Source organism: Myripristis murdjan, chromosome 17, assembly GCF_902150065.1.
Source record: "Myripristis murdjan chromosome 17, fMyrMur1.1, whole genome shotgun sequence".
Classification (NCBI taxonomy): domain Eukaryota; kingdom Metazoa; phylum Chordata; class Actinopteri; order Holocentriformes; family Holocentridae; genus Myripristis; species Myripristis murdjan.
This window is the reverse complement of record NC_043996.1, coordinates 24,617,502-24,676,725: the sequence shown is the minus strand read 5'-3', so window position 1 is coordinate 24,676,725 and position 59,224 is coordinate 24,617,502. Positions and strand designations below refer to the sequence as shown.

Here is a 59,224-nt window from a genome sequence, read left to right as displayed (position 1 = left end):
AAACAGACACATGACCTCCCCCTTACCCTTCTATGCCTTCCTTCCTACGCCTCCTTTCATGAGATGGGAATGATGAAAATAGACTGAAATAACGGTAATTCAGTTTTTCACATTTCATAAATCACCTCACGCTGCTCCCTCAAATTATCTTGAGACGTCCCTAGGTGTGAGAAAAAGAAAAAAAAATATCAATGAATTTATGCGAGCAAATACTATTTTTAATGCAATTTTTTGACCACAACCAGGATCACATGGGTCTTCATCAGGCAAAAGGGTTTGCTTTAGACCCTAGTTGCATTAGAAATGGATTAAATTTAGTATGCTGGCATTTCTTCGTCTCCTCATTGCAGAAGCATTTTGTCCCGCACCTATTCCCATCTTGGGCGTCCCAGCAGTGTGGACCCCTCTATTATTACGCTCATCACAGCCGCGCTTTCCCCTGCTTCTTGTACGTTAATTCTCAGGTTCGATTTGCAAATAGGTTTAGTCTTTAAGCAGGTTTAGGAAGGTGAGGATAATTCGCTGATGACAGTGTTGCTGTTTCAACTAGATCTGTCACATCCATCAGACGCACTCTCTGCAACCCCGAGGCAACCCGTCCTGCAGGGATTAAAAGGTCACACCATTTTGGGATTAAGGAGGATGACCTCTTTAACTATTGACTCTCCGGTCAGATGCCGACTCCCACTTGTAGATAAAGACTAAGTGTGAGCCTGAGTGCTATCAACGACGCAGTTTGGCAGATCCTTGCTGATCAGTTCAGCATCATCCCGCTATAATTGCTCTCTGGACTCTGGACTTGGATAAAAGAGCAGTTAATGGTTGATGAGACTATATGAGACGTCCTGTGGTTGGATGTGAACCGAAATCACTTTAAATGGTTTGTCTTTTATGCCTGTGGTTTTGCTGCTAGGATTTTTTTCTGCAGTCTGAGGGTCACTACTGGAAAAAATGCCCTAAGTTACTCATTGCTCATTACTTTTTTTTTTTTTTTTAAATACTAATGTTTACATGGGCATAAAAACTCTTTCTGCACTGTGTTTTTCAAGTCAATACATCATAAAGCTTGAGTGAGAAAATGACAAACTGCAGCATTAGTGTGAAATTACATCACTTGGTGGGTATGCAGTTTGCTGAACCTCTTTTTAATGCTGTCCTTTTTCCTTTTTGCAATTTCAACACTCATGATTACAAAATCCTGGGTATTCTGTCAGCTTGCAGGGGCGTTCATACCTAAGCCTCTGTTAATTTTCTTCCACAACATTAAGTGGTTACTGAGTCAGACAACTCATAGTCAACCGGATTCATTTGAGTGTGTTGCACCATTGCTGGATTACATTTGGCACAGCCGCCCCTCCACATTGTATCCCTGGCAAGGCTTTCCTGCTCATTGCACACTTGGCGAGACTTTTCTGCCCATTGGCAGAGGGCAATCAGAAGCCCCAGCAGGGACAGGTCAGCAGAGGCCATGTTTGATTAGAAGTTGTATCCTGCGTAGATTTAGCAGCAGTTCAGGAATACTGTCCTGGTGGTGGAGGACTGAAGGGGCAGCAGGCTGCTGCAGTGAGTGGGAGGATTGTCCTCCATGTAGAAGGCCTGGTTCAAGTGTCCACCCTGCTGAAGTGGCCACATTATGCTGGGTAGATACAAACTAGACAGATAATACACATCTTTTTTTCTCCTCCATTTTGGCCTGCTGTCCTCACTAAGTTGATGTTCTCCACTCACAAAAATGGGCCATTTTGAAAATACTCTCCAGAGTGTTTTTTTTTTTTTTTTGGCATTTCTGCTTTATTGGTAGCTACAATAGAGAGTGACAGGAAAGGCAGGGAAGAGAGAGACATGCAGCAAAGAGCCTGGGTTTGGACTCGAACTCGAACTCAGGACGTGCTGTATCACGTGAGCTGCTGGGACGCTCCCTGTCCTGATTGTTTTAATTTGAAATCTGAGTTTTTTTTAAATGCTGACATAGGATTGTCATGTGATCTAGGCTGTAGTCTAGTGTTGAACATATGTGCGTATGTCTGTGCTTGCTCGATAGGGGACTTGAAGCTTTTTGGGATGTTTCGGTGTGGATGGCAGGCTTTTAGTAAATGTGTTGTGCTGCGGGAGGAACACCAAAGCAGCGTTTTCGAATGTACGCTGCTTTGTGTGGACGTGGCCTGAGAGACACTCCAGCAGGGTGGGCACTTGAACCAGACCTTCTACTTGGAAGATGATCCTCCCACACACTGCAGCAGCCTGCTGCCCATTCAATCCTCCACAATTAGGACAATATTCCCTTACGGAAAGAAAATATATTTACCAATATATGAAATGCAATGTATTGTAATGTATTAGAATATATTACATTTAATATATGAACAACAATGTATAGAAATATATTATATATTTGAAAATGTCTCAGAAATAAATGGTGTAATATATAGGTGAATCATATATGTGGCATATATTTATATATTGCATCAATATATTGCAATATATGTTAATATATGGAAAAATACAGCAACAATTGCGCATTTCATATATTTGCCATATATTGCAATAAATATATAATATATGTGTTCAGATATTGACTTTTATATGTATAAAAGTCCTCCATAATGTATTTACATTTATGTGATGAACACTGGGTTAATATATTTATAAATACATGATCTATGACATTCCAATTATATGGGAACATGTATTGGAAATATACGTAAAATTACAGCTGCTGCGCAGCGATGGGGTCCAGGCATTTTTAGGAAGATGCTGCTCAGTGATGAGTCATACTCACGTGATTAAGATGTTCACATTACAATGTGGATTCTGCACCCGTCGAGGTTTGAACCTGCAACCTCTGGAGCCAAAGACAGTCACTTACCTCTCTGAGCTAATTGGCAAGTAGCAGCTCAATAGCAGCTTGACAATTTGACTAAGCCAGTGGTTACATCGTGTTTTCCTGAAACTGAATAGATACCAAACATAGCAAAATAAAATTGCTCTGCTTGCTCAATCATGTTGTAACTAGAATATCTGCTGGGAAAAAAAATATTTTTTTTTCATGGACTGATAATTATACTTCTACCGACTTCTCAGTCATTTTTAACTGGCAGATGTTTCATTTCAGCTGGGGGTGTGTCATTCCAATTTAACATCAGCTCCGATTAATGTGGCTATGTAGCAAAAGTAAGGACAGTAAGCAGCCACATTAAGGCTGAACAGAGTTATAGAATCACCTTTTCAGGCTGTTATCAATTTACCTCTGAAATAAAGACAACAGTTTTCACAGATGTGTTGATTTATTAAAAGTTCATTTCAATGTACAGACGCAAACAAACTGACAAATTAATTAAATAAATGGCCCAGGAAACTCATAAAGACTAAACAAATGAATAATGATTAATAGGCTAATTAATAACTGATAACAATATATAGCCGCACATCTCCGTGGAAAATCTTACAGGTAGCCTACTGTCCGTGGTGCTGACTCCACTGAGGCACTTAATTATAGAAATTAAAATTCACGGAGGATCTTGTTTAGCTCTTGTTTACTTAAGTTGAGAAATCAGCTGTTTGCCTGGTGTTTGTCAGGTAGTCTTGTAGACATTTGACAGATTGCTCGGTCGGATCTACGCAACGTAGTCTCGTGTTATAATTTTAAAAAATCTCAAGTACCCCCTGGAGTTCCTCTAAGTAGCCTACCCCAGGCGTACGCGTACCCCCATTTGAGAAACACTGATCTAGACAACAGGGAGATGATGTTAATTTGTTTTTAACAATGATTGATTGGCTCCATAAGTGAAAAATTGATGTTTAAAAATGCAAATTTTACATTGACTCCAATTGTTCACATGAGAGCAAAATTCAAAATGCTGTCAAAAATTCAGTTTTTGAGATACAATTCTGAAATTTGCCACACATCATCGACCATGACTCCAGAATTTTGTCATTTTTTTCATGAACATTGAATATTTATTTAGCAAGACTTTGCAGGTATATGTTTACAGTAGCATTTACAGTAAAACATTTTGATGCACTGTAGGCTTAATTTTTGATAAATCAAAAATCTGTGAACATCGTTTGTGTAGAACAGTCTGAAGATGCTCTGTAGCAGGTTTGGTGACATTTGAGCAAAAATTGTGGGAGGAGATAGGTTTAAGAAGTTTTACAGTTTTTGAAAAAAAAAAAACCAGAGTGATGGCTTCATAATTTTCAATAGGTTTAAATGTACAAAAGTTTCTTCTATATTGAGGCTACAGTTTGATGAAAGTTGTGAAGCTGTAGCACATATGGTTGATTTGTTATGAATTTTCAAAGTTTTTAACTTTAGAGGCTTGCTATAGCGCCACCATCAAGACTACTGGCTTGAGTTTGCAGCTGAGGTAATCTGGCATGGGACTGGACCTTTGTGCAAAGTTTGGTCAGTTTTCACCCATGGGAAGTATGATTTCCTTGGAAGAAAGAAGAAGAAAGAAAGAAAGAAAGAAAGAAGACCTGGGAATACAATAGTGTCCGGTGTCCTAAGCTGCCCGGATCCTAAATATATGCCATGCGTGGTCCATGCATATGTTATGGTTGTTTATTGGAAAATATGCAATGTTAAGAAAAATCCCAATATATTCTTTTATATATTATGTTGCGATATATATACATATATGGTATATGCATATATTGCAGTATATTTGAACATATAAAGACAAACTATTGCATGTAAAAATATAGTGCCGTTTTTGGTCTTGATTGCAATATATTTTTTTTATATGTATCAATAGATAGACATGTATGGTCTATGCATATATTTCAATAATTGTAAAATATAAAGACTCGTTCCCATATATGGAAATGTATTATCTAATATATCACATGATATTTTCCAGTATACTGCAATATATTTTTGTTTCGTAAGGGATAGCGCCACCATCAGGACTATTGGCTTGAGTTTGCAGCTGAGGTAATCTGGCATGGGACTGGACCTTTGTGCAAAGTTTGGTGAGTTTTCACCCATGGGAAGTATGATTTCCTCAGAAGAAAGAAGAATAAAGAAAGAAAGAAAGAAAGAAAGAAGACCTGGGAATACAACAGTGTCCGGTGTCCTAAGCTGCCCGCACCCTAAATATATGCCATGTGTGGTCCATGCATATGTTATAGTTGTTTATTGGAAAATATGCAATGTTAAGAAAAATCCCAATATATTTTTTTTATATATTATGTTGCGATATATATACATATATGGTGTATGCATATATTGCAGTATATTTGAACATATAAAGACAAACTATTGCATGTAAAAATATAGTGCCGTTTTTGGTCTTGATTGCAATATTTTTTTTTATATGTATCAATATATAGACATGTATTGTCTATGCATATATTTCAATATATTGTAAAATATAAAGACTAGTTCCCATATATGGAAATGTATTATCTAATATATCACATGATATTTTCCTGTATACTGCAATATATTTTTGTTTCGTAAGGGTTTCCAAACTGCGTCTAAGTCTACGGAGAATATAACTCATAAATAAAAATGCACCATCGCTTTGAAAGACACCGAGTCCCTGTCAGCTCCCTAGGTGCTTCTCTGTAGCCGACCTCTGACCTTCCTGTGGAGGGCGGCAAATAAAAAGAGAATTTCTCCATCAATAAAGAATCACAACCAAAAACATGTTGGAGAATGTTGTCAGTGTCAACTTGGATCTTTGTCATTTCTCAACAAATTAATTATTGCCCCGTATAACTGAGTAATCCAAACCACCAAGGCTCAGTTTGATTCAGTCTGGATCCATCAGAAATGTAGAAACAGCCTTGATCTCTTTTTCGCAACACATCACGCCGTGCCGTCGTAATCCTGGATGTGTTATTCTCAACAGCCTCTCCAGACAGTGAGGTGGCAAGATTGGGCACGGCTGAGGCCCTGAGTAACGGCTGATTTTGTGCAGCTCGCCTTGAGCTCGCTGTGCTCCGCCCTTGAACCAAGCCTCTGAGCAAGCAGAAAATCCCTGTAATTGCATTAGTGTTGTCCAACTGCAAGCCCGGTACCACGCCCGCTCCCTCCAGACGGGCTTTTTAGCTTAATTTAGTGCCTTTATAAGTCGTGATTTATTTTCATCCCCTGCCAGAATTGCGGGCGACGTACAGGACCGTGTGCATCCTTGGCCAACATCCACCATCCCGACTTTGAAATGCGGAAGCAGAGCACATGGACACGTGCACATACATGGTCTCCCTTTCTCTCTCTCTCTCTCTCTCTCTCTCTCTGTGTGTCTCTATGCTGTTTTTCCTTCTCTCTCACTGAAGAGTCAGGTTATCCTGTAAAGTCAGTGATGTGCTCAGTGGGAGCCAGGTCTGGTCACAGTAGAGGGCCCTTCCTGAGGGCTCTTGACCGAGGCAGCTAATCAAAGATATCAATGCCACTGTTATTATCCCCAATGGGAGTCTAATGGAAGCCCTGCAGTGCTCTGGGCGCCAGCACAGGGAGGTTGATTGCTTCCGCGAACTGAAGAGGTTGACAGACACAAATAGAGCCCGACAGTTAAGTGAGGGTATTAAATAAAGTGCAGTCAATTTTTTCATGAAATGTAATCCTCCATCAGCTTTTATGTTTGGCAGTGCCCTGGAACTTTCTGTTGTGTTGGTCATTATAAAAAAAAAAGGAAATGGGCTGCAGTTCAAAATGCCAGAGTGTACTCTGGGTAATGTTGCATCTGCTCAATGGGCCCGCTGTTGTTTTGTGAGGATCGGCTACTTCACCGGAGCTGTTATTTGTCCGGCCGCACTGTTTTGTTGGAGATTTCGCAGGTGGCTTTGCCTTTGTTTGCCCATGCAGATTTGTATTTTGGCTTCTTATTGATCTCTCTGACAGCTGCAGGTGGTCACTGTTGTTTTTGTTTTCGTCGCTGACTTCTCGTCGCCCGCAGACGCTGCCAGCGTCCCCCCCCCCTCCGCCCTCCCACCCGCCGCCGTGCCACGCTGCGCCCTCGCGTCCCTCTGATTTGCCAGCGCAGTACGGCAGCACTGCGGAGGCTTTTGATAGAGCGCACGCCGTCCCACTTTATTGTTGTTTCCAGAGCAGCCACCTGTGATGTGCTGCGTGGCAGGGCTGTGCAGTGGCCTCTGATTCACCTGGCTGGTGTGTTTATAGTGTGCAACAGCTGCGGCACCGTAAAGTTTCACAATGCTGTTATTGTGGCTCTTCACCATCTGAGAGGATTGGTGGGGAAAAAGAAAGAAAGAAAAAAAATAAAGCTCATACCGTGTTGCTGAAAGATTTGGATGTTTTTCGGGTAATGTAAACATTTCTTGGAGGAAGTCTACCAGGAAACATTTGTATAGCTTTGAAGATATCATGAATCATGAATCTGCTCGAAGATACTGTGTCTCATTCTGTGATTCAAGAGTGGGAAAATGGCTTCAATGCAACACATCCTTTTATAAACAAAGCCTCTTGTAGGGTGGCAGTCTTTCAGCAGGCGGCCGTGCACCGTAATTATAGGCTGCACCTTTAACCTTCTTCCTGAGGTCTTTGTTGATCCTCGCCTCAGGAAGGTGGCACCCACTTCCCCCCACATCCTCTTATTATTTTGGATTTGACCATGTCTTACGCTTGGCATTCATTTTCCTGCAGCTGCATGCTGACAAACATTTTTTTGACAGGCATGGACTTTGGCTGATGGAGTGGGCAACCTCATTAATCAGAGGTCAACTATGAGCATTTTTAAAATGTTTTTTGCACCATTGCTTCTTCCTCCTCTTTCGTCTTCCTCCTCTTCTTCGTCGTCTTCTTCTTCTCCTTCATCATCTTTTTCTTCTGCTTCTTCTGTGGGCTGAAAAGAAAAAGCCAAACCGCTTTTTTTTTTTTGTTGACAAAGCATCAGTCAAAACTTAAAGTAGGTGAAGATGACAATAACCTTGCCGGTTTCTACATTGTGTCTGTAACCTCAAGGTATCTTAGTCATCATTCCTCTGAGGAGTGAACTTGAAAAAGGATGGATTCCTTTTATTGCAGAGCCTATTGAAAATTCAGCGCGCATTGCTGCTTTCCAACATTGGTAGCCTTGAGGAGAAAATTCCTTCTCTTCAACAAATAACACCATAGGAGAGTCTCTGCAGAGGCCTGACGTTTGTTTAGTCAAGTGGAGAGGGAAATTGGTGATGCTATTTGTTCCCTGTCCTGCAGATGATCTATCTGTCTGTCTCTTTGTCTCTCTAATCCCTTAAATTCCCACATGTCTGTACAGTATACTTTGCGCCGGTGATTTCTCTGAATAAGCAGTCGCGTTCCGTGTAATCACTGTCAATGGAATATTATGGAGTTACGCGGGGCTAGCATCACGTTTTAGGGGAAATATCAGTTGCTAAATGTCAGTAATCCTGCACTCGCATCTGGCAAATTGAAATGGATTTTCTCTGGTCGATTTTTTCTCACAGCCCGAATCCCCGCTGCCTTTGCCCTTCAAATACAACGAGACAGGAAAGACAGGGGCAGGGAGAGAGAGAAAGAGAATAATTTGTATGTGTCACCTATAGCTGTCAACCTATACGACAGTGCAAAGTATAGCATGCCAGTTCAGAAAGTGCATGTGCAGCATCTCCTGTATATTAAATCTAACTAATATTCACTCTGTTTAGTCTCCCTCTCGCAAACGGAGTACCTGTGCCGCGTTTCAAGAGCTGTTGGCTGTGATCCTGACTTCTGACCTTAAATTGGGACATCCATGGCGGATGATGAGCAGCTGTGTCTGCTTCATCAACATGACCCTGTCCTTGGCTTGTTAGCGCCGTCTCCTCTGCCCTGCTCCATTGTCCATCTGCAGCCAATTACAGCCAGCACTTAAAATCTGAGATATAAGGACCGGCCAAAATGGCACTTGTCAAAAATAAATGGCAAAAGTAATTTTCTGTGTTCGTGCAGAGGGCAGCACAGGCCAGAGACTGTTCTCTGTAAATATAGTCCTCAACAATAGATATTTTACACAGAGATTACAGGCCACTTTTTGCTGTTTTACCCATATTTGGTCTCTGTTCTCTCATGAGGCTCAAGTGGCGGTAGCAGGTGGCCCGATACATGGATCTGTCCTCACAGCCAGGCTGTAATCGGCCCCATGCTGTGCTCCATTCAGCATTGGAAGTCAGAAATGACAACCTCCTAGTCTTCCAGCAGACCAGCTTAGGAAAATAGATGAGAAACGTGAACCCTGTGAGATTTCCTTTGCCCAATGTAAAATCCCATTCCCCACGCAAAAGCTAATGTCGTGTCAAGCAACTTTATATATTTAACCGTTTTACCATGCAGACATTTACATAGATTTAACCCCTTAAATCGTTAAACATCCCTATTAAGTAGCTTCAAAGTTACATTAAAAAAAAAAAAAACATTTGGGTAACACTTTACAATAAGAGTACAACAATTAACATTATCTAATGCCATAATAAACATTAAGTAAGAGGTAATGAACATTAAGTAACAGTTAACTAACCATTAACTAATGTGTCTAAGAATCATGTACTAATGCTGTTCATGCTAAGGTATTAATTTACGTTATTTAAGCGTTATTGTAGATATTATTAACATTAGTAAATGCCATAATAATCATTAACTAACAGTTAATTAACCATTACAGCATTAACTAACGTTAACTAACGTTAATTGTTGTACTGTTATTGTAAAGTGTTACCAACATTTGTTTTCCATATTTTATGACATTATCAAATCCATATTCTGGTCACAACACTTCAGCTACATCACTCTCATATTGAGTGACATATTCAAACCTAACTTGTTGTTTTGCGGCTGACGCATTTACATCAAATAGAAAATGTCTAGATGTCTCATGCATCATTTTATACACATTTCCCTGTAATTCAGCAGGACATATTTGGTGTCTGTGGAAGCCTTGGGAACCTCCAGAATTCATAATAAAGTTCTGTGGGTTTGAACAAAGCTCAACCACATGCATTTGCTGAAAATTGAGCTTAAGTGTATTTTAGGGTTGATGCATGTGTTTAAATAATGCTGTGTGGTGTTTAAAGAATTTGCCATTATGCCCGATAACCACAACTTGGAAAACTTTCTTTAGTTTTCGTGAGTTCCATGCGATTTCTCCTGCTCTGACATATCTGGAGCGTGAGATGTCTGTTTTAGGAAACATCCTGGCGCTGATGACTAGTGCGGCGTTTGTGGGTCATATTAACATGATCAACCTGAGACGGAGCATTATCAAATGAGACAGGGGCACATATGCAGGGGAAGAAACAATTGTTTTAAGTGCTCTGGGGGGGAAATGACAGCCACGTCAATCTCCCAGCACATCAGAGAGGAGTTATGGCAACTAGGAAGACATACAGCGGGATATAAAGTCTCAGTGTGCTTAGTTTCTTTGCACGAAAGACATGCAGGTTCCCAGCTTCTCAAAGTGCCACAAACATTTTTTTTTCTTTGTTTGACAAATTCTTTACTTTTTCAAGGGAGTGCACATCAACTTACGCAGCAGAGCACAGAGAGCCTCACCAAACTGTCTCTGTGAACATATGGTGATCTGTTTTTTTCCCTCCTCACGGAGGGCTGCTGGATACAGAAATGGAAGTGAATATTGTGCAGTGTTTAATCCTTTATACTTCTGGGGATTATGTCCCATTTGATATCAGATATGCATTAGGAAAATGGATTTTGAAAGCATTTCTGTTGCAGTAGTGCATCAGTGTACACGTGCATGCAGACGCACACACAGAAATAGTCACATCCACTGAGTATGACTGGGATTTGCTGTATTGATGTGTTCCATGAAAAGCACAAAGAGTCTGTATTGTGCCCCCCTGCTGAGCGCACACATAGAAACAAAGGAGCGGATTCCTTTTTTGGTCCAGATTAAGATTCTCTGCGGTGCTCTGTGTCATAATGACGCAGTATCATGCCACCAGGATGGATTAATGCTTTTCTGACCTGGATTGAAGGATTTCCCTGTCATATGTCACTCCTGATAGGGGTGACACAACTAAAATGGTATGCACCAAGGGCAGCGGCATGGGCATATCACACATGGATTTGCAATTCTACTGAGTAATGTTGTAATTATGAGAACGGATCATAGAGTTGGGCGGATGCACTGCTATCCATTTCAGGAGTAATTGGAGTTTCATCTGAACGGTATAGACATTTGGAGCTGCTCTAGCCAAAGAAGTTATGTAAAAATATGACCATCTTTTCAGCCTGAACCACAAAGTGGGGCTGCAGTAGCTCTAGGAGAGTGTCCTATTTCCCCTAACTGAGACCCTGTCTCGTCCTGTTTGTATAAATGCATTTTTTTTCTCTGCCTACAGGAAGTGACGAATTGAAATTTAAGAGTGAAACACAGAAAGCTGCATTTCTCCATCCAGAGGAAACCGGGCTCACCAATATTAGATCTTTTGCCTCTCTTCTCCCTTTGGTGTCTTTTGATAAAAAGCAGCACAGAGCGTCTTGTCATTGGTGCTCAAGCAAGCAGTCGATTCATCAATTAGTTAATCGACAGAGAATTAATTGATTATAATTTTGATAACTGATTAATGGCTTTTTTCATTTATCAAGTATATATCGAGTACGCCCGTTAATACACTGATACCACCGATACCACCACGTGATGTGGAGCTAAAGCGAGCGAGTTGCCGGGCCGAGCGTTGCCAAGCCTGATGCAGGCCAGTGGCTTTTTTATTCAAACAAGATTTTGTCCATATAAAAAGTATTTTTCCAAAAAAGGGTCTTGAAAAAGGGTTGTCGGCTTAAAATCAGGGTCATCTTTTATGCGGGTCAATATGGTAAGTTGCAAAATGTCAGCCATTTGGCAAAAGGGTTTAAGAGTGTCTAGACTGTCAAACTAAGTTGGATAATAAAAGAACAGTTCTGTGGCATTCATTCTCTGTATGTTCTTTCATGTTTTACAAAGGGTTTAACCTGATGACAGCAATCATATCATGTAAGGTTGGTAGTGTACAGCAGAAGCACGCTGGTATCGGATCGGTATCGGCTTTTAGGCAGAATCGGATTGGCAAGGAAAAAATGGCATCGTACCATCCCTATTCACAACTGAGACCTCTGCTAAGTTACCAAAAAAAAACCAAAAGGTGCAGTAATGAAAAAGAAAGGTTCTGCAGTCTACATAATCGATGCCAAGATTTATAAAGTAAAAATGCCAAACACCTGCTGGGTACAGCTCCACAAATGCTCAAGTTTTGCTCGCTTTTCTTCATAGACATATCAGTATGAAATTAATTGTTTGGGGTTTTTTTGTTTTTGGCTGCTGGGGAGTCTAAGAAAGCAATTTGAAGACTTCTCTTTAAGCTCTTTGTTAGGTGTTTGTTATTGTTGTTAACTTCTGAGAGAGGAATGGATTAATCAACTGACTGATAAAATAATTAAATGATTTACTTTAGGGGCGGCATGGCTCAGGATTTAGAGCTGTTGTCAGGTAATTGCAGGTTCCTGGTTTTTGATCCTGGTTCATCTAGGGTGCAAGCTGAAGTGTCCTTGAGCAAGACACTGAACCTCTAACTGCTCGTGATGGGCAGCCTTGCATGGTAGCCTCTGCCTGTGTGTGTGAATGAGCGAATAAGAGGTGATCTTTATATAATGATCACTAGACTAGAAAAGCGCTACAGAAATGCAGTCCAGTGAAAATAATCATTAGTTGCAGCTGTACTGGTCAGGTGTAAAAAAAAAAAAAAAAGAAAAAAGAAAAGAGCATGCTGTTTGCTGATGTCACGTTGCATTATTTCTGAGTCGTGAAGTAAAAAACTTTTCCAACAGTTTCCTCTTGGTGCTATTTGAAACATTCAAAGTGTGAAGTAGACAAAAGCGGCTTTAAAATGAGATTTTGTGAGATAACATGGATTGTGAAGAATCTTTCTGTAGCCGAGCCAAGCTGCTGACAAACACGAGGCAGAGTGCAGTGTAAATGAATGAGATGAATTGTTTGTATGTGTCTGGTAAACACTGTGCAGAGATGTCCTTGCAGATGACTGCATTAGCATCCTTAGGAGCGCAGTCAAGCAGTAAGCCTCCTAAAGCAATAACATCTGCTGCTGGAATCTGGGTGTATAATGCTATGTAAAGCAGCAATAGGAGTGGATGTTTGGCAGTGTTATCCAGACCAGAGGATTAGACAGAAGAACTCCAAAGATCCTTTTAAGATGTGAGGCAGCAGCCAGCTGAAATGCAGCCTCCTCCCGCAGCTTTTTTTTTCTGATCCCGTCCTGGGTGCCGCACGACAGCTGTGTGAGGTGACTGCCCCCTCTGCTGGGCTTGGCAAGGATCGGCACACTCGAACGCTCCCGGTTGAGTCATGCACTGTGTTGCGGCACTGCTGTTAATTCATTCATGCCGCTGGAACATCAGCATCTGTCCGTCTCGCTCGGAGTGGATGGAGCGTGCACAGAGGAGGTGCCAAGATATGCGCTGACATTCAAAGTGCTACGCCGCTGCATTAGTCTACCTCTACTTCGGTGTATTTGTGCAGTGGAATGATAAATCGGGAGAAACAGAAATAGAAAAAGGAGAGAAAGTAACAAATTTGTGCCTGTGAGATAAATAAAAACCCATGGGACTTGTATAAACAGCTCATGAGAGGAATAAATCACACCGTCATACACCTATTACTCCATATCTGCGACTGTAATAATAACATTTCTGATTTAAGTCATGATCTCCTTTGGGTGAAAATGTGAGGGGAACTTGTATCTCCTCGCTGGGAAAGAAGAGTTTGTTATCTTGTACTTGGATGACTTTCTGAGAGAGACCTTGCTTGAAATATGACACGAATGAAGTAATGTGGCTAAGCCCACTCTATCACAAGAGTGGCTTTTTGTTTATGCAGCTGCCTCATTGCTCTGGAGAACAACACAAAGGCTCATAAGAGGGGGGGGGGAGAGAGAGAGAGAGAGACGAAGACAGTTAGAGAGATAGAGACTTGGTAAATATTTTCTTGAATGCCTGATTAATTGAAATTGGATTTTAACTGCTCGCTGGACCGTGGTGGCAAGAATCAGGTGCCAGGGAGGTAGCGTTTTTGCAATGCAAATGTAATTTTCTGTTTTTTGCCGTTGCCCTGGAGGAACTGGAAAATAGCTACCAGATATGTTTTTTCATGAGCCATTTTCTTCAGGTTGAGTGTCTCATTATTTCAATACCCATCGCGATTAGCTTCTGGAATGAAATACAGTATGGTCCCGTTGTTTACCGAGCTGAGGTGTTAGAAAATGCAGTGGTGCATCCAGGAAACTGTATTCCTTTCATGCCGAGGTGGCGCCTGACGGAGGCGAAATTTTGATTTTATAATATGCGGGAAATAAATGACTAATTTGCTTTGAGTTTTGTATTTATCACTCAAATGGAGGGGCTATTACTTGTTGATCATTTTGGTATTCGCTGATTTATTGCCCATTCTGTCCCCCGTAAAACAGGCAAATTGCCGCAGTGATGGATTCAGAGAAAAACGGTTAAAGATTAATTTTCACAGTGGCCACAATTCAAAAACGGGGCGCAGGGGAAAATACCACAATGAAAAAATCACACTTTCATGCCGAACATGCCATCAATTCCCACATGCTCAATTTTTTCCAGAGGAGGCCATCTCCATAAGGTCATCGCAACAAATGGATGAGGTGCCCATCGATATCTTGTTGGTGGTTCTTACCTCGGCGAGTCTATATGAAATCTAGTCACACAGGCTCGCCACGGGACGGGCCGGCTGGCTGGTTTGGGAGAATTATGGTTCTCCCGTGTCCTGAGTCCCAATGATCCCACACTCTCTTGTCTGTGAGCTGAGATCAATACCCCCACGGAGCGGGTTTTAGCGGCTCCAGAAATAACCCCTCAAAGTTTCTGGTGGGTACGTGTTAACTGAACCGTCCCCCCCGGGCTAGAACCGCAAGTGGCACCGCAGTTAATGGTGATCATTGTCTGATTTGATGGCGGCAAATAAGGTCATTACAGCTGCATACTGAGTCATATTCCTCAAGCAAAATGTTTCAACACTGACTGAAAGCTTTTAATGTTGAAACTTTATGGCCGCTCTTCTGCTTTTTCTCCACGGTGTAATGATGATCGTCATCGTCTCTCTCTCTCGCGTCTTCCCTCGCCGCGACATCAACAGCACGTCTTACAACTTTTCCGTCAAATGCTCCACAACCCGACGCGCCGATTACCCCTGATGGATGAGGGACGGCGCGGAGGAGTCGTGAGTCTTGCAGTCGAGCGACAGGAAGTTCAGCGCCCGCTACGCCCACTCCAGGCCCTCTCCAAGCCCTCCAATCGCCTCCAGACTTTGACACATCATTTCCCCTGTGATTTGTGGCTAGATTGAGGTTGAGGGAGACAAGGAAATTTTCTGTCTTCATTCTTATTTGTCATGAGAACAGATGGATGTTGTAGTGCTTCAGAGTGAGCCGACGCTGCTTTTTTTTTTTTTTTTTTGCCTCCCGAAGAACCCTCTTCCTTTATAGGGGATTGGTTTCATGCTCCGTAATGGGCTCTTGATGACCAGCTATTACAGCGCATTTTCAGAGAACGACCTGCTATTTTTTTTTTCTTTCTTTCTTTCTGATGACATAGTACAGACTGGCCGTCCTCTCAGGATAGTGACGTTTATTAGTTTGCGAGGTGCAAAAATACCTTTAGAGCACCAATAGAGCCTTTTCCCGCATGTCCTCTTTGTGCTACTTTATGCGGGATCAAAGATGAATCCCCTCTGTTTGTGATCAAAGATGGGTTGTAATGCCATGAAATGATGTGTGATGTAACATACATGCAATTCGTAAAATGTGATGGTCTTGTCGGGGCAGCAAATGGTCACCGTCTTTTTCATCCACCCCCCCCCATGTTTGATCTGTCTCTGAGGAGTGAAGCCTCCAGCCCTTCCCTTGAGACGTTTGATGTTGGAGATCAGAGATTGCGGTGGTTGTGTGGAGATGCACATTGGCTGTCAGGGGCCTCACCATTATTGCACGCCACATCCAATCTTCTCGCCATCAGATAACTTCAAAGAATCTGCGAAACACCACCTTCCTAAAATCCAGAATTTCCCCCCACCGGTGTTGCCTGTTAGATTAGCAGCACATTATTGAAGTTTCCCCCCAAAAGGAGCAAACTTCACTGAAAACTATCATCACCCAGGCTCCGAGACGTGGTAACACACCATGCTCATCATTGAGGCAGGTTTTTTTTTTTTTTTTCCATCTGTCTCTGTCTCTTTCTCTTTCCCGCTCGCTCTCTCCTCTGTGCATTGATCTCCAGCTCTACCCTGCCAATAGTGTCTCCTCTGCGAGACCTTTCCCCGTCCTCTATCTCTTATCCATTATTCATTGCTCCCAGCTCTTTCTGCCAAGTCGTAATACCTCCTACCTCCAGCCGATCATTTTGCTGTTTAGCGACCTATGAAACAACGATGCCTTGGCTGTTGCCATTTATTGCTGGAGATGCTGAAACAGAAGAGCAGATTATTATATTTGTGCATAGTGGACAGGGCTCCTAATCCCCCGGCCTCTGATAAAAAGTGATGACAGCTTTGCAATCGTGCGCCAGCTCAGCTTTTTTAAAGTATGATGGCTCAATCATCTGAGAAAGTTAAAAGTAGAAGTTCAGTAGTTCAGTGAACAGAGATTAAGTGTTCATCTCAGCGAATGGATCTAAAGGGAGGGACGGGCGCACAATGTTCCTGGTGCTATTAATAATCGTTTGGGTGCTCAATAGATCTGTAGGGGGAAAAAGATGTTACCATGAATCACCTGCGCTGAAAGGAAAATATACTGATCGAATTTAACTCTGTCTTCTCTATTAGAAAGCCTCCTACTCTTTTAAAAATGGCTACCCGTGGCAGAGTGTTCCTGTCTTTGTCTCAGCGGACAGTCAGTACTGAAGTCTCTCTAATGAGATGCTAAAATGAACCAAGCAGAAAATAGCTCAGGCAAACCAGTTTGATGGTACATCGTTTTCCTCGCAGGAAAGTTTCCACTGACTCTGTGAACGTCAGTTTGAAGAACAAGATGGTTTCAGGTTAATCACTAGTTAACCTGAACCACAATGGAAGTAAGAGGAGCAGGTGGACGACCATGTGTGCAAGTTCTTTCTGTCTGATTTTTCAACATCTGGTTTGGTCTTCACAGCGAGGTAGGAGGTGCACATTGGGAGAATTCTGTTTCTGCGAGCATCATAGGCGGCGCTTTCTGCACAACACAAGCCCTAAAAAAAATTAAAAGTGGAATAAATGCATGCAGAGTCAACAGAAATGGTTGCAGCTTTGCTCTAGGCCGTCAAATTGTGCCAAACAGGTGCTTGCTCAAGTTGAAATTTTTACCCTTGAGCAAGAAATCCACCTTCTGCAGTAATGTGAAGGCCACCCCGCTTGAAACAGGACTCTACTCAGGTATTTACAGCTGAAAAATGTCATTTGGCTATTTCTGACCCGTAACACTGACCAATGACACTTATAAAATCATGAAATCTACATCGCCTCATCAAGACAGACGTCAACTGACTGTCAACTTACTGTTTTTCCATGTGTACAGGTTGGCCCATCTCAACAGACTTAAATAAATATGGCTGATTTATGTGCCAACTTTGACTGGGAACTGATCATTTTGCCACTGATAATGGTTCCAAATTTGAATTATGTCATAAATAAATAAATGCACTACATCTGATCGGCATGTTAGGTCTCATCCGGTTCAAGTTAGTGTTAGTAGTGGGTAGTAGCTGCATGTCAACATTATCGTCCCGCTGGCTAACAAGACAAGTCATCCGTTCACATCAAGGGGTCATGATGGCAAAGCAGCAATCACATGACAACACGTGACATCACACAGTACTCAGTGTACTGCAGTGAACACAATTTAGACACAAATCTACATGCAAAGACTATTCACTTTGACTTAAACATTACTAAATTAACATGTCTTTATTTTTCTTTGTGATATTATTTAATTAGTTGTACAGTTGTCCCTCGCTATAACGTGGTTCACCTTTCGCGGCCTCGCAGTTTCACGGATTTTTTTTAGTGCAATTTTGCATGCTTTTTTTTTTTTTTTTGGCTAAGGGACTGTAGACCATTGTCAATCAATCTCCTCCGTGCCGTGTCTCCTGTACAGTACAGAATGCGTTCATTCTATAACACTGGACTTATTTTTCTACGAAGGTTTGAACTTTGAGAGTGTTTAAACAAGAGAGAAAAGTGAGACAATGTTAATGCCTGTCTGAGAAAAGTGTATAAAGTGTGTAGTGAGGGGTTTTACAGCCTTAAAACATCTAGAATAATTGTAAAAAATAAAGCTGACTACTTCGCGGATTTCGCCTATTGTGGGTTATTTTTAGAACGTAACTCCCGCGATAAACGAGGGACCACTGTACATTAATTAGTTATTTCCTCTTTGCCAAAGTGCACATTAATTACTTGCAGCACCAATTTATGTGCACCAACTTGCACATAAACGTTTTTTTTTTTTTTTTTTTTTTTTTTTTTTGGACCTCCATGACAGTGTCAGTGGTGGTTGATGTGGAGATTTGTGATGCCACTCCAAAAGCCTCCATTTTGGTGTTTATTTTTCACACAGTTCCATTTAGATGAGGATCGCTGTATTTTCCAGACTCGGCCCTGGCTGCTCTGGCTCCCTCACAGCGTCCCTCATCTCTTTGGCTTTCTCTCTTGCCGTGTCCCCACAGAGGAAGTCGCTGATCGCCACCAGCCTGATCGTGGCGGTGTCCCTCTTCGTGGTGGTGGTGAGTTACGCGGAGAAGCCCTACTTCCTGCTGCAGCCCGTGTTTGGCCAGACGTTCAGCAGCCACTGGATGTTCTCCAAGCAGCCGCACAAGGCCTTCAAACCTCACCTGGGCTATGTCAGCATCCCCAAGCAGGAGGTAAGGGACGCACACACACGCACACACTCATTCACACGTATGTTCACGCTTACATGTGCACAAGCACACAAGCGCATGCCAGACCACACAGACACATTTTATAGTGATTGAGGTATGATTAAACTATCTCAAATAGATTTTATGCATTTACACACATGCACACACACACACACACATGCACACACCCTTTCTACCATTTCATTTAGTGATATTGGATCTCAAATAGGATTTGACTGCAGACTTTATATGATGGCATTAACTTCTCATTTTTCACGGTGACACTTGAAACATTGTCGTAATAGAATGAGCTGACTTATGTCATATGCTTACAAACCCTCTGTAAGCATTAACCTACTATCACACTGTTTCACCTTGATACTAAAAATGTATTCACATGCGCTGGCATAAAAGGAGCAGCCCCTAATGGATTTTCTTTATTCATTATACCATTTTTTTTTTTGTGATGGTTCTGAAAACCCCTGTTTGATGTCTCTGGTGTGCATTATTTCTTTGTAATTTCAAACACCCATGTCCATGATCCTATTCTTCCTCCTTCAAACAGCTCTGTGCTGTATATTCCCTGCGCAATTTATGGAAATTGAAATATCAAAGCCTCTTAATTCCCACCACATCAAAATGTAAAAACCAAGCTGCGTGTTTGTTGTTTGGGGAGGCATGCAGCAAAATTGTACTCATGGTGGTGGATATTCGATAGTCACCCAGGAAAATCATTTATTTCACACGCAGAGACATGCACGCGTTATTTCCAGCTGACGGAGAATGAGCATTCGAGTATCACGCTCCCTGCGAATGAGCAGCGGCACGTCTCGAGCTGGAGTCGTCCTGGATGCGCTTTTTCTTTTAACGAGAAGTGGATGCCTTATATTCTGCAGGCTGGTATTGGAGGATTAATGCAGAGCGTCATTCCCTGCCTCCTGAGAATTTCATCCACACAACATAGGCCCAGAGGCAATCATGCATTACACCAATCTCTACGTCTGCACCTCCTTCTGGGTCCAGACAAGCCTGCTTAAATCACTCTGCCCTCTCCCAACGGAGATTTATGTAAATCATATGAAAGACTGGCAGCTACAGCAGAATTAGGCCTCCTTTTTGGCTCCAGTTCCCCACCAGTGAGTTCTTTATGGCAAATCAGAAGGGGCAGTGATTGGCCTGAAGGTGAAAGTCAACAGCGCTCTGCATGCTCCCCAAATTTCCGATGAGGGGTGGACGGGATCGCCAAGCGCTGGTCAAGGTGATACCCTTGTGTCAGGTGTCGTGAGCGATTACGTCCACAGTGGAAACCTGCTGCGCGAGTTGTCAGCCGCTGTTAAGCACACGGCGGCACCTCAAGAAGCAGTAATATTTCACCCGGACAGTGAGGCAATCTGGCTTGATCCGCGCTGAGGTGTCATTTGAGGTGTTATAAGCCTCTCGCGAGCGTGTATGTATAATGCATGACACCGTGGCGTGTGAACGGTCGGCCTTATTTTCCTGATTTGATTGAGTCTGTCTCCAGGTGTGATAAATTGTTCCCACTCTACTTTTCAGGAGGAATAGAATACATTTGTCTTGTGACACTCGGCTAAATCATATGCATTCGCGCCTCACAGACGGAGACAGAAGCTCCGTGTTTTCATTTAGACTCGGGAGGGTGAGCTCTGGCCCTTTGAAATGTAAACAATGGCCAACCTGTGGGAGACGACTTTTATTTTTGGCTTGCTTTGTTGATCATTTTAATGAGAACTCCCCTGGCCAGATGGTTCAGAGTTGCCTCATGATGTTAGAAAAAACTTAAAAAGTGTAACTTCTTTCTTTTTTAGTCTTGTTGAGATGACATTTCAGAGGTAAACACCATTTTTTGCTTTAATATGGCAGGTCTGACATGAGCAAGGCCGTCAGAATTAAAGGGCCTTCTATTGGAAATTCTCAAAGCCAGACACCTAAAGCTAATCAATGAGGTTTTGCACAGAAAGACTTTAAAGTCCCAGAGAGGCATCTTACACGGGCACTTGGCACATTAATGTCATGATTAGCGCTTATTAATAAATCGTGTTTGGAGCATTTTAATGAACGTCAAGGTTAAGCGCACACCCCAGTGCTGTAAATTAATGATGACCGCGTCCTCGGCATCACGCCTGCTTTTTAAATAACCTGCTTTATTTTTTTAACACACTGATGCATTAAAATCTCCAGCTTTGCGCTACGTGGTGAGTAGATTTAAGCAAGGGCCAAAATTACTGGGATTATGAAGGCGTGCTCCTGTTGCGATTAGTGCATGTCACGGACGTGATGGGGGGGGGGGGGGGGGGGCGTGTTAGTGATTCCAGACGACCACTGTGCTCAGTTTATTTTTTCATTAACCTTTATTTATCCCGGGAAGGTCGACGGAGATCAAATGACCTTTTCGATAAATTCCCTGCTTCATAATCGCGGTGTGAATTTACCTGTAGCGGCGATTCAGTTCACAAACTGCTCCATTTGATCAATGAAAGAGTTTTCTTTTTTCGGAACAACTGAGTTCAATTCAACTTTGTAAATCATAAACACATGCAATAATGCAAGACTATCTACTTGCATTATTAGAATCACTTAACGATTATTTTATAAAAATTATAGACAAAAAATCTGCACTATATAGATTATAGGTACTTAAATGGCAACAATGCTGGAAAATTTTCAAGAATCGGAGATGATGCAAATTTAAGGTTTTTCTTATCAATTGTATTCATTGCACTTATTCCTTCTATTTATTATTATCTATTTCTTCAAGCAGATCAATATAGTTCAAATGGAAGAATTTATAATCGGTGCATCGGTGCAATGAATGAACCCCAACATCTTACAGTCCAACCTCAGTCTCACCCTGTTTGCCGATTTTCAATATTTGGCCCAACTACTACAGTTCACCTGCATTTTACATTGCAACAAACCATTTTGCAAATCCTGCAGAGGCACTCATGATTTCACAACATATTATCAAAGTGCCTCGATTTTCAGATTTGAATTTTTGGTGGAAACACCCACCTTATAATGTTCTGTTTCAGTGGCTGAGAAATTCGTCGCCATCCATAAACGACTGAACTGCTAATTGTCGAATGTGAGCGACTTTGTTGCGGTGATGGAATACTGATGTGAGGAAAGTTTGAGGTCTCTGAAAGTTCATTTCATATCGGAGTGGATTGAATAGAAACCAATTCCTGGATAAAATGATATCTTAGTTGTAATATACGGTGGCTTCCTTTGGGAAATTATAAACAGGAACGTGAAGAACTGTATATACATTTTGTAGATATTGCGCTTAACATGCCGGATCACTGGTATGGTCCTTTAAGTGCCTTGCTCAAGCGCATCTCAGCGGTAGGATCTCAGCCTCCACGGCCACAGAGGGTTAACTGAACCTGCAGCTCGCCAGCAAGCGTTCCCCACAGAGCCCGGCCAATCTATATGTGCTGAGAGGTGTGATGGAGTTATGAGCTGGGCCGAGGGGAGCGGCTGCTAATGGACGAGCCACTGACAGCTCAAGGCTGCAGTGATGTGTGTCTCAACCACCCAGTAAATGGAGAGGTACGAGCCCGGGCCCAAAGATCATTTCTTAACCCGTGATTGAATCCTGTATGGGAGCCGGCGCAATATAGGTTGCTCTCTCCAAGTATTCCACACAGTTATGCCCTCTGAAAAATCAACATTGTTGTTGTATTGCTGCCTTTCTAAGCCCCTGGCCTCAGCTCATGCATGGCTATGACTGATGATGAGACATACATGAAGTTAATCGGGAACCTGAGAAAGCCCAAGCCATACAGCATGCATTGCAATTTATTGGATTGCACCGCGGAAGTCTGTTTGCACACTAAATCTCTCGTTTGCTGATTGAATGCCGAACATGCAAGAAAGGATTTCCAGAGCCATTTCATGTTACACTGCGTAAACAGTTGGCTATAATGCAGCACAAATGCAATTTTTACTCAGACCGGTGACATTAGTGTTATTATCCATTAAGCAAATGGGCTTAGTCATGACACCCCGGTTTTTTTCTTTCATTCTTTGCGAACTTTCCCTCGCATTCATTCACTTAAGTAAGTTTAATCTCGTCAAAACAAACCAAGCACATTAGCTTCAATTTGGTAAATCTCCCATTTCAGACTCAGGAAGGGCTTTCTCCCCTTTCTTGGCAGAGTGCAGTTAAAAACAATTATTGAAGGTTCATTACAAATCCTTTTGCTTCAGTGAAATGCAGATGAATGATGCAGCGTCCTTGTTTTTCCATTCTGCATCGTTGCAGTAAGACATTGTGTCATTCGGAGAGTGAAACTTGATTGGTCTATTATGACTGCGTTGTAACCTCAGAGGGCTCACATTCAATTATCTTAATCAACATTAGCTCTGAGCTGAGTGATATTAATCTTAGAAATAAATGAAAATTATATAGAGCTGTAAAACCCAGATTAATATCTTCATAGATAATTACGAAATGCATTTTATTTTGTTTTGATCATACCCACTTGCCAAAATACCACTTCAATATTTGTATTATTATACTTGTTAACTATGGTGTCATAAACTATCACAGCATCATAGAATGTAATGAATTTAGGAAGAAAAAAAGCAACACTTTGACTTTGTCATTCCATGTCTCAGAAACATGGCAGAGCCAGTTTTGTCACTTTGTCAGCCAAGGACTTAAGTAATTACTATTCTTAAAAATTACCATAATACAGTGTGTTTTAATTTTGCGGCAGCTGTCATTTGTCAAAGTAATTGTCACTTCTGTACATTGTGGATATTTGATTTTGGAACAAAACTCTTAAGAGTGCAATAAGCCATATTTTTACTGCCCGATAGCATAAAACGACCATAGTATATCTGGAGTCATTTGACGGGGTTATTGATCAGCGCCAATGACTCAACACTGACTTTGCCAGGTGCTAAAATGTCTGACTTTCGGCTCCAACTCATACTGTATTTTGGAACAAAAGTGAAAAGTGATTTTCCTGCAGGGATGAATAAGCTTTCACTGTGTTATTGAAATGTTTGCTCTTCTGCAGCCCCTGAAGCTGAACTGTGAGCTCTGCAGCATCGTGTCCAGCTCCGGTCAGATGTTGGGACAGGCTGCCGGCCCACAGATCGACCGCTCCTCCTGCATCTGGCGGATGAACAACGCGCCCACACGCGGCTTCGAACAGGACGTGGGCCGGCGAACCACCCTGAGGGTCGTCTCCCACACCAGCGTTCCCCTGCTGCTGCAGAAGCCCCAGTACTTCTTCGGCCAGGGCAATGACACCGTCTACGTGGTGTGGGGACCTCTAAGGAACATGAGGAAGGATGGAAAGGGCATCGTGTACAACATGCTGCGGCAGGCGTCGGAGAACTACCCCCACGCACGCATCTACGTCACCACCGAGGACCGGATGAACTACTGTGACATGGTCTTCAAGAAGGAGACGGGGAAAGACAGGTGAGTCAGCACCCCGTCACCCTTGTCTCTCTGAATTTCTTTGCTTCCCAATTTTGTGGGAAGCTTTTTTTTTTTTTTTTTTTTACTCTGACAAATTTTTTGAATGTTTACCCTTCAGTACTTTCACATTCTCCGCTCTGCTCGCCGGTGCAACATCGATCCGGTTGACCTTATCGATGCTGACGGCCCGTTTGACGCCCTTGGCTTTCCTCGCCTCAGAACCCGCCTTTCATGAAGCTTTATCAAAGCGACTTACTTAACGCTCCCCTGAAGAGGCACTACACTTCGCTGGAGGCCGTTTCTAAAGAGAGGCTTTGATGAGGCGCCTCAGATGCATGCACTGGTAGGGTTGTAGACATCAGCCAAATGTTGGTCTGGGGAAAATCCGGTTAATGAGGTACAGTAGCATGAATCTGGCAGTCTTTCTAAACACCCTAGTTGCAGCTGCTATCATAACTTCACTGACAGCATGTTGGCACAGTCTTCAATTGCTCATGAAAAACTGGGAAATTATTCAAGAAGCCGATCCATGTAGCATGTAGGGAAGTTTGAGGATCATTAAGTGTTGGTTGGGGAGATTTGGCAACAGAATATGTTGAAATTGCTCTCTGTAAATTCGAAGATAGTCCCACCTACTTACTCTGGACTATTTTTTTCTCTTACTTCCCCAAAGAGAGTTGCAGGTTAATGACTATGAGAATTAGGCTCAAGGCTCGCCATTGTTTCGGATGAACCTCATTTCTCAGCCGAAGCCCCATTCATCACAACAGAGCTGTGCACCCAAGTCTCTCCCGTACGTCATCAAGACCTCTCTTAACTTCTTAAGAGGATTAACATGTTCGGTAATAGGCATGGCATCCATTCCATTCCAGCTCCATTGTCTAGTTCTCATTCAAGATGGCAGGGTTAACACTGAATTTCATGTAGAGCGTGCATGTTCAGCCCGCTCAGCTGTTCCGAAGGCCCGTGAAGCACAGATAGAGATGTGGGATTAGGGAGGGACGCTCGGGGAGAAGAATCTCATTACAGGACATAATGCTCCTGGGTGTGATGCGCTGCTTCAATCACTATTGATTGGTAACAGAGACCGAGCTCGAGGTGGAACAACGGACCGCATCTAATGAAAATGTGATGAGGTCTGTCCTACCTATCTGTTTCCCCGTCTGTCGGGTGAGGTTTTTGTGTGTCTGAAACTTGCCTGTCTGTCTCCCAGTACTGACAGATAATCCATGTGTCCATGGAAGCAGTCTTTTAAGTTCAATGGCAGCAGTCATGGTTTGGTTGGTATGGTCATATACGGTATGTAAATCAGCAGCTGTTTATGTCTGCCACTTACCATGCAAACCAGATTTCTTTATCTCTTAAGCGTGCCCGCAGCAGCGTAACAATAGCTATACTGTAAATGCAACAGTGGAAAGAGAACTAGAAAATCCTAATCAAGTACTATTGTAAGTATTTTTACCTCGCTGGTATTTCACTGAAGTAGGAGTAAAAGTACTTCTGTTAAAAGTGTGCCCAAGGAAAAGACATTTGACATTCCTCTGTCCCGTGCAATTATAAAAGAGTGAGAGTACAAAGTTCACACATGATACTTTTAATTGGAAAATGTGCAAATTTTTCAAAACTAAAATTAAAAAGTACAAATGTAAAAATGTAAAGGCATATTACTCTCTCCCTCTCTGCTGTGAAAGGCTCCACAATTTGTCAGTTTACGTTGGTCCAGATTCCAGTGCTTATAGAGAGCCGACAAAATGTGCACTTCATAATGGCTGTGATTTAAAAGGTAGTGAAGCACAACACTTCAGCAAAAATGTCCCTGTCACTGAGAGTCCACGAAAAAAGCTGCTCAATTACAATAACATGAGTAAATGTAATTTGTTTCTTCTAATCTTAAGGAAATGTTTGCTTACTTCAGCACCCAGTGTGTTTTTACCACTTCCTGTGTGAGTGTGTGTGTGTGTGTGTGTGTGTGAGTGTGTGCGTGACTTGGTTACTGTCTGTATTCGCCGCACAGTGCTGGGTGTAATCATCAGTTTGCCAGAGATGGAACAGTGATCGAACACAACTCTAATTATCCAGATCGCCGTGAGCCGCCAAGAGACTCGCCGCAGCCTCTGCTGATCAGGCGGAATGATATGCCGACGGACGCCGACCGCCTGGCTCTCGGCCAGTAATTTAAAGGGAGACATAAGGGTCTGACAGGAAATTCAGTCATCTCTGCTCCTCAGAGTCCGCTTGCTTCGGACGGGGTGAAATTGAACTCCAGGAGTCTTTGAGCAGGTTTATGGCGGTCTACACACGGCTGTAGTCACAACCACTTAAGTCCAGCTCATTTCCAAGAGCAGTTACACTTTCAAATCAAGATCGAGACCGGATCAAATCGAGTCTTATTCAAGATCAAGACCAAAGCAAGAAGTGAACATTGGGCATGTCTTTCCAAAAAATAATGCTTAGGGAGTTTCTGAAAGGAAAATCCCACCCTAAAAAACAGTAATTCTGTATAAAAAGCAGGGATTAGTGATTTACATTACATTTCTTGTACCTTTTTGATGTTTGTTTTGGGGTGTAATTTTGTTTTTCAAGCACAGTGTACACAGAGAGCAGCTGCAGCTATGATGGAACGTTATGGTAGAAAGAAGTGAGCTCTCCTTCGTCTATGCTGGATTTCTCTTTTAACATCGTTGCAAAAGAACTTAGAAGCTGTGGCTGATTTGATTGACTCTTAGGGGTTGACATTGACACCTGACAGCTAACATTTTCTATGTTAGTTAGTCAGAATTTGTATCCTGAGACTATCTCCCAGAGGTGTCAGTGGATTCACTTTAGGCAAGTCAGCCGCAGAAAAACAAACATACAACATCATTAAACAACAAAGGGGTATCAGAAATGCAATGTAAATCGCTAAGCCAAGATTTTAAATAGTGCTGATGTGTTTTAATGTGGTATTTTTCTTTGAGGGTCAGCAGAGATGTGGATCAATCTGCGGGAGCTCTGCTGTACCCGTCCACATCCAATCCAGGGAATCATTGCATAGAGCCCCTTTTCATACGCAGGCTTCTGCAGCTGAAATCTTAAACTTCTTTCAGGTGCTGCAGGAGAAAAGGCACATTTTAATATTTTTTTTTTTTAAAGGGAAAAGGGTATTCTGTTGGCTTATCTGCCCCAGGCACATACCATGTAACATCAACATCCTCAGTCAAATTCGGCATGGGACTTTGTCGCGGGTCACATCCCCTCTCTTTAGCTCTTAAATACTCAGCTGGGCTCAGCCTGTAGAGTTACACATTTATGTCTGTTTATACTCAAGTGCAATATTCCCTTGACCTGTACATACGCCTGCTCACTATTATTACTATAATTATACTCTGACAACAAGTTCAGTGGCTTCCCACCAGTGCAATTAACCAGACTCCTATAAAAAACCAAGTGCATTAATGTACAGATGGACAGATGCATAGAATTTCTTGCAATACTTTTATTTTTGTATGTATACTTATTCTGCTCAGAACTGCCTATCGTCCACCTCTAATTTTTATACAACTTCATCTTAATCTTCATCTTACACCTTTAATTTTGTGTTTTTATGTCTAGTAGAACCCCAGGAGCAATGCATCTACATGAATGCCTTGGCCAGGGCACTGCAAAAAAATCTTCATCTTAACAAATGTAGTCTCATATTCAGTGTTCAGGGATCAGTAGGCTGATCTGGCTTTTTTCAGCATACTTACACTTGCTCCATTAAAAAAAAAAAAAATCATAAAATAAGTGAAACTGCATTGGAAAAACAAAAGGGATTATCTCAATCCACTTTTTTTAAGACTCAGTATGAGCATGATTTTTTTGTAAAGATGATTCTGATTCTTTCCTCATCCTTCCTGTCTTGCTCTGCTTTGAACTTTCCACAAAGGCAAAAAAAAAAAAAAAAAAAAAAATCTTAAAAAAAAATAGGCAGCCAAAAGTCAAGTCAGCATCCTGTTGGCACCTTGGATGTAAATGTGCACGACAGCCGTTTAAACGCATGATTCAGAGTTTTATGCCGCTGCACACGCGAGCTGGAAGTTGAGGGGGCTGAACCTATCCGTTATCGGCGCTGCCTCCTGAGCCGCAGTCATTGGCTGTCGGGCCGTGTCGGCGTGGCCCTGTTAGCGGCGGCAGATAACGGGCCTCACGACGACAGAGCACTTAAATCACACTGTCACTTTACAGCACTGCCACCTGGGCCGGCATGACCCGGGTCTCTGCTTCCCCGCCAGCAGCTCCTTCACAGCTCTGTGTGTGTGCATGTGTGTGTGTGTGCATATGTGCACTGGTGACAGGTCACACCTACCCTCTGGTTTTGATAGTGTATACTACTGTTGACATTTTTATTTGTCTCTGCAAGTGTGTGCCCATCCATTCCTATATGTGTGCGTTTTTTTTTCCATTCCATAGGAAGTATTTCCTCGTTATCTTACAACGCCCCTTACAAAGTTCTTTACATCCTTAATTAAAGTGGAGCGCCGGTGTCATTTAGAGTTATAACCCATTTACTACTGTCTACTGCAGTTTACATTTCCCCCAGTCATTTTGCAGTGCATGCTGTGTGTAATTAGATTTTTGAACAGGTACTAATTTTTTAAATCCTTTTCAAAATACAAATTTTTTGAACTGAATTGAACCGCTGCCGCCTAAATAAAACAACATAGACGTAACCAAAAAAAAGTTTGTGGGACGATGTTTTAAGGGATTATATCCTGGCAGACACTTTAATTTCTTCCTGCGGGTATCAGATGACTGACATTAAGCAGAGTGTATTATACTGCGGCGCTGATATGAAAAGACTCAACTCAGGCCCGATGAAATAATGACAAAACAGAGAGTCTGACAAAAGCACAACAAGGCTTCATGTTTACCGTGATGGATTATCTAGCTCAGGCAAGTCTGTGGTTGTTGTTTTTCAAACTGTGTAAGAATGAATCTTCTGAGGGGAGGGAAATGAGCTCTGGTCTCTCCAGCTAGGCAGACTGTGTGCAGACAGCTGCAGGAGACAAGACAAAGAAAGGAGGTATTATCCTATATGGTCCTTTCGATACCTCAGTTGAAGTGACAGACAGATAAAAAAGAGCTGAAATGGATGTTGTAGCTGCGGTTTATCATCAGGGGTGAGTCAGCCTAATCGTAGATGAGCTTAATAGCAGATGCGCCACATTTCGTGTCCTTTCCAAATACGAGGGGAGTGTTTTTAAATCTGTGAATGTCACAGTTGTATAATCACGCTTCATAATCTCCAAACGTCCACTTCATGGGAGTGAAAGTACCCCCGGCCGTCGGCGCCGCCTCGCCCTCAAACTGTTTGAGTTTAAAGGGGAACGCCGTTCGGCTTAACAGTTTGTCGATGTGGCTCCCACGGTCTGGTCGATTCTGCTCGGTGTTTGTGAGCGTGAACAAGGCGAGGCTCGTTCCTGTGATGTTGTCAGGTGTGAAGCTCGCAGCTGCTCCGTTGAGGATGAATTGGGAAAGACACTTAAGGTGACTAAGGAGAGTGCCGGAAGGGATTTCCAGGGGATGTGGGAGTATTTTGTGGCTCAAAACTGACAACGCTGCAACAAAATAAAGCTCACTAGGATATAAACACTGCGGTCATCCACAAATTCAGTTTCCTATGTACTGTGTGTGGAGCGATGCCAGACTTCACACCTGATGACACTGCAAATCAGACTCTTGGCTCTCTGGTTTCCTGGCTTTTGGAGAGGGTTGCTCATGCTCAAAAATATCGATTGGACCACATTTATCCTTAAAGCTGCACCAGACAACGTTGCACATTGAGAGAATTTAATTTGGCCAACAGGGAGATTTCCAGTTAACAGGGATTGGGTTTTCCTCTCTGTTGTGGCTCCATTTTTGCACTTCAGGTTCATAGGATGCACACGCATTTGCATTTGGACGTGCATTGTCTTACCACAGAAATTGAATGGACTATAGCGGTCATTGCACTGCTCGCTGCGGTCATTTGGCTAGTGCAGAATGAAATGGTGATCATGATCCGTTGCTATGGTGATGACACAAGTCAGTAAGGCTGTCAGATGTGTCACACGTGCATGAAAACAGTGCAGTGAAGTTGTGCTGGGTCGTGGGCTGTAGCCCTAAGAGCAAAAATTGCTGTTGATAATTCAAATGTTAACAGTTGAATGTGTGTGTCCTGGTGTGTTGACTGCACTGCAATCTTGATTTGAACAGCCATGCTCATATTTGCTTTGTGGTTGTTTGCTTCGCAGGACACAGTCGGGGCTCTGTTGGGCTCAAACCGTTTGGAAAAGGGGCGGCATCAACTGGTGTTTTCAGAAATATGCAGCCGGTTACTTGATTAATCATCCGGCTAACATGAGCTAACAAACCGTATTTGTTGTAGGAAAGCACCGAAGCTAAACAAATAATCAGCAGCTGTGATGGTGAAAGTCGGCATAGCGCTGATTCATTTGCATGTTGGCGCACGATTCTTGCCGTAATCTACGACGATGTCCAGTTGTGTCTGTCTTACAATTCAGTGTGTTGCCGTTTCTCACTGTCATCACCACCTAAGCCACATCTGCGGTTCCTCTAAGGACGCCGCCGTTCGGTTCGGCCAGTAACGCCGCAGTTGGAGCGTGGCGAAGTGGTTTCACGAGTCAAAAGAAAAAAAAAAAAAAAACCTTGCAAGATCAGCTGGCCGTGCGCAGTTAGTTCACTCCATTCAAGTTCTGTGATTTTACATTTTTTTTTTTTCCAGCAAGGCTGAAATTGATGTTGCAGACACAGCAGATGGAAATTGCTCCCTGACCCTGAAAGATTCAAACTCGGTGTACAGTACGAGAGTGAAAGGCTGGAACTGAGTTTGCCGGTGCTGTCCGCTTCTGGAGGTGATAGAAACAAGCAATCGGTTTCAATGTCAAACAGCTCTCCACCTGTGCAAAGTGTGGTGTTTACAGTGTATCTGTAGTCGTTTTGCATGTTGGATGTCAAGAGAAGGAGAAACTGGAGACAGGATGAGCCTTATTGTCGGCCTGTTCATGAGATTAAAACACATACATGTGTGTGATTTCATGCTCGTGGGCCGCTGAAGGGAAACGAGAACAGTAGGATTCATTGTGTTTCTCACCCCGTGAAGCTGCGATTCTCACTCTATAGGCCCTTAAATATCAACACTGAGTAAGTGTGCTGCTTTCAATCCAAACCAAGAATTTGTCACCGAGCAAGCGTGTAATGACATTACATTTCCGCGCTCAATGCTTGTAATTACTGTGAAATTATCTTATTAAATGAAGCCACTGGAAATTCAAATCAAAATAACCTCACGTTGCGGGTGGCCGTCGATAGGTCACAACCGGTCCGACTGGAGGAACAAAAGAAATCATCACAGTGTCCTCTGCCGCAGGAAGAGGGGATCAGCGGCGAGTCATTTTCGGTGTTCTCCTGACCCCGTCGCACAGAGAAATGAGGCGAGCATCAGAGGGAGACGAGCGATTGTCAGCCAAAGACGACGCGCAGTGTTCCTTAAAGTCCATTTGCATTTATGTCATGATGATGTAATGACCCTCAGAGGATGTTAGTGAAACTATTAGCAGCGGAGGGACACTGAGTTGGATTTCCATTTGGTATGTGACAAAAATCCTTTTATCCCCTTGCTGCTAAATCTGTTCCGTCTATCATGCGAAGGGTTTTTACTCCCAAATGCTGAATATTTATGTTTGGATATAATATTAAATACTGCTTGATGTTCATTCATTCATTCCATTCAGCCTTTATTTATCCCTGAAAATCACTGAGGTTACACTCATTTACAATGACATCGAATCAACAAGCAAAGTAAGACACAATTAAAACAATCCAAAGCATTCATCACTGCATTAAAATCAGCATTTTAGAGCCTCGCTTCCTTAACTTGATGCATTTCCTGCTGAAACAGGTTGTCGGTGCGGGGCTTAACACACACAGGCATCTTTCAAAAGTGTAAACCAGCAGGTGATCAGATAGGAAGAGAAGAGCTGTTTTTTTTTTTTTTTTTTTTTTCCACTGGAGGGCTGCGACTAATCAAAACTGTGATGTTTTTATTGGTCAAAATTTTCATTTACAGCTGGTGATTTAACATGATGTCATCAATGAAGGTTCACTGTCGTCTAGGATGTTTTGATATAAAAATAGAAGAAAAAAATATTAAATTCATTGGCGTTTGTTCTTAAATAGGTGTATATTCTGATAGGGGAAAATGCCATTCATTTCAAATTCATTCAAACTGTCGGCCATGTTTCCTTTTTTTGTGACTTAAAACAGAGAGGATCCAATCATAAACAGTTCACATAGAGCTCAGAATAGCTAATGATGTAAATAATTTAGAGAAAAAATCATGTAAGTGCTTTCGTGCCAACAGTAAATTCGACAAAAAAGATGACGCTCGTTTTAAACGCCGTTTCCCTGTTTTTAAAAGAGAAAGCTCTCACATGCAGGAGGCGCTCTGCTCTCGACAGCGTTTATGAATCACGGCTCCGCCCTGCAGAAGAAGGGATGCTAACGAAATCATGTCAGCCTCGCCGGAATCGTGTATTCTACCAGTTGAGCAGTAACGCAGGTGGACATGCTGGTTAGCCTGGAGCCACGAAAGTAGTAAATGCATTTTCTGCTCTGCTTTGCTGCACCCAATTGAATAAGCTCCACTGGGCACAGTGCTCAAAACACACACCTGCATCTCCAGTCATGTAGCAGCCCAGCTCCATCTAATAAGCCTTATTGGATCAAATGCCTGTTTGGCCTCAGAAAAATGAAACTCTGGATAGATGAAATAGCCTCCTATTAGAAGATCCCCATTGTGTGTCAGTATGCAGTATCAACAAATTCATGCATATTTATTATCATCTTATAATAATTGTGTTGTTCTGGGATGAGAAGATAAAATGTTACCGGTTTGATCCCTGTGAGGATTTAAGTCTTTACAGCAGCAAAAGTGAGATTGAGCAGGTAAAAAAAAAAAAGACAGCACATACAGTACACCGCAAACACACAATAGAATATTAAGCAGGCAATAAAAGCATTTTGCAATAAAATCAATATAAATAAAATGGTGTGCCGCATTAGATAAACTTGTGCTGCTGATCATTTCAACACCTTGGCAGAAGCAGGATATCCTGAAATATGGAGCGAAACAGTGCTGCAAATAGACATTCAATTTTTACAGTGTATGGCAGAAAATATGTTTATATGGGTCGCTGTTTCTAAAAGGTGCATGTATTTCCGATGTAAAATATAAAAATATCAGCATGAATAAATATGAAATAGCAGGGCCCTGAAAAAAATATGCCATTAGACCAGAGTATAATTTTAACAGATATGTGAATTTACAGCCGTATGTGTAATGTGCAAATGGGCCCAGAAAAGAAATGTGTGGCGTGTCAGCTCGCAGCCTACAGAAGTGAATTAATGTGATTGTGAGCCAACATGCAAGTTGCAGCCAACAGCTGCTGCATGCCGGTGCGTCTGCAGGAGCAGGGAGTTTGGCCGTGAAGGTGAAAACCTGAGAGCGTATAAAATGTGGAGGGAAGAGAATGTTTCACAGGTATACGCTGTAAATTTTTACCACTTGCTCTCCTCCCACTCTCTTTTTTTTCTTTCCTCAAGCCAGTGTTTGACATGTTAAGTGCGGCAGGTGCAGAATTTGAAGTCTCACTACGGGGCGGGCCGACTCGGGCTCTCTGTATGTCTCATGGATCCTCTAACACAAACTGACTCGGAACAAGCGCCTCTCTCATGTTTAGGTTGACTAAAGACTCGGGCGTCGTCCAATTACAGTTCTCCATGCTCGCTGTACTGCGGGGCAAAATCATTAATAATCTGCAAGATACGCCAAAGCGTAATGTGCAAGATATGCAGTGTGGTGGATGATTTTTAATGCGCGGAGTGAAACAACATTCATTTCTGTGATGTCAAGTTATGCACTCACTGGCGCGGGCAGGACGTTGATGGATCTCCTATCAGTGTCCAGAGGAGAAAAAAAAAAATAAAAGAATAAGTGCAGCTGTAATGCTCCGTGCAGCATCAGCTGTAATGCGTTTTGTCAGTGACGCGCATGTTCTGTTATACATTCAGCTCCAAAGTGGATGTGAACTAGTCACTTCAGATTATAGTCGTAGAGCGCTGTGTGAAAAGGGAAGCAATCACCTCTTGGCAGCAGTATTAAAATCCGCTTGTAAAATTGTCAAGCCGTCATCTTCCAAACAGTGCCGCTCCTGTTCTCAAGAGTTTCTCCGCCAGCAACAAATAATAATTCAGTCATTTACTCAACAAACATGAGCTTTCAGATTCTTTTAAATCAGGAACACGGCTTTTTATTGCTTCACATTTTGTTTTTTCGATTTTAAAAATGCATTGACACACAAATCATAGTAATCCCCGGCCGAGACTTTCTGTGTCGTTTTTCTTGTGCGTCTGCAGAGCTGTGTGAAATTAGATGGTTTACTTTCTGGTCAGCTTTCAATGCAGCTCCAAAGGATTTGGAGGCTTTCAGGTCTCAGTGATGTGAAAGTTTCCCTCAGTGAAAGTTCTCCCACATCATACTTTGTGTTTACTCATATTTCGTAATGTTCGTTGTTCAGTGTGTAAAATGCACAGATTAATTACATCCTCTAAAATGTTATTTTGCAAATTATGGACTCAAGCAACCTAATGTCACCTTTATTCAGAATTCTTGCTTTTCTGCCTGCATTCAATCTTAGCACAAGACACATTTCTCTAATAGTAGACGTCTGATTTTGAAATTTAATTTCAACATGCCTATGTTTATATATGTGCTCCAGACTTACGTGTGCATGTGTGTATGTACATATAAACTGTGTGGAAACAAATGAAATCTGGCACTGGGCAAATTTTCCAAATTAATGGATGGATTACATGTTAAAGAAAGAGTAATCACTTCATTATTCTGCTTATCACACCTTTCGAAGTGTGTGATTTGTGCAAAGTATCTTCTTTCATCTTCATAATGCAGCGGCGTGCACATGAAAATGCGGAACAGCCGCAGCGCGCCGTAAGCCTTTCCTGTAAAACCTGGAACAGCGCGGCATTGTCAGAGCAGGGGGGTTTTGCATATTAAGGTCATAACACATTTTCTTGTGAGCTGCCATAAATCTTCTTTACTGTAAGAGGGGAGCGAGTGTGGCTTAAGAGCAGCCTCAACAGTCGGGGAGAGCTTAATAGTTCTATGGTTATTGGACTTCTGCATGGGATTACTCCCCATTGTTAAGCTCTCTAAGGTGCACCGCTAGAGAGAGGGCTGCTAAATTATTCAGCACTACAACTGGGATTAATTGATTATTGAGCTCTAAATCAATGATAATCAGTAGCTCTGTGTGTAATTCTGGATGTTAGGTCTTTGTCTTGATCTCTGTCCCTGGAGAAATCTCTTAAGTTGGTCCTCATCTGTTTTGCTAATCCTTAGCTTTTACTCCCATGCTCTTGGGCAGCCATCCCATTAGCATGTTGAATAGGCCGGAGAGCTTTTAGTGCATCCACTTACCTCAGACTCCCTCTCTACTTCCTCTGTCATTGTCCAGTTGTATTGCCTACTTTTTAAGTCATTAAAATTACGTGCTTTTTTTTTTTTTCGAAACCTGTTCAAACGCTCCGGTTTTCAACTTTTCATTTTCTGCTTTCTCTCTTTTTTTCTGCTAAATAAGTCTATATAGTCCTTGTCCCCTGGGGACGGTGGTGCGATGGCTGATGGGTAGAGCATGGGATTAACTCTGCCAGAGTTATGCTTTTGATTCCCAAACATGTTAAAAATCCAATACACTCATGGAGCAGGAAGATGCAGGATTGTGCACCTAATTTTGCTGATAAATAACAATTAAGACCTCTGGGCCTGCATTCGTTTCATTTCCAAGCTATATCCATTTTTAAAAATACTTAAATTAAAATCCTCTCTCTTTTAGCAAAACAAATGCTGTTTTTACTCTTATAAAGTGCATAAAGATCTTGTCCCGGTTAGTGGGCAATGATGGGGAGCTCTGTGGCTGGAAGCAGAACTAACCGGTAGGTATGTGTGCATGAACTTTTTTGTCTCCAGTCCTGCTCTGAATCATTTGCTCAGTATCTGTAATCTCTCAGATGGGATTCAGATTATACACAACACAACTTCCATTATGTTGTACGAGGCTCCCCTCTTAACCGTCTCCAGAAATGCTTGCATTGCAAACATTGCACACAGCTGCCGGGGCTGCTTTCAGTTTGCAAAGTGAAATAACTCCACACGTCCGACGTTTGAACAGTGTGCTTCTCCACTCAGTCATGATGCCGCTGGTCTGCTGCTCCAAGGACGCCTTGCAACCACTGGCAAGAAATCAGAAGAAAGGGGAAATTATATTGATTGCAGTGTGATCAACCTTTTTGCAGCCAATTCCAATCACTTAAAAATGCCTGGACCGGGCCTCGATACAGATCTCTGATTTTGGCTGTTCGCTATGAAGGCAAGATTTCTATCAATTTACATGATGAATAAAACTTTGGGGTCAAACTCTGATGAAAATGACTCGTCATCATGCTCAAGTAGATCCCAGCTCCATCTTGCATGACTCAAAAAGGCCTTTCTCCAGGTGCCTGGTGTGGGGGGGGTCATGGCGCATAAGCAGGTCTTTAACTCCTAAAGATATAGACGCCTCCAAAAGAATTGAGGTTATGTTGTCATTCAAGGGACGATTTCCTCCTTTTTTTTTCTTTTTTGTTGTTAGCTCTCTTGTTTATTCACTCAGATTGCTTATTTTATCAAGCCTGCTGAAGTTGCAGAAGCCTAAGTTGAACTTGGGCTGAACTCTAATCGGAGAATCAGGGAATTGCTCTGTGTTTGAAGGTTATCAGGCAGCCTGATGCACAAAACAAATGCAACATAGTGAAACTCCAGCAGGGGCCATTCAGATTATTCCTCTTTTTTTAGTACTTTGAGGCAAGAACCCAAATAGCAAAAAAAAAAAAAAAAAAAAAAAAAAAAAAATGCATCTAAAGATCTGTGTTAACTTCAGGGAATTGGATGCACATTGTAAATGCAAATGAAAATGCAAATGCAAATTAAATTTAAATAAGCAGGGAAGGTAAAAACCAAATAACAGCAGTTCAGTTGCAGAAGGTACTTCATATTGCGCCCACCTTTGAGCGGTTTGGGTTTAGTGGAGCACGGGAGGCTGTTAAGAAGAATCCTCCATGTTATTGTTGTTACTGCCTTTCCAGCATAACAGAGGCTTTTAGAATAGGCCTATAAAAATGTGAACTTGCCCCACGTGCTGATTCTGTTTTAGTTAAGTGGGTTGTGGAAAGGTTGCTGGATGACAGGTGGCCTGTTTCCATGACACCACGGCACGAAAACCATCACCGGCTCACCAGCGGTACATGTGGCCAACCCACGCACATCTGAGTGTGTTGGGAGAGAGGCTGTCAGCGCATACATGATCATTTTACCAACACGGGGATATTTTCTGCACAAAGCTGCTGTCTGGAGCTGTGGCTTTGACCTTCATCTCCGCGTGATTGTATGTCGCAGCTGATATGCATTGATACATCAGCACTTTTGGCCTTTTGTTACATATCGGATCTCAGACAGTCGGTGCAAACCAGTACAGCTGGTGTGTCCTTACTACGGCGGCGTAAAAACAGCACAGAAAAACCTGCAATGGAATTTTTATTTTGCCGATTATGTTTTTCGTACCCTCGTTACTTGACCTCTTCCGCCGTCGGTGAGTTTGTCATTGTTGCGCGGCCGGGCTTTGTACAAAAACCCACAGAAGTTTCTTTTAAACTCCAGCAGACATCCCAAGGTTTTCAAAGATGCCACCTTTGTCCTGCTGAATTGCAGAGCGGTGTGCATGAAGTGATGCACAAGACAGCCAGATATTTTCTGTTTGAAATAACAGTGCAGCTACGAAAAGACGACATCTCGGCTCTGACTGTTTCACTCAATCTGAAGCGCGATGCAGCTTCAGTGATGTTCCATTACTGTACAAAATATGGGGAAAAGGGTTTTTTTTCTAACTTTGTAGCTGCTTAAAGGGAAATTTAAGGGAAAATCACACTTAAGATGAGAGTTCGGGCTGCGTCCATCCGTCATGTGTGATTTCCAAGCCTCTTCTGGCCGGTTTCAGACAAAACTTGGTCCACCAATGCATGCTGACACTGAGGTCCGCCGTTTAGAATATAAACCTGCTTGGGTGGCCACAGCGCCACCACCAGGCCAACAGAGCAACAAGTTCCAGGTTCAACATCTTGGACACGTCTGCGTCAAATTTGATGAAGCTTTGGAAAATGACGCATTTACACGTCAATATGGATGGAGCACAAACAAGAGCCTACAAAATGAAAATGGTTTTGTGTATTATTTCTCCAGTTATACACCAAACATCGCCCAAAGTTTCCCCTCTATCGCTGAACAGGTGTGATTGGTCACCTGCTAACCCTGAAAGAAGTTTAGGATTTTAGTTTGGAAGGTCTAAAGGCCCTTTCAGAGGCGTTTCCACCCTGAAAGAGGAAACTTCTTGTGGGAATACTGCATATTCATAATTTTCGTTCATTAACATGAGCATCAGAACTACCTCATTGATCCCTGAGGGGAAATAGGGTCAGCTGCAGTTGCTCAAATTCTCAAGAGAAAAAAAATTATATATGGATGAGTGAAATGATAAGAAACAGAAAAGGGGAATAAAAAATATTAAAATATGTGCATTAGAAATTTGTAAAAAGAAAAAAAAGTGCATTATGTAAAAATATGTGCATGAATAGTACAATAATATTACAGCACTATATACAGAAATAAGATTTGAGAATATGTAAAAAGTATGCCTATATTCACCAAATATACACCGGATATTGTTCTATTGAATCATTTTTTTGGTTCTACAGGTATAAAATTATTCAAATTATTAAAATGGCCAGATTTTAAGAGTATTGGCACAAATCAATGGCACAAAATCTTCTGCCTAAAAATGAGTTCAGTTTATCTCTAGTCAGAACTAAAGATCATTCTGCTGTCATAATTGAAATCTGCAGAGGATGTGAGTGTCGGCTAAAAAGCCCAAAGTGTCACAAACAAATGCGCTTTGTGTGTGGCGCATCATGCTTCACCGCCGAGCTGCTGACTAATTCGGCTTTTAGAATGAGCAGTAAGGTTATGTAATCAGTCTGAAATGTCTATCCGGGTTGTTTCAAATCAAAACGGGAACGTAATTCACTTGGAGGTTCCCGTCGGAGGGCGACTGAGGCAGGGAAATGATCCGCGGGCGGTAATTGTGTGAAACAACTATCCGCGCGAACTCCTCACCGTTTCTGACTTCCTCTCCCCTCTTTGAGTCGTTCCAGTGCAGTCAGTTGAACTCAATTAAAGTAATAAATGAAACTTATGGAACTGATATTACAACATCAAACATACATCACCTCTTCTCCACGGCTATAGAAAATTCAGATTATCATATTTTCACTGTCAGTTTTTTTTAGAGAACTTCTTTTCATCAAAGGTAATAGCAGCGGCAAGTCTTTTCAGTTCTCTATTTTTAGGGATAAGCGCTAACTATGATTTATCGCAGCTATATGCAGAACTGTAATGAATTTAATCTGACGCCGAATGGCCTTAAATTATGAATTATAACAAGGGTGTAATTCCGTCTGAAATCTGGGTGTAATTCCGCGGGACGTCGTCTCTTTTGGATCAGACCGTCAGGGCGCGTTCACCTCGGACCCTCGCTCCAGAAGACGCATCAGGATGTGAGGAAGGATCCCGTTTCTTCTCCCCGAGTCTTCCACCACACAGGCGCATCGCTCACCAGGGTGCTACGAAATTAATGAGAGAAAACTGCCGGGGTGGTGGTGAGCATGAAGGCGTCAGATCCGCGCCGCTACACTGAGAGAATTATTAAAGTGCTGTGGGGGAGCGGGCGGAGATGGGGAGATGAGTGGAGGGCCCCCTTGCAGTGGCTTCATGCATATCAGTGGGGGGAAAAGGACCACCATAAGGATGCAAGTCACTTTCAGGAGGAGGGGGGCAGGGAAAAATATGTTTTTTTTGGCTGTTGCCGTTTAGCACCATCTGGTCGAGCATTTGGGTGTTTCCTTTTTTTTTTTTTTTTTTTTTTTTAAACACAACAGGGGAACAAATGCTTGGACTCCTGTCAAAACTGTAAGTATGGCGCAAGTTGGGATGATGGATGTTCTCCACATGCAGCCTGCCAGTGAACGCGGGGGTTTGGCTCACGCAGGCCCACAGGGGGCAACGTGTTAAAAATGGGAGAGTACACACACACACATACGCACACACACACACACACACAGGCAACAGCAGCTCTCCACGTCATCCCTGCTGATGGATTTCACTGTAATTTCAGCATCGCTCTGCCAGAAATGTTTTTATATTTACTTTTTAAAAAATTGCTCAGCACCAGGCAAAGATGTGAAAATCCTCTCCCCTAACTCTCTTTCTATTAAAGAGGCGCTTCATGTAGCAAATTTAAAATGAATATATAAATCGCTGCTGTATTAATTTTGTAAGTGTTAAACAAATAAGACTGTTACAGAGAGGACTGGCATCGTCCACACTGCACTTTACATTGAGTGCTATCAGCTTGTAGGAAATCTGTGCTCCTTTAGCGAAAAAACAGCTTAAGCCTTGTTTATTTAGTTATATTCCTGATTTATTTCTTCTATTTCATTTTGTTTGATATATTTTACTTGAGGTATTTTTATGAAATAGCATGTAACCTCCTTATTTTCATTATTATTTCATTTATTCCACGTTTCAGTCGCTGTGAGTTTGCGAAGCACTTCCAGACCTTTTTGAAAAGTGCCACATGAATAAACTTTACTTGCCTTACCTTTACTTACCTACTTACTCAGAGCGCACAGGGATTCCATTTTGTGGCACACAACATGAAAAGGACTTTTTTTTTTTCTTTCTTTCTTCCACACACTAACACAGCTAAAGCTTTCAGAGAGTCTTACAATGGCAGATGGTGCAACGAGTGAAAGGTCGATGGAAGAAAAAAAACACACCTCCAACACATTTAATCTCTTCAGGAAGGAGGAAAGACAAACACGTAGAGTGAAGAGGGGAGAAATAATAGTCGGGATAACGACATTCATGGGAGAAGTGGTTTTAATTTCGAGAGAGACTAGCACCACTGGTGTGCAATAGGGACTGCTGTTTGTTTGTGGTAATAATAGCAAGGTATCACACTTAATTTGACAATGATATACAGTATTGATGAAAAAAAATTTTAAAAAAAAAGTGCTACACACAGCAGCTTTAGAGTCTGCACCACGGAAGGCTTTGTAAACAAGCCAACTTTGGCAGAAAAAAAAAAAAAACCCTGATAGAACACAATGTAACTGCAGGCGTATATTCTGGTTGCTCTAGTGATTGTATCCTGCCTTGTAAGTGAGAGAGGATGTCTGCACTCCTTAAATGTCCATAAGGATGTGTCAGGTGTGTGGAAGTTCAAAAAAAGAAAGAAAAAAAAAACGTGAAATGAACAAGCTGCCTTTTGAAATGTCTGCCTTTACAGTGTGTCAGCTCTTTCTTGTAAAATAAACACACACATGCGCACATCTGGAATAACGTGTGGCACGTAAGAAAGTCCTATCTGCGCTTTGCGATGGCGTTTTCATTCGGTTACGGAGCTACAAGCTTGGAGAGCAAACCGGGGCAACGCCGTTTCCCCCGCGTCATGGCCTGTCATTGATTTTCTCTTTGAAAAACGCTGTCAGTGGTCTTTTAAAGCTGCACTTGGCACTTTTGCACGCCGGCCACCCCAAATGGCGGCCAGCGTGAGGCACAGCTGTTTAAAATCTTCAGTACCGTAGGAGCCATGAAATGTGACGTCGGTAAAGTGTGCGCTTTTCTGAGCTGTATTTCCTTTCGGTGGCCTGTGGGGTCCAGATGAAAAAGAAACTTCTAAGCAGTCATTAGTGAGCCCAGCTTTCATGTGATGGAGAAGTCACTCGCTGCAGTTTTTCATTTTAGCCCTTTTTGTGAGTTCAGAACGTTTACCGCCAGTGACCACAAACGCCACAATTTAACCCTGTAAAGCCATTTGTATCATATATGATACACGTTATCAAATAACACATTCCGTTTCAGTTTAATCAATACTTGACCAAAATACTGTTGCATACCTTTGGACACTTCCCCTGTTCACCCTGGACCATACCACTGGCACTTCAAGTACTATCATATATGATACAACAGAAAAATAGTATGTAATAACATATTTTCTGAATTTTTTTTTTTTTTTTTTTTTTTTTTTTTACATTTTGTTATAGACTAAATAAAGGGTTTAATTTAAACCTTTATAGGGCACTCTTGAAATACTTTGAAATTCAAAAAAACAACCCTAGACTGTCAAAAAATTTCATTTTCCTATAGAAACAAAGCCAATGAGATTGGTCAATGCAACAAACATGTGACCTGGGATGTAGAGCGCTTTGCTGATTGGCTGGGTGAAGACCAAATGATTATTGAACTAACTGAGACGGGGATGGGCGTGATATGTAAAATTTTTGAAATTACCAAAAATAGTCACTTGCCCGATAAAGGGTTAAAAAAAAAAATGGAATTTTCTGCCAATTCTTTCATAGTTCAGGCTTTATAGGGGGAACTGGGAACTGGGAAAATGGGGTGAATCTACAGCATCTCAATTAGAGGTAGGGGAATATTATTTACTGCCACACACACCCACTTTATGCTGATGTAACGGTGGTATTCATACCTAAAAGTCTCGCCTTGGGCAGCTTTAAAAATCCCATAATTATTTTTTGGAAAGCTGATTTTCATGACATTTACTTCCCCAAACAGCCAGAACTTATACAAGGAGGCGATGATGAATCGGCTACCAATCACATAAAAGTCTAAATAGCGTTTCAGTAAATTAACAAGAAAGCACTCAGCAGAGCACATATCTTCACCAGCTCTGTGCAAATGTCATGAAATACGGGTTCCACGTGTTGGATATGCGCCAAAAGTTAATCTGCTCCTCCTTGCCCCGTGAGCAAGCTTTCAACAAAGTTACATGAAAATCCGTGGATAACCTTTAGAGATATCCTGCTAACAAACAAACAAACAAATAAAACAGTGGGATGAAACCAGAAATCAGAAATCAGAAATCTTTATTGTCATTATACCAAAAGCCAGGACTCCCTGGAAGAAGAGACATTGTGTCTCAATGGGACCTTCCTGGTAAAATAAAGGATAAATAAAAATAAATAAAAAGCATAACGAAATTGCATTTCCATTTCCAGTACCTTTCAATAGAAAGAATAAAAGGAGAAATAACTAAAAACAAAAACAGTAAGTGAAAAAAAAAATAAATATACAGTAAGTTTAAAAAAAAAAAAAGACAATAAATAAATATATTGCACTGGGGGATGAAATTGCACATGAGAAAACCCGTCCAAATCCACTGGCAGAGATCATAATTTTTATTTATTTATTTATTTATTTTATTGTTTTTAAATTTCAATCGCCGAATCAGGACAGTTGTCAGAGTCTGTGGCAGAGTCTGTGCATGGAAACAGCAGTCATGAAGCCCATACTAACCTGTGACTATGATGTTTGAATGGAAAACTACAGCACTACAATACAAATTCACTGTAATAACACACATTTGCTGTGCATTTTCACATTGTGTAAATTAAATGCAGTACAAAAAGTAGAGCACAAAGTAGATCTCACACCATAAAAGGCCTTGCCCGTGTCAGTGACACCGACAGTGTGGCTGAAAATGAAAGCTTCCATCGCCGGCGCCTTCCCGTGTCTTTCTAGGATTCTGCGTGACGTGTTAATTAATTCCAGAGGTGCGGTGCGGTGGTATTTTCTCGGTATCGTGGCGTTGCAGGCGCAGAGCCCCTCCGCCGCCTCCTGGTCCCCGCAGTCAGGAAAACGGAGCACAGTTTGACACCGGCGGCAGTAAGCTCACTGTGCCCGGGATTAGCTATTCAGCGGGTACTTCACTTTACAAAATCCTCGCCGCGAAATGTCAGAGCAATGTCACAAGTGTTTGGTTATTCGCCGGGATGGGAGGCCGGGACGTCTCACGGGGAGTTTCGAGCCGCGTTCTCTCCTTCTCCCGAGCCTCTGTCGCCCCGTCCTCTCACACTGCTCATATTGACGTATGCTTTAGGAGGGCAACAAGGCCATTAACTCGGGGGGGAAAGGGGAAGGCAGGGAACAGAGGGTCAGTAGAGAGAGAGAGATGTGCAGAGATAGAGTGTGAACAGGATAGAGAGAAGGAAAGGGTCACCGGGAAGAGTGAGAGAGAGCAAAAGTGCAAAATGGTGGACAGAGGGGCTGAGAAGAGAAAGCATGTAGAGCGAGAGGAGCTGAGATTGAGTGTGAACAGGAAATAGGGGATAATAAGGGTCATTGGAAAGAAAGGGAAAAAGAGAAGCAGCACCAAAAAGGAACTGCCAGGGGGCTTCCTGCCGACTTGACATCATCCAAACAAAAGATGAGTCTCTGCGGCGACAAGCATCTTCCCCCTCTTCATCTTCAAGGGCCACCGTCGTCCTCGCCGATTATTAATAGCGTTGCGTAGTAGCGCGAAGGTAAACAAACATTAACTCAAGGAAAGCAAATTGTCTTTTTGGTAATGCAGGTTGGGGAGGTCGCTCACGATCCTTCTTATCGCCCCTCGGCAGCATTAAGAAGCGGCTCAGCAAACCTACACGGCCACATTGCTCATTCCCATCATTAAAATAAATTGCTGTGCTCTGTGGTCTGTGTAAAAGAAGCAGTTACAAAAAAAAAAAAAAAAAAAAAGCCCTCTTTTTCACCCCGCAGCTCTGCACAGAGTTTTGTCATTGCTTTGTCCCAGGGGCTTTCTAGCTGCTTCAGAGACAGAGGGAGAAACAATATGTTGCTCCTCTTTACAAAAAGCCGCCCATGGGCAAAGGCAAGAACTTATCTTCTTGCCTCCTGTTGTACGAGGTAATCAATTAATTAAGGCCACAGACATTTGCGTCAGGCTGCATTCATGAGTCAAGCTGGGTAAAGGAAAACGGCAGAGCAGAAAGAGACAGACAGACAGACAGCGGCGAGATGGGGGGTCCGCGGTTTATATTTGAGCTCAGATCAATGCACGGCTTTTAAAAGCGGTGGTGGTGAAGCCATCATTAAGAAGCTATTGTGCTTTCCCAGGATGGCTCTGTGGTACTTTTGCCAACCCGACAATATACAACTGAGGCTCCGGCTGAGTGGTGATTTCTTTGAGGCTGAAGAGAAAGAGGAGGGAGACGGGGAGTAAAGAGATAAAGAGGGAGATAGATGCTTGCGCCCGTCCTCCTCCAGCAGAGGGAAGAGACTCGGTCTGGCCTGATGAAAGACTCGCTCCTGATTGCCTCTGGAGTAACTCCGTGGAGAATGGATGACTTGGAGGTTCTAGTTCTCCACTTCACTGCAGACCAAGCAGCAGCTGACCCGGCTGAAACAGTGGGAGTTTCTGTATCTACCTGTAAATGGAAGAGTCTGTGTGCGTCTTAATGTGTGTCTGTATGTGTGTTTCGTCCTTGTTTGGATGAGCGGCTCCCCACAATCGAGCTAAAATGCCTCTGCCGAGAGCAAACCAGAAACTACCTGCTGCTGTTTTTGAAATAAAATCCACGGCATTAGATGCATAAAAGATGCATCAGATGCATAAAACTTTGTGTAGATTCATGACTAAAACTGTGTGTATGCACAAAGCCAGATTTGTCAGAGTTATGAAGCCATAAACACGATAAGATTCTGTGTTAAAATTCAGTCTTTGTGTAATTGCTCGCACATGCACGAGCCTAACACCGACTCCCACATAGCCATAAATAGAGGTTGACATAGAAATCCATAGAAAATGTCCATAGAAATACCTGTTGCTGCTCATCCATTTTTTTTTTTTTAGACATGGCAACTAAAAGGACAGAAAGACTTAGAGACACATGGCACACAACTCATCCGTCCATCTGTTATGTGTGACACATTTTAACAGACATATTCTCACTCATAAATATAATAATTAAAAAAAAAAAAAAAATAGGCTTGTACAAATCATGCACGCACAATGAAATTGGATATTCAGGACACTTACAGGCGCAGTGTATTTGAAAAAATAAAGTTACAGTTCAGTAAAGTTATAGTTAGTTCTATAATGATGTCACATAAGGGCCCCTTTCATGTTATTTTCTACCACGTCTCCACCAGCCTGCAGCCAAAACTCGGTGTAAGCACGGTGTGAAGTCTGCAGGAAGATACGCACAGTCTCTTTTTTATAAATACCGATTTCTGTGTAGAAAGTAGCGTATGCATGTTTCTGTGTGTACGCAGCATTTACACATCTGGCCCCAGTGTTGCTGAGCACCCCAGGATGTGCAGCGGTGACTGTGAGGTTATTTGGACGAGCAGCGAATACGAGAGACCGAGCATTCAGCCCGTTCTGAACAGGCACGTTTTGAACGGGCGTTGCAAAAATTTAAGGAATCTCTGTCTGTCTGTCCTTCAGCTTTCTCGACACCCGGTCACTGTCTTCGTCTACTTTGTGGGTGTACTGCTGAGGAGCCGAGGAAGTTCAGTGTCAAGTGTACACACACACATGAACACTCTGTCCTTCAATTTTCTCGACAACAGTTCAGCTGATCAGCTTCACACTTGGCGGGTGTATCGCCGAGGACCCAAGGAAGTGCAGTGTCGAGCGTGAGGTTGTTTGGAGGAGCGATTCTCCAGAAATCTGCAAGCAGCAGCACCAGGCAAGGCCAAGCGACCGGCCTGTTCTCAACACGCATGTTTTGAACGGGGACTATTTGTTCTAATGGGAACTCATCTTTCAGTAGAACCGTATCAACCGGAGTTGATATGGTGGTGGTTTTGGAAAATCATGACACACAGTCCGGCTGTTTAGGGGTCCATCATACCTGTTTTCAATCGACAAACTTTCTTAGCATCATTATTTATTACTGTATTATCTGCATAGAAGGTTATCTGCCCACCAGTGTCTCTCTCTTCTTTTGATTTTTGTAATCAGACAATGTCGACTAAAAGTAAAAAAAAAACAATAACATCTTTGGTTTGAATATTTCTCTGAACATCAAGTGTAGCTTCAATGAAGCCTTAGTAGATACAGAAAGGGCATGATATTGTTGTACAATATGAAAAAAATAAAAAAAACATAAGGGCCACTTCATGAGAAATCTTGACTGATGATAACAAGACAATTTGTATTTAAAGACACTGACTCTGAAACTTTAAGAGTTTTGTTTGACATCACTCCTAACATTCCCACTCGATTCAGTGATATGAACATTAATTTGATGTTAATTTGTCTTTATTTTTGGATCCTTGTCTTTGCACGTACGTTTACTGCACCACCGTTTACTGCGATGGCGAAAAAGATAGCTTTTAAGCTTTTATAGCATGATGACGGTAAATGCAATTGAACTGAGATGAATTAATTAACAGGATTTTGTATGCATGAGCCGTCTCGTATTAAAAAAAAAAAAAAAAAAAATTCTTTATTGTCGTGATACTGATTTCAAACATGCCGCCCAGCCCTATCATGCAGGTGTTACGTGACGATGCATTTTTATAATATTTACATAAAAATGAGGTCATGACTCAAGCGTAACATGTTTACAAAGATAATTTCCTTCCAATATAAAAAATAAAAGTACTTACAGTAGTTTGGAGCGACATCCCTCTAAGCGTTTTTGACAGGTGTCATATCATATTTGTGCAGACTCACAGGCCTTACAAAGCACTCCTCGAATAAAACCAGTTTGTCATTGCGGATTTCTCGGAAACGTGGACAGCTCCCCTGCCGTGAATGTCAAGTGTGAGTTACTGAGCGGAGTCGGAGGGAGAGGAGTGTCTGTCTGATCCTGGGCAGCTCTCCGCCGCTCCTCAAGCCTCCGGCGCCCGGCAGGTAAAGCACAACAAGCTCCGGCTCAGTAAGACTTAGGAGATTATTTACTTAGACCCTGCTCAGAGTGTCTGACTTCATTTCTCAAACACCCTTCATTTCCCAGCGCCGGCAGCGCAGCGGTGTCCTAGCATGTCAGTCCCAATCACTCCCGCCTCGCTTGTCGCAGGTTCACGTCGGAGAGAGCGGGAAAGAGGGGGGATTTTTCAGAGCTTCGTTTGAAGTCTGCCATTTCTTTCTTTCTTTTTTTTTTTTTTGTTGCTTATTTTCACCCAGCCTCATCCATGCCCCAAATGCAGTTTATTATGTTTCATTTTTCAGCACCGGCGACAGAGCGGGAGGGAGGGGAGAGAGCCAGTAAAAAAGCCCGGAAAAGCCGAGCAGGACCTCATGACACTTTTGTTTGCTGTCTGTGCTAAAGGACTGTGTTTTGCTCCTTTAACACAACAAGCAAATTGCAGTCTCTTTGTCCCCCCCCGGCTCTGGCTGCTCTTTGTAGTCTGATAAAGCAGGTTCATAGCACGCCTTATCTTTCATTCAAATTGGCAGCACAATAGCCACCGCGTTTCTGCAGAGATGTCCCATTATAACCGTCATAGGCGAACACATGGCATGCTGTTGACCTTGAATCCGTCGATCGCTCTCCCCGCATCTCCACTTTGAAATGTTATTTATCAGGTCAGCACATGCCACCTCCTCGTTTATTCCAGTGCACTTTTTTTACTCCGAGACATTTAGCACTCGTCTAGGGATGTGGTGGTGGTGTGTGTGTGTGTGTGTGTGCGTGTGGTGCGCATGTGTGTCTTACTGTTGGAGTGGCAAATGGCTAATGAATAATGCAGGGTAATAGTGATGTGTTGACAGCTCTGACGGCTGAGAGCTGCCGAGCTGTGTATCAGTGATAATGTGCCATTTCCCTTCTGTGCTACTCCACTCCCTTATTACAACAAATTGCCTTTTTTCGTGATTTCACCTCCCCGCAACCCCCCGTGATTGTGTATGCGAGAGCGTCGGGCCGCCCGAACTCAGAAGGGGAAAAAACCGCGCGTTGCACGTCGGGCCCCCGAACGCTCCACATTTACAGTTATGAAGTGTGAAATGTTTTGGTTTAGTTTGCTCGACTAATTTGCTCAAAATCAATTTCAGCTTGTTCCTGCCGTTGGTGCTCGCTGACTTTGGTTTTGAAGTGGTCAGATGAGATCGCTGCATTTTTCAACTATTTCCACATCGTCTTTTATCATTTAAATGACAGTTTGGCCATTTTTTTGAAGTTCTCCCGACCTCTCCACCATGTTGTCTGTCGGTAAATACAACAGTTTCGCTGATCGTGTCGGTATTGAAAAACCCACCGCTGCAAATCGAGCTGCAGTTGAACAATATGTGGCAATTGAGCCATCTGCGAAACGGCACCGAAAAACACCTTTAAACGTCCTTTTTGGATTCCTAAGGTTCAGTGTTTAGTCCATTAGCCTGAATGTTGTGTCTCCTCCGCCTCACTGCTTCTCTCTCCTTGCTCTGTCCTCGTCCATCTGTTGCAGTTTCCCAGCCGCTGTACCCCGTTCATGTGGCCGAAATGAGGCAAAATCCAAGCAGTCGTCACTGATTTCTGAAATTTGAACGACGAGAGAGCGAAACAGTTAAGGAGACTTGACTGACGCTCGACTATATGCATGACAAAACTTCCATAGAACACGCTAATCAAAGCGGTGACAGTGATTATCCAAAGTTCAAATGGACAGCTGACACCGGATGATTTATCACTGCCTGGTAACTGTACGTTCACCAGTGTGATGCCCCCACCCCAGCAGCCGGTGTGTCCCTCAACATCTGTGTGTCCCGTCCCGTCACAGTCCTCGAGCGAAACACTGAACCCCCCGCCGCACTCGTTCACTCACTGAAACTCGCACCGCAGGAGCGTGAAATGCAAAAGCAGCGTACTGCAGACCTAAATTTATCTCCTGTGTTAAAGCGGGCCTTGCACACCGTGTGTATGTTTTTGCATACTGCTTTGCACTGACTGTGTAATATATAGTCAGTGCAAATCCATAGCATGCCTGTGGTTATGTGCATGTTTGTGTGTGTGTGTGTGTGTGTGGTGTGGGTGCTGTATAGTGCCTGTGCAGCTCGGCCTCCATGTCTCCTCCATGTATAACTATAACCCAAAGGAAGTCTACTCTCCTGACACCAGTGAAGGCATTTTTTTTTTTTTTTTCTGGTAAAAGTTAGTCTTTCATGTTTATTATTTGCATTGAACCTTCAAACATGGATGAAGATGCTCATTTGTCTAACTTGATGGCATTTCAGACGCCACTTTGAGGGCTGCTGCGTCGTCATGGTGTCCTGGCATTTAAAGATGCAGTTATCAAAATCGCCAAAGGGTTGATTTAAACGAGGACCATCTAGACTCAGCTGTCACAAAAATGTGGAATAAGCGTGCCATGTGATGGCCGAGTCATTCTGACACATGCTTACTCCACAGATTTTGTTAGCTGAATTTTAACCGTGTTTTTGTGATTTTAATGATTCCAGGCTAAAGGCAAATTACACTGATTGGCTTGATGTGGGCGCTATAATGAAAGGTCATAATTTGTAACTTGGAAAGGCCATAACTACTCCATCATCAGTCCAAATGAGAAAGTTTGAGACGCAAACCCAGCTATCCTCACAAATAACACTGACTCGGCTGATAGGAACATTTTAATTATAGGTTTGTTTGTTTTTTTTTACCCCAGTGTGAACCGCTAAGGTTAATTGGCAACACTTTACAATAAGAGTACAACTATCAACTTTAGTTAAGATAGATAGATAGATAGATAGATAGACTTTATTGATCCCCACCAGGGAAATTCTGGTGTTCCAGCAGGACAGTAGAAACATACAATAAAGTTAAATAAAAAAGAATAAAGGCTAAATATATACAATAAAGACTATAAAGACTAAAAACTAAAATATACAATAAGGGCTAACCTAAGAAAAAGAGATATGAGATGTTAACCCTATAAAGCCATTCGTATCATATATGATACACATTTTCAATTCCGTTTTTCATTTTCAGTTTAATCAATACTTGACCAAAATACTGTTGTATACCTTTGAACACTTCCCCTGTTCACCCTGGACCATACAGTACATATCATATATCATACACCAGAAAGGTCGTGTAATAACATATTTTTTGAATTTTATATATATACATATATATATATATATATATATATATATATATTTTTTTTTTTTTTTTTTTTTTTTTTTTTTTTTTTTTTTTTTTTTGTGTTATAGGACTAAATAAAGGGTTCAATTTAAAAAAATTGAATTTTCTGCCAATTCTTTCATAGTTCAGGCTTTATAGGGTTAATGCCGTAATAAACATTAAGTAACAGGTTATAAATATTAAGTAACAGTTAACTAACCGTTAACTAATGTGTCTAAGAATCATGTACTAATGCTGTTCATGCTGAGGTATTAATTTACATGTTATTTAAGGGTTATTATACATATTATTAACATTAGTAAATGCCATTATAATCAGTAACTAACAGTTAATTAACCATTACGGCATTAACTAATGTTAATTAACGTTAATTGTTGTACTCTTTTTGTAAAGTGTTACCGGTTAATTTTGACAAAACTTTGATGGATGATGCATTTTTCCACTCTCTTCTGGCAACAATCACGTGGATTCGCCTGGTGACGATGCTGTAAACAAAGCTCAAGTTCTCAAACTCTGAAAGGCCATAACTGCTACAGCGCTGATCCAACTTTTATTAAACCTGAAGGCGCAGTGGATCTTGTTATTGACTGGCACGAGGGGTGCCTGAATCGTCGGTGGGAGACGAGTTGTTTACCGCTGCCTTCTTTTAGTTGCGCGGTGTCGTGGCGCGCGCCTCAGCAACCCAGCAGTGGGCTCTGTTTACCTCGCTCAACCTTCAAACCAAGAACCATCTGTTGTCTTCAACTATTAATGCACACAACGCTAAATCACTCTAAACACAATGAAACAGAGGCTGAGAGATGAAAACGACTCATCTGGAAACTTAAAGTGAGCCGGGCATATGGTCCTACATCTGAAGGGCTGTCTTGCTGTGCGGTGGATGTTTATGTTATGCCTTTATGCAGTATTTACATGTCTGGTCTTTAGCTGATGCTCTTACCCAATCCAGAGCAACCTACAAAGAGCGCAACTGTAAGAATAATCTAAATTCCCAGATCACGAGCATCACAAACAACCCAGAGCGAGCAGTGCTGGGGGTCAGCGCTCCGAAAACTGACCTTAAAGCAAATGATTCAGGTTTCAGCAGGAGATTTTTTAAAATTTTAGTGCCAGTTAATATTACACTATAAGTCTTGCCCTTGTGTGTTTTCCAGGATCCAGTCGGGCTCCTACCTCAGCACGGGCTGGTTCACGCTCATCCTCGCCATGGACATGTGCAAGGAGATCCATATCTACGGCATGATAAATGACACCTACTGCAAGTAAGACGCCAGCCATCATCCCACCACACTGCAATAAAAAAAACACACACACACACACACACACACACACAGCTTCCTACAAAACTCAGAAAACTAGATTCACATTCGCGCCAGCAGCCAACCGTTGCCTCCCGTAACCATGGACAGCCCTGTTGGAATATATATTTTCAATGCCACAGTTCGAATTTAATGGCTGAATTTCTATGCAGAAATCCATATTGGGCTCCCCTGTGCCGTGAATACCATTATGTTTCCCTGCCTCGAATACCCAGCAGGTTGCCGGTGCAGATTCTCTCGTCGCTGCGGGTGGCTGGACTGCAGCACCCTATTTCGCTTCTCCTTAAAGTTTTTATTTGTATAGTGGCCTGGCATCTTCTCTCTGGCTGCGGGGTGAGTGATTACCGCGTGGCTGCGGGGCTGCAGGAGGGATGGCTAACAAGATGTTGTTGCTCGGGGCATGGCTGCTCACTCTCAAGGCATCGCGGCCCGTAATGGAAGCCAGCGCTCCTCGTCTCCCGGCTCGGCTCTCCTCTCGACTCCACCTGAACTCTCTCTATCCGCCCCCCCCCCGAATCAAACACTTTTACCTAATGTGCAGTGAAAAATCCTGCCTTTTATCCGGCCCGTGTTCTCCGTGCACAGTGGGAGTTTAAAAAAATAGCACCAGACACATCACAGAGAGGAGTGATAATTCACACAGCACGAGGGATTTTATGATTCAGTGAGGCAGTTAAGGGGTGGTGTTCTTCCCCCCCCGCCGCCCCCCCGACTCTCTCTCACTCATTCTCCTCCCTCCTGCGAGAGACAACAGGATATTGTATTTCATTGAGTTTCTCAGCTGACAATTTAGAGCCACACAAAGTACCGGCGGCGGCGGATTGCACCGGTACAACAGGAAGCCATCTTTTGTGTCGCGATGGCTCGAAAGCTTTCTCCGAATTGACCCCAGCAGTCGCGCCGTAATGGAGATTCAACAGGTGCTGCAGAGACGGTGAAATTGAATTTATTTGTTAACACCGCTGCGCACCGCTGTGTGACACAGAGAAGAAGAGAAGAGACGCGGCGCTCGGGCCATGTATTAAGCTGGCAGACAGCCATAGTCACTTTGTGGGCTTTTTGCTGTGGACGGTTATGATGGCCGTGTCTCCTCTGTCTTTGTTCATCCTCCAAATGAAACTGTTGCACCACTCGTCCTCTCGTAAAGCTGTCACTTGCCGTTAGAAAATAACCAGGAAGTGCACGGTGGAAACAGTCCACGGCTCTGCCACCTCTCCTCTGTTTTTTATCGACGTCTCTCATTCCTCGCAGTGGTTCGGAGATGGAAACTGTAAATATAATAAGATTCAGGTCATGTACTTCAGGTTGGAATCACTTTAACGGCGACGCATTATTCAATTTTTATCAATTTGTTTTCAAATGCACTACGGCTCAGGGTGAGAAAGTTGTTTGATGTTTTGCAAAGAAACGCTGTTAGGTTTAAATTGTATTTATTGATTGAAGACTAAGTCCTGACAGGTGGAACCGTCACAGTGCTGGACGCTGATTGGCTGGCGGCAGTAGCTTGTCTAATTCGAGCCAGACGCTGCGAGTGGAGGGCTCGCCAGCGGCAATGTCAGCTCAAGTGCTGCAAACGGGGCCCCGGCTGCACCGATTTTTCTTTGTTTAGCTCAATAGTCGGGGTGCGCGATGGAGTTTGCGATGCACACGCACTAGAAAGGTCATAATATGCACTCTAGTATGCCAAGAGCCAGTGGGCAACATATCACACATGCCAAAGAAGCAATAAAACTTGAAACTTGGTGACTGTGGTGGATCTGCAGGTCAAATCAGAGCTCATCGGTTGTAATCTTTATGCGGATTCGGCTGCTCAGTCTGCTCCAGGTAAACAGGGGCTCCTAATATTTTGTGCACGCACATTTCCTCAGAATGTAAGCCAGAAGTGTCAACAGAGTGTCAACAAACAACTTCAGCAAACATCAGTGGCTTTTACACATTTTAAAGATGTTTTCTGCTTTATTTGATAGTAAGAGAGAGAGAGAGAGAGAGAGAGAGAGAGAGAGAGAGAAACAGGGAAGGCAAGGGAGAGAGAGAGAGGCCGCTGTGGTGAGGACACCGCCTTTACCCGCGCTTTTCCACATTTTAAAGTGAGTGTAGACGGGTCAAAAACACCACATGCTGCCCATTCTATTACCAGAAATAGAGCTGACCTCTTATATTATCTATTCAAATAATTTGTACCCAGCAGAGAGTGTGGACACATTTGATTTTGTCCACTTTCAAAATGTGTCATCAAAATATATTATAAACTATAAACCCAAACTGCCCGGGAAAAAAAAAAAATCATGAGCAAGCAACTAACTTTAAATTCGATCGCACAAATTTAATCAAATTTTCACCATGTCGACATAAAATATTGTCAATTATATACAGTATTTACATAAGCAGAGGAAATTGTGGATTCCAATATTAGATCCTTGATAAACTGATATCGCCCAGAGTGAAAAAGCAATTTCCAGCACATCTGTGTGTCTTGACAGCACATCTGTCTGTATACTGATGGAACATATGCTCTTATTAACATCTCAGGGTAGAAGAACAGTGCAAATGCATGCTTGACACAAACTGGAGAAAAATAGTAAGTACGTCTTTTTCCCAAGTACTTGATTAACATCTCTCTCCCTCCCTCTCTCTCTCTCTCTCTCTCTCTCTTTCTCTCGATCGATCAGGACGGAGGGCTACAGAAAGGTGCCCTACCACTACTACGAGGCGGGCAGCCGGGATGAGTGCGCCGAGTACCTCCTGCATGAGAGCGCCCCCTACGGCGGGCATCGCTTCATCACAGAGAAGGCCGTGTTCGCCAAGTGGGCCAAGACTCACGCCATCAAGTTCTTCAACCCGTCCTGGCAGCTGTCGTGACCCCGGCTCGACCGACCCGGAAGCACCGCCACCATCATCATCATCATCACCACCACCACCCGAGGACTTGCCAAATCTCACTCTGCTCTGACAGAAAAGTGAAGCCTGAACGCGCGCAAATATCGACGACTTCTGCGCACGTTCCGATCCATATCCATTCGTGAACCGTCTTAGGTTGATTGTTGATCGGTGATTTTCCGGGAAGCAGACGCCCTCCGGGGGCTCGGAGGACATGAGGCCTCCGTGATCCAGGCTGTCTCGTGTTTCGACAACGGCCGCTCAGGCAGACACACTCGCCTTTCCCAAACTGTGTTCATGAGCAACCTTGAAGGCAATGGAAAAATTCCCGATTTTTTGAGTGACTGCGTTTTTTTTTTTTTTTTTTCCTTCTTCCCGGCACACGGCATTGTACTGCGAACGAGGCTGCAAATTGACAAATCGATCCATTTGCTGCTCTGTGAGTCTAGCAAGGGATGGCTTAAAGACAAACCGCGGAAAGGAGAACACATGAAACATGAAGACAAACTAACCGTCCGTCAACTTGCAGCGACCCCGCCAACTCAGATGCCTGAAAGCATTGCACATCGCAGCGGCTGAATTTAGACCCTTTTTTTTTTTAAGTCCTTTGCCGGAGGAACGCTCAGCCACCGCGCAGAGAGAGAGAGTCACGTTGGCCCGAGAAGCTCCTCTACTCTGTTTCCTCCGTGCGTCTGTCTCCTGTCAAGCTGTAATTAATCTATAATATATATTCAGGCCTTCATCTTTGACTGTGGGAGTATTACTGGCAGATGCTCTGTCAGTTTCAATTTACCTTCCTCTATCTGTCAAAGAAGCTTCAACAAACAAGGTCATTTGAAAAGCGGCAGGAGCAAGGCGAATTAATGTTTGTTACAGAATTCAGTCTGACTGGAAATCCAAAGGGGTTTTAGTCGGTGTGTAAATCTGCTTTTCCCCACAATTCCCCCTCTCATTGTTATGCTCTGTGTGTGGACTCGCACAATTTGAAGATGTCAGCTTTTTTTTTTTTTTTTTTTTTTTTTTTTTTTTTTTAATGCTGTGAAATTGAGTTATAAGAGACACATTCTGGCATTGGCTTGATGTCCGGGACGCCTGGTTGGTAATTTATTCAATAGCACAGAGAGATAAGTTCTTAACACGCTTATTGTGTGTGTGTGTGCCGTTTTCTTTTTTCTTTTTTTTTTTTTTTTTTTTTTTTTAACAATGTGAGCATCACAGCACATAGAGCAATGTGCAATTAGCAATTCCATCCTTATGGACGGATTTAAGTCGTTTGTGACCCCGCGAAGGGAGAGATTTATGTGTGCAGTGAAACCGTTTGAAGTTAATTGCGTTCTATTATCATTTGTGCCTGCGATATACTCTGCAGTTCATTGTATAGAGACAGAGGATGATGCACTCAAGTGTCCTCTCTCTCTCTCTCTCTCTCTCTCTCTCTTTCTCACTCATCCTCTCATTCAGTTTTGTGCCTCTGTGTATGCAGTATCTCTGTGCGAACACATCTTCCCATTCGTCTCCGAGCTTGGCACGCATGTCTCCTGGTTCAGGCCATTACATTTGAATGCAGCTCTTTCAGGACAGTGGGGCTTGAAGAATAATCAATGAAGTGCTGAAGTGTGTTGGATTGCGGCCGACATGCTAGCCGTGGAGGGCTGAGGCAGGCTGACTGTGAACTGTGACCATGACTCCCCCTAAGGCTATGATTACTCTCCTGGTCAGAAGCTCGGCCCGGAGGGGAGGAGTGGAAAGACTCAGAGACTTCTAATTTAGGCAACTTGATGCAACGAGTCCCTGACTACTGTAATATACTGCAGCCGAGTGTCTGAATCGCACTGCTGCCGTGGCGTGCTTCGCTGTTTACTGTTTCTCATGGTGTCTACTGCATGTTTTTCATTGCTTTGTCTCTTAACTCTGTAATCCAAAGGCTGCTTTCACATGAGGAACAGAGAAAAATCTGCGTTTTTGCCTCCCGGTAACACAGGTTTTGCCCTCTTTCAGCTGGAAGCAGGGCAGCTGGTTGTTCAAGGAGCGGGATTTGCAGAAAACAGTTTTTATTTTTCCTAGTTTCGGTGTGGATGTTGCAGTTTAGGATGTTCTTTAAATTATATGAAAAGATGGTGGTGGCACTCCACACGCTGTTTCTCCTCTGTGGGAAATAATGTCAGCAGAGAAATAAGCGAATGAGAATTGGATGCTTAAACTTAATAGACAAAAAAGTGGAACAAGCACTCATCTATTAGTAGCTGCATTCCCATGAACCCTTTTCCTCTGTGCTGGTGCAGTGCTGCCTCCATGGGCTGTGCGGACACGAGTTTATGCGAATTGATTGCGTTCAATGAGGCCGCACCACCAGGGGGACTCCCCTGTGCCAAAATACGACTAAAAAATGCTACAATGCGATAATTTGCGATGGAAACACATTTTCAAAATAAGAACAGGACATGGACATAGAATTTAATGACTCGTCTGGTTGCTTTTCGATGTCTAACTTCAGACAGACAGAGCTGGCTGTCAGGGTGGACGGCTGTAACATCGGCAGGTAAAGACTGACAGATGAAGAAATCAGAATTTTATTTGTCTCATATGTACAAAGAAACAGCAGCACAGTATTTGAAAAGATTTGGAAGTAGAAATACACAAATGTAAGTACATCATTGCATCATTGCCTATAGCAACAGTCAGACCATGAGAACCAAATAGTTTTGGGGTTTCAGTCGTTGTTAGTGCCAGGGTGAAGGGCGGGGCCACCAACACTACCAGCCAATCAGCAGCCAGTAGATTAATATTTATGAATGAATGTCTCCAAAAGGACTTGTTATATATATCCTAGGCAAAAGAGGAGCCCTGGAAAATAAGTTACCTGTCATATTTCCTCACGACTGTCCTTCATTTAAATGTCACGTTTGTGTTTTTCAGACAAAAATAATTCACTGTATAAAAGATGAAAACACCTCCCCTTTAAGGAGATTATTGCTTCGCCTTAAAACTCACAGCTGCAGTCCAACAGCCGATCTGTCCGTCTGTGGTCTGTCACCCGCTCGCTCGCGATCAGTCAACCTGAATGATAAGAGCATCAGCAAAATGGAAAAAAAAAAAAAAAAAAAACGCCCGACTTGAAATGCTTCCCTGGACGGCACTGACACCGGCAGGGTCAAAGGCTCGATTCCCACCGGGGACGAGGCTTCCTGAAGACGCGCGCGCTCCTCGTAACTGTAAATGTGAGCAAATGTGAGAAGGAGCCATCGTGGAATATGAGTTCGCCTGATTAGAGCCACATAAGACGGAGAGATCTGGGTCAGGAAGAGTTAGGAATCTGAAATTTTTTTTTATGTTCCTATGGGAAACCAGCCAGATACCGAAGCTATGATTTCATATAGCATGCATTTTGTATGACTAATATAGATCTTTTATACGTTTCTACTCAGCCCTTGATTGTGCAATCTTCTAGCAGCTCTGTGCCAATCAGTTTTGCCGCTACCGTCCGTCCCCCATAAATGAAGTAGTTCCCAGTTCACATCAGGGTATGATTTTTTTTTTTTTTCACAGGGAATTTTTGCCCCCTTGATCTGATTTTTAGGCATACTGCGT

The 59,224-nt window shown here is 42.7% G+C and overlaps 1 protein-coding gene across 2 annotated transcripts; it reads left to right on the top strand.

Moving 5' to 3' along the window:
- Window positions 1-23,892: 23,892 nt before the first annotated feature.
- On the top strand, window positions 23,893-55,618 carry st6galnac3 (ST6 (alpha-N-acetyl-neuraminyl-2,3-beta-galactosyl-1,3)-N-acetylgalactosaminide alpha-2,6-sialyltransferase 3). Of its 2 annotated transcripts, XM_030074686.1 has the most exons (3): window positions 23,893-24,320; window positions 52,595-52,702; window positions 55,429-55,618. In XM_030074686.1, exons 1-3 carry the CDS (start codon window positions 23,893-23,895, stop codon window positions 55,616-55,618), a joined length of 726 nt encoding a protein of 241 aa, XP_029930546.1. The 2 variants fall into 2 exon arrangements, with proteins under 2 accessions (XP_029930546.1, XP_029930547.1); XM_030074687.1 differs by lacking the exon at window positions 52,595-52,702.
- Window positions 55,619-59,224: the final 3,606 nt, after the last annotated feature.

Excerpts from the sequence above, each read along its gene's own strand:
- st6galnac3 (XM_030074686.1), top strand. The coding sequence starts at position 23,893 with ATGTTTGCTCTTCTGCAGCCCCTGAAGCTGAACTGTGAGCTCTGCAGC. Across the intron at positions 24,321-52,594 it reads AAGGAGACGGGGAAAGACAG|GATCCAGTCGGGCTCCTACC; the intron begins GTGAGTCAGCAC and ends TGTGTTTTCCAG. Across the intron at positions 52,703-55,428 it reads ATAAATGACACCTACTGCAA|GACGGAGGGCTACAGAAAGG; the intron begins GTAAGACGCCAG and ends TCGATCGATCAG.